The sequence below is a fragment of the Aedes aegypti genome, chromosome 2, assembly GCF_002204515.2.
Source record: "Aedes aegypti strain LVP_AGWG chromosome 2, AaegL5.0 Primary Assembly, whole genome shotgun sequence".
Lineage (NCBI taxonomy): Eukaryota > Metazoa > Arthropoda > Insecta > Diptera > Culicidae > Aedes > Aedes aegypti.
Genome location: NC_035108.1, coordinates 288,278,909 through 288,350,997, shown reverse-complemented (window position 1 = coordinate 288,350,997; position 72,089 = coordinate 288,278,909). Strand labels below are relative to the sequence as shown.

The following is a 72,089-nucleotide window of genomic DNA, read 5'->3' as shown; positions in this document are numbered from 1 at the left end:
AACTCATGATTCAGCCAAATTTAACCTACTTTGGTGAAACTCCTGTGTACATTCCAATGATAACATAGCGGAGATGTATGATAAAAAAACACATTTACATTCTATAAGCATACTTTGGAATAAACTTGAATGACCATTGATCAATCATATAGAATAAGCAGTGTTGATAGACTCACACTCAAAATCTCAATCAATACGCTCTCCCGTGAGAGCAAACTCATTAGAGATCTGCTTTGCAAATCTCACGCTTGAGATTTTGATGCAAAATCAACTCAATCAACTCAAACCGTAAAAAATGATTCAGTCGCAAAACCCGGCAAAAACTCGTAAAACCCGAATGTTGTTGTTCACGTTAGAAAGGATTAACATAATTTAACCAGACTGACAAGAAATTATTGACGTGTGTGAGTAAACTGAGGAAATATGAGACAATGAGTTAAAAAGGTGAGCCAACTCATCCATGATTTTTTGACTGCTGAGTTGCATGATTGACAACTCACGCATGAAAAATATCAAGCGTGAGTTGTGAGAAATTGAGTTTTTCACAACACTGAGAATAAGTCGCCATTAATTTGATTACGGGGCAAACATCTGAGGCACTTGCCTTATCCTCACGTGAAATTATTTCAACTGGTAGCTGGTGACCTGCTGTTGAACCTGTTTCCTATCTTATTTTGCAGCCGAATTCCAATCGAACCAATGCTTATAGGATGATTTTCGCACAAACATTCAAACTGCACACTCAATCATGTTCGAACGAGCATTTATTAGATTAGCAAGTCTGTCACACGTAGCTGGTATGTATATAATTTACGATCGGTAGTGGGTAGCTAAAACTGTGCAAGGGTGGCAATTTCTACGGTTATTGGTTGCTTTATTGGCTGTTTACTTTTATTTTAGGATAAAAGTGGTTTCAGCGAGATTTTATGTACATGGATTAAGGTTGATTCTATGTTTGCAGCAAATATGTTGACGGTCATTTGCGTATGGAACCTGTATAAATACCATGTCCTGTGATTGAGAAACCATCAGTTGTTCAGAATCGTTTCCACTTACAAATCTTAAACCCAAAATACATCTAGCTATAATGGCTTCCAAAGTAATACATTAATAAAACCAAAATTTTTAGCTTTAATCTTACACATTTTTACATCCACAGTTCATCGCCCTTTTCGCTCTGGTCGCTGCTGCCAGCGCTGCTGTTCTACCAGTTGCCGTGAAGCACATCGAATACCACGATGCCCCAGCCGAGTACCAGTTCTCCTACTCTGTCCACGATGAGCACACCGGTGACATCAAGAGCCAACAGGAAGAACGTCACGGAGACAATGTTAAGGGACAGTACACCTTGATTGATGCCGATGGATACCGTCGAGTTGTTGACTACACCGCTGATGAACACAATGGATTCAATGCCGTGGTGCAGCGTGAACCTCTAGGTCACAAGGTCGTCAAGACCGTTGTCCCAGTCGCCAAGGTTGTCGCTCCAGTTGCCCACCACTACGTTGCCCCAGTTGCCAAGATTGGCTATCCAGTGCACAAGGTCGCCGTCCCAGTCGCCAAGGTGGCTGTCCCGGTGCACAAGGTCGCATATACCAACAACCTGGCCACCGTCAGCTTCTCTGCCCCAAGCCTGAGCTATCACTATTAAGAAGTTGGTCAGTTCATATAGTTTAAGATGTTGAATATTAGCGCAATTGAAATGAAAATGTTGAACATTTATTCGAAAGTGGTGTATCACAAATCAATCAACAAGTTTTTAAATGTTTACATTCAAAGGCTGAATTTAATAGTTCTACTTTGGGAATGTTATGCCTAGTTTGACATAATTTCACTAAAATGATAATAACTTCAATGCGTCAGGTCTTAAGTACCTTAAAGTCTTTGAGAAAGTCAAAGAAAATATTCTAGGTACTTTGAAGGAATTTCATTGGCATTAGAAGACAAGAAGAACATATTTAAATCAGTCATTTTAATTCGAGAATAGCTTTTGAAAATGGCCTATCAGTTTTTACAAGCAATTTAAAAAAAATCTAGCTCAGAAACTATTGGTTTAAAAAAAAATGGTCAATTTTGAAGTTGTTGTGAACGCTTTGGACTACAAGTAAAAATATACACTGAAAAAATATTTCCATTTGTATAATGGAAAATTCACAAAAATTGCTTAATTTATTTATTTTTTACGATGTGGATTTTTAAAATTTAAATGTTTTTCAACATATATACGTTTTGATGATACAATAAGAATTTGGATATTATTCTAACCATAATGGTTGTCATGACAACGTCTTCTGGAGTAGCCATTAACTTGAAATATTTATTGCAAAAACTTATAAAAAAACCTACACGTTGATGATAAATAAAACATTTTTTTTCCAAACATTACATTAATTTCTTATATCTAGGTGTTCTGTGTTAGGCAACACTATCATCCTAACCCAGAAAACCTGGAATGGCATGAAAGTCCTACCATTATAAACACTATGAGGTTCAAAAATTTGGCACCAGGCGGCGCTAGAGAGCATAGAATTTTTGTTTTGCGAATAGCTCAGGATCCTGACCGCTTAGAGAGATGGCATCTTCGACAAAGTTGTTCAGTAGCTCAAGGTCATTATTCTAGCCAAGAGATTCAAAATTTTGCCACCAGGTGGCACTTGTGGTCATGGAACATTTGTTTTGCGGATATCTTAGGCTCCTGGCCACTTAGAAAGATGACACCTTCGGCAGAGTTGCTCAGTACCTCAAGCGTTATCATTATAAAAGTTATGAGATTCGAAATTTTGCCACCAGGCGGCGCTTGTGAGCATAGAACTTTTATTTTGCGGATATCTCAGGATCCTGACCACTTAGAAGCGTCTTCGGCAAAGTTATTCAGTAGCTCAAGGACTATCATTATAAACGCTATGATGTTCAAAATTTTGCCACCGGTGCTAGTGAGCATGAAACTTTTGTTTTGCGGATATCTCAGGATCCTGGCCATTTAGAAAGATGGCGTCTTCGACAAAGTTGTTCAGTAGCTCAAGAGATTCAAAGTTTTGCCACCAGGCGGCACTTGTGAGCATTAAACATTTATTTTGCGGATACAGTGATGTCCCGATTTTGTCAGCCCCATGCTGCATTTATGGTTGACAAAATCGGAAAAGAGCGAAAATCGGGAAAAAATTTTTTTCGACAGGTTTCAAGTTTTTATTTTAATTTAAGGGCTTAGTTGTATGATTTTGTTAGTATAAATATTTTGTTTTATTTCCATTTTATATATACCGTTATTCATGGTAACATTGATCAGTTCCTTGAATAATTATTGAAAATTTCAATTTTCAAAATTTCGGTCTTTTGACGATTGTATAGCCGTGGCCAAGGTCATAATTGACTTTATGCATCCAATATTGCCAGTAGAGACGTGTTTACTCTAATTAAAAGAAAAATAAATTTTAAGCTGACAAAATCGTGAAAAAAGGATGCTAAAATCGGGGGTAGACAAAATCGGGTCATTACTGTATCTTGAGATCCTGGCCACTTAGAAAGATGGCGCCTTCGGCAGAGTTGCTCAGTAGCTCAAGCGTTATCATTATAAAAGTTATGAGATTCGAAATTTTGCTACCAGGCGGCCTAGTGAGCATAGAACTTTTATTTTGCGGATATCTCAGGATCCTGGCCACTCAAAGAGATGGCGCCTTCAGCAAAGTTGTTCAGTAGCTCAAGCGCTACACTGAAATTAATCCACACGTTTGATCCTAATTATTTTCAACATGGATCTGTCGTGTCGAATTGCAAGGTGAAATGACGTGTAAAACTTGTGATTCTTTGAAGGATTGACTTTGGTTCGATAGCAAAGTCTTTTACACATGATTTGAACGTTTTTTACGATGGCGATATCCATCACTAGTAGAACTAGTTTTCCTATCATGACAAGGACTCAAATTTGCCGTTCACGCGTGACAGGACATGTTAGTTTTGGAGAAACCGGGTGCCCGTAATGGGTGCCTGGAATCAGAAAATCAAGCAATCGCTTATAAATCCTACTGCAAAGTTTACGATAAATTGTAAATTTACGTGTTTTAAATTTGAATTTGAAGCCGATAGCGACTTGTATTACACCATCGTTTTATGAGTTTTACAATAAGTGAAAATTCACGTGTGAAACACTATGATCCAGCTTGTAGAATGTTTTCAGTGTATCATTATAAAAATTATGAGATTTAAAATTTTGCCACCAGGCGGCGCTAGTGAGCATGATTTTTTTTGCGAATATCTCAGGATTCTGACCACTTCGAAAGATGGCGCCTTCGGCAAAGTTGTCCAGTAGGTCAAGCGCTATCATTATAAAAGCCATTAGATTGAAAATGTTGCTGCCAGGTGGCGCTAGTGAGTATGACACTTTTGTTTTGCGGATATCTCAGGATCCTGACCACTAAGAAAGATGGAGTCTTCGGTAAACTTGTTGAGTAGCTCAGCTTTGCCCAAGACGCCATGTCTATGAAGTCAGGATCCTGAGATATCCGCAAAACAAAAAAAATCATGCTCACTAGCGCCGCCTGGTGGCAAAATTTTGAACCTTAGCGTTTAAAATGATAGTCCTTGAGCTAGTGAACAACTTTGCCGAAGTCGCCATCTTTCTAAATGGCCAAGATCCTGAGATATCCACAAAATAAAAGTTTCATGCTCACTAGCGCCGCCTGGTGGCAAAATTTTGAACCTCATAGCGTTTATAATGATAGTCCTTGAGCTACTGAACAACTTTGCCGAAGACGCCATCTTTCTAAGTGGCCAGGATCCAGAGCTATCCACAAAACAAAAGTTTCATGCTCACTTGCGCCGCCTAGTGGCAGAATTCCGCAATTCAATGACCACCATATGTTAGCCCTTGAACTACTGAACAATTTTGCTGAACATCATGATCCTCTATTTTGAGTACTTTTTTAGATAATGATCATTTATAAAAACGGTCGTTAATCTGAATTTCGGTCGTAAAAAAGTGGTCGGAAAAAGAGGTTGGAGTGAACTACAAAAAAACGCCTAGGACGTCACAATTCTGTCCTCAGCAAATCGTGAATAACTCTAAAACGCGTACACATAATAATATATGTATGACCCAAACAACCAGAAATCGCATGAAAGTTCACGTTGTAACTCGTTTATTCATACTTATTACATCGAACCCGCAAAACACCGTGGATAGACTCGTCAGATTGATGAGTTTCCTCGCATAAAACACTTTTTTCTGAGTTTATTTGAACATTTTGATTCGTCCCGTACACTCGTACAAAGTAAGTCGAATCAATTCGTAGCAGCTGTCAAATCAACATTTGTTATCATAAGTCAAGTCGCATAAGATCACAGGTTAGTTCGGTAGAATATTTATACACTCGCAATGTATGTTCATATTCATCACATAATATATGCACGCATATCGCCTCCACTTTTGTACGTAGAAGGCCCTTTCGCGACATCTTATAAGTGAAATTTTGCACATACAAAGCCTCCAGGTGATTTCGTTATACGTACATTTTGGTAGACTGGGGATGTCCTTAGCAAAATTTTCCTTCTAAAATTTCCCATCTTTCCGTAAATAAAAAATAATACAAGCGTCTAATTTGGTATCTACTTTTGATGATATAAAATTCTGTTCTGTTTCTACAATAGGGCCTAACTGACATGAGCGATTTCTCTTCATCGATCCTCTCTTTCGCTCACAACTTCGCTAAAATAGATTAATCTGTAGAGTAAGGTGAGGCAAAAGTTCGACCTTAGTGGTATAATCAAAGTTTCCAGAAAAACAATAACAGTTAAAACAAAACAAATACCATACAGTGAACCTTCAACATATTGGCTATAATTTTGCTGAACATACTTGTGTCAAAATATTTACTCATTTTTAGTTATAACAGTTTCAAAATTGATTGTCTTTTTCTAACTTTTGCCCCACCGGTGGGGCAAGAGTTTGAATCTAGTGTGGGGCAAAAGTTCGCAGGCTAGAACACAAAATATCGATCCTTTTATGACAGGCATACCTTACACCAGCCGTAAACTTAAGTTTAACGATAAATACACACTAAATTTTCATCAAAAAAATTGCCCAAAACCGAGTTATTTGTGATATACTCAAACATATCAGTTTTTCACAAACATTTTGGTGTTAATTCTCACACGATCAGACAAATTTAACTAAATTTGAAGATAATATGTGGATTTTAGGCAATTTGCAAATTTTTCCGTGATTTTATACATGGGTCGAACTTTTGCCCCGCTGATTCGAACTTTTGCCCCACTATGGGCCAAAACTTGTTTTCAAGCATCTATGCAAAAGCTAATACACTTCAAAGCAACCTTATGATAGGCCTAGAAACGCCCTTACGTAAAATATTGGAAAAGATTTTATCTTCATATGGTTTCATGCAACGAAAGTTTGACCAAAAATTACAATATTCACGTCGAAAAACAACAAATAGCCATAACTTTTCCAAATCTCTATCGATTTTTATGATACTTGGAGTGAAAGTCTCTTACTTGAATAACATTCGAACCACCATGACATTTATAAGATTTGTTTTGAATTGAGCTAGAAATCTTAAAAAGAAACTCTTACCCCACTCGAACTTTTGCCCCACTTTACTCTAAAATTTTTGGTAAATGAAGCAATACATAGTGATTCTTTATGCTACAGAACAAAAAAATGTTACGTAAAGACAACTACTTTTTTACAATAACGCAAAGATAGTAACGATGAAGAGAAATCGATAAATGCAGATTAGCCCTTATGAAAAACAACACAGATTTGTTGGAAAAATCTGGGTTTTCTAACATTCATAAAATTAGTGTGCAAAATGTTCATGCAAAACATATGCTAATAAAGTGGTATTTTGCAGCCGATATGCACTATATTAGCCGTATAATAGCCCTAGAAGGCCTAAAAGACAAACTATCGGGTCAGTGATTACTTGGGGTGCTTTGTTTTCTACCGTTTAAATGATTTAAAGATCTCAATTAGCAAACAGAATGTATATGAGGGCTCGAATGAAGCAAAAACATGTTTCACACTAAGGAAGAAGAATAATATTCACGGCTAGTGTGAAACAGTGAAACATAAGTTCGACGAAAACTATATTTTTGAAACAACCCAGTCTATGTGCGTAGTTTACGCACACTTTCCATATCCTATACTTACTAACAGGGGTCCACATTTGATCTACATGAGTGCACACCACTTCTTGAATTGACCACCGTCGAACCGGGGCATATGTACAAGATAAGCGTAGGCTGACCCGTGAGCAAAAAAAAACAAATATAGTTGTCAAAGAAGAAACTAAAATGCATATCTAAAGTGTCGTACCTGTGGGTCTTAGTTTTGAAGTTCAACCCTCTCCGGTACTCCGGTTTGGTGCGATGGTTTACGCCGATACGATTATTTCGTTTTTATCCTGCGTGTTTTGGTCCAGTATAATTTTTTTATGACCAATTGACAGGGCCATAGCTTCGGAGTAGTCTAACTAGATTTTTCTTCTTTTTGAAAATCGGTGTTAATAAGACGTATTAGCGCCGCTGCTGGCTGGTTAATCTTGTCATAGTGAATATTTATTGGGTCTGCGTATTTGTCGCACATGGTTGGTATGTAATTTACGATTAAGAGTAGGCAGTTTGGACAGCGCAAAGGTCACCATTTCTTTGACTACCAGTTTGATTGGTCCAAAGGATTATATCTCATTCTATATTAACCAAGGTGACATAGTTTAATTGCAAAATTGTCGCGATTGGTATAAATAGTAAGTGTTACTATCGAAAAGCTATCAGTCGCCAAATAGTAATTCAAATCTGCACATTGAGTAAAGCTCAACCTAAACCTAAAGAATGGCTTTCAAAGTAAGTTCCAAAGTAAATTCCAATTTTACCAGTACGGCTCTTAATAACTTTATACATTCTATAGTTCTTCGCCCTTTTTGCACTGGTTGCTGCCGCCAGCGCTGCTGTTCTACCAGTTGCCGTGAAGCACATCGAATACCACGATGCTCCAGCCGAGTACCAGTTCTCCTACTCTGTCCATGATGACCATACCGGTGACATCAAGAGCCAACAGGAAGAACGTCACGGAGACAATGTTAAGGGACAGTACACCTTGATTGATGCCGATGGATACCGTCGAGTTGTTGACTACACCGCTGATGAACACAATGGATTTAACGCCGTGGTGCAGCGTGAACCTCTTGGTCACAAGGTTGTCAAGGCCGTTGTCCCAGTCGCCAAGGTTGTCGCTCCAGTTGCTCACCACTACGTTGCCCCAGTTGCCAAGATTGCCTATCCAGTGCACAAGGTCGCCGTCCCAGTCGCCAAGGTGGCTGTCCCGGTGCACAAGGTCGCATATGCCAACAATTTGGCCACCGTCAGCTTCTCTGCCCCAAGCCTGAGCTATCACTATTAGGAAAATGATTTGTTCATGTAGTTTAAGATGTTGAATATTAGCGCAATTGAGATGAAAATGTTGAATATTGATTTGGAAGCGATGTATCACACACTAATTAGCCCTTCAGTTGTCGCACGATTTGCCACCGTCAGAACCACCACGCTGATGCTGTGTACGATAAGCGAGTTTTTTTACCACTGTTGTACAAAATATAACAGCGCGACGACTGAAGTGTTAAGGGGGCAGGATCTGTCATTGATTGTAGAATTTTCAAAAGCTGCTTTTATCGTCTAAATCAAGAAACTTTGCATGAAAATGTGTTCAATGTAATCTATTCTCCAACATAAACAAGATGAACACGTTTTTATTGAACAGATAAACTGCATTTAAAGTTTAGAAGATGACGCTGATTACAGTGACGGATTCTTGAACGAGAATATCATAAAAAAAATTAAAGAAATAAATAAGGTCACGTTGACAGCTCGAAGGGAGGTTGGAGGGACAAAAACCACGTTTGCCTAGATATAGGGAGGTATGCATAAATGAAGTTCCACATGGACACTGTTTATTTAATAAACGAAATGTTAAAATTAAACCCTGGCTCTGAGTGTTTTTTGAAGTATCTTAAATTTTGAAGAAGCTCGGAAGCCTATTCTAAATTTAAAATTTTTATCAACAGCAAGCTCAAAATTGTGCTGTTCAGTTTAAAATTTTAATTGAGTTCTTATTGATACAATTGAAAAACATTTTTCACTCGAGTTTAAAAGCATTCTCACTTAGGAATCACATCTCTTGCACTCTTGTTTGGGTGCAATACCATTGGTAATCCATTATGTGTGTTTTAAAATAAATCTTCGAGGTGTTTTGTGGAATACCTATAAGTAGAAGAAAAACCAAATTTAGTACTAAACAATTTATTTCCACTAGAGTTTATATCCTTTGAAAGATACGCGTATTTCGACCTCAACTGTAAGGCCGTCTTCAATGTCGTGTACTAGACTCGAGTTGTCTAGTACACGACACTGAAGACGGCCTTACAGTTGAGGTCGAAATACGCGTATCTGTCAAAGGATACAAACTCTAAGTGGAATTAAATGGTATATTTCTAAATTCGGTTTTTCTTCTACTTATGTGTGCTTCAATTATTTTCGGAGAACTGAATTTGAACAACAAACAACAATTTGCTTATGTAAAGGGCAAAAAAATGTAGATCAATTTCAACTAATCTACACGGATAAAAATCAGATTCCCCAATCATGATTTACAAGTCATGGAACTCATATATAAGCTTTGATATGATGCCAGGAAGACAAACCGTGGTTCCTGTAGCCGGATACCAGCGCGTATTTTTTTCGAATAAAAGAAAATTTCCTTCTGGTGAGTAATAACAGAAAATTTCTTCTCTTCGAAGATTTTTTTCGCCGGGATTCACCTACTGGAGTCATAATCATGATTATTTATAAGCCATACATCCGGAGTGACAACACTAAGCGGTGCGCTTTTTGAAGTCATTCGTATCAATCACCCACAATCCAACACGACAAGTTGGTGGTGTGAGTACAGGGCTCCCAATCAGAAGGTTTCTTGGTTCGAACCTCGCTCTGGCAAAATTTGTTTTTATTTTTTTCATTTTATCGGGTTAACTGACAGAACTATATATAGATCATAAATGGATGCGCGAGTCATGATTTTCGAGCATTCGATGCCTGATTTCGAACAATCAGCTACAAAAATATAACGCTTGTGTTGCGTTACGGCAATCTCACTCATGATATCATGAGTCCGAATCATGGTGTATTTTCATAAGATGAAAACACTATGGAATATTGATAATCATAATTTGGGTGCATAATCATGATTTTGTGATCTGCCCGTATAGATCAATATTTTCATCTCCAAAACAATTACACTAATCACATAAATATGGATCACCTAGTCATGATAGTAAGTTCTTCTGTTCTGGAAGCAAAATTAATGGAGAGAAGTATTTGATCCGTTGAATCTGTTACATACTCATTTGTGGGCGAGCGACAGATTCCGGATCAATTGTGTCCTGTTCACGTTGCACGTTGTGTTGAAACATACATATTATCGAACTTGCATGAATCTCCGATCTTTTTTCACTAAATTTCAGCCTTGATAGTCAAAAAAAGCTTGACAAATATTAAAAAATCTTCCACCGGCAAAAATTTAAAAAAAGTCTATTTTTGTGTTTTTACCCTGACCAATTATCAATATCGATACATATTCGAAAACTAGAAGAGTTTTTTGAGAACTTGTGAAAGAATGATGCAAAAATATCGAGAAAGAAAAAAGTAATCGCGTTTTGAATATTTTTTTAGCGGATAAAAGTGAAGCTTGCGGCACATGGGTTAATAATGACTTCACATTTTTACATTACTTTGAATAACTTTAAGGTAAACATACTCAAACATATAAAATCTTATCAATATTTCCAATTCTACTGTATAATTGAAATCATTGGAAATCTTCATTGCACATGAAGCTTTTTAAAATTAGTTGACAAATATACAATTACATACAACCATTCTTCGATTTTGTATAGAATTTTCAGTCTAACTGGCCTTGTTATTCACATTGTTTTTAAAAGATTGAAAGATGGAGGAAGGTTTTACGCAAACCTCTTAACGGTGTCCCAAGAAACAATTTTGGGCGGTTAATAAACATGTCTGCTGAACTAGTGCTTAACAACAGCTGTGGCTGTTGAACAAAATTATATGCTGTATAAAGTGATGATCAAATGTTGCATATATTCTGAACAGCGCTTTTGTTCCTCACTTTCATGTTATTTTAAAAGCTCGTTGAACCAAAGTTGATACAACGTTGGTTGATAACTTAGTTTGGTTGTCTAATAGTATCTCTTTAATAGTAGAAGACGAGCTGTTTCTACGGATTCAGATTCTGTTGTTCCATACGTGACATAAAGTTAACAAGCTTTAACAACACTTGTTTCATCAATTTTCAACAATGGTGCAGAACTACAGTGAATTTAAACATGTTTGCTTGAAAATGCTTCGAACTCAACGTTTTAACCAACCACAAGTCATTGCGCGAAATCTGAAAGCTCTTAAACATACAAATAAAAACCAACTCCCTAACAAACAGTTTTTGCCTTGATAAAGGTTTCTCAAAGCTGTTCTATTAGTTGTTTAATAATTGTCTTAATTAAAAAGAAATTATTATTCAAGCGTTATTCGCCCAGAAATGGAGAATCTATTCAATAACAACCATTTTGTTAACGTTATATAGTGCATGTTTATTCAATGATCTTACCTCGGCCGTTCAACAGTAGTAACATTATAAGTAGACTCTAAAATGTTTATTCAACTTTAAACCACCAGTTATCCATCGAACATTCAGAAATACTTGTTCAGCGTGTTTCTAGCAGGGTTGTATAACGAGTAATAACTAAATTGTTGAAGAAAAGTTGTAGAAGTCTTTATTACCTATTGCCACCGTTATTCACTGGTCCACTGGTCGTTCCATGTGTCCGTTGTCTAATGTTAGTAATGTTCAGTCTGTGCAGCCTTTGGCTGAAGACGGTGTAAATTGTCTTTATAAATACTGCTTTGATCCTGCAGATGTTTGTTACCTTGTTTGGAGCAGTCGAGAAGCATGCGCCTTAGTATACTTAGTTACATTCACCTACCGTAATTTCGGGTGAAATTGATCATTTTTTACCGTTTTTCTTAAATCTTTTCAAAAATGTTGTCAATGCCAAACATCCGAATGCATGAAAACAAATACAACGGAGAGCCTCTTTGACTCATGTAACACAATTTTCTAACAAATGTGATTTTGGCACTAAAAATTGTCTCTAAAACAAAAAATCGGGAGATCTCATTTCGGGGTGAAATTGATCACTTATCAATGCACTTTTTGATAGTTTTGAAAACAACTCTACTTATTTAATTTGGGCTCCCTGATTCCGAATATGCTTGCCAAATTTTTAACATTACAATATATATGGAGATTTCAAGAGAAGCAAGCAAAACACCTAAATGTAGGCAATTTCCAAAGCAGTTTCAAACTATCTTACAGAAATTTTATTGATTTATTCAAATGAGCGAATTGGTACGAATTTTGAAGATAAAATTTGCTTTGGTGATATACATAAAGCATCATCAAAAATTTTCAGGTTGACATAATATTGAAATCGTTGTTTATAACTAGAAGTATATGGAAGTCTGTCAATACCATACCTTACATGATTCTGCATTTTTATATTACTTTCATATTAATAAGTATTATTTGATGATGGAAATGATGGAAGTCATGTCTGGATGATCCCTATACCATTTAATTCCACTAGAGTTTGTATTTTTTGACAGATACGCGAATTTCGACCTCAACTGGTCGGGGTTCTGCTAAACCGCACCAAGTGCCATTTTTTTCCAAATTGAGTTTTTTACACCAAAATAATAATAACCTCTCTACCATAAAAATATCGAGTGATTTGAACAATCCCTTGTAATCTTAGATCATAAATTAGGTTTGGCAGGACACGTAAAACTGAAATTTTGTTCAGCCAGAGTGAACCATAAACCAACGTACGTCATCAGAGGGAATTCATTTTTCAGATATAAAGCTATGTTTTTCCAATTTCCTTCTATATTCTTACAATTTATCCATTCCAAGCAACTCATAGAAACAGAGGCCAGTGAAATTGGGCGTCAATTGATTAATTTAAATTAAATATTGTTTCGGTGGCGTTGATCAATTTTCTTTGAAAATTTATCCAGCCACACCGCACTAAGTACTGTTTATCTGAAAATCACATTTAGACATGAAGTAAAGGCATTTACATACCATAAATAATTGCATTTGCTTGTTATATAACATGTTTATCACTCCACACAGAAGCCGTTATGAAAAAATGAATTAATTTAATCTGTTACCGTGTGAACAACTCAGGTGGACTTGGTGCGCTTTAGTTGTTCAGAAAATAGCATCTCTGCCATCAAACCCCGTCAGACAAAGTGCACATTACTTGATTCAAGTTTATCACCATTCCTTCAAGAAGTGAAGATGACCTAATGGTAGCACACTAGATTACCACTCAGAAGGCACGAGTTCGAATCCCGATGAAACTTTTTTTCTGATGTTCTATCCGATGGTGATGGAAATCAAACAACTTTTAGATTCTGTGGTTATTTTTATATTGCAGTAAAACATAAGCAGGTCAATGAACATCTGAAATGATGGTCATTCCTGGTGAACACTTCACACATTGAACTGTGAACTTGATCAGCAAAGGTGCACCAAATGGGAGCAACTTGGTGCGCTTTGGCAGAGCGAATTCATAGTTTTCTTCGATCATTAGGATCTATGTATGAACACGTGATCATACATAGATCCTAATCATTTGTCTCCAATTTTACTTGTGTTGTTGAAAACTGTAAAACACATCCAACCATACCGAACTAAGAACCATACTTTTCAATTTTTGTTCAGCCAGAGTGAACTGAGTGCTTCATATTGTTTAATGAAATCCATTTACATCGTTAATGTTGGATGATTTACTAGTATATTCAATCTCGGTGTACTTATTAGATACTGTTAATCGCACGTGAGTGATAAAAAAATAATAAAATTATCGTCCGCGATAAACTAGTACAGGAAAAGATTTTAAAGTAAAATATCTCGGAATAAAGATTTTGGCACATGGTGCGGTTTTGCAGAACCCCGACCAACTGTAAGGTCGTCTTCAGTGTCGTGTACTAGACTCGACTTGAAGAAAACCATCGTAAGCACACATTATTTATTTAAACTAGGTATAGTCATAATTCCCTAATACTTTTTTGGAAGAACAGCTTTTGATTAAATGCACGAAAGAAACACTAACAAATGCGTTAGCATTTTCAAATAGTAGTAAATGATAAAATGTTATTTTGGTCTAACGACCCTTCTGGCCTAACGGCTTTTTCGGCCTAACGGTATTCTGCCTAACTGCATTTAGCCTAACAACATTCGGCAAGTTCGATAATATGTGTGTTTCAGCACACCGTTCGTTATGCTTATGAATAAAAATGAAGTTTAGAAGACAGTAGGGTAGATTGCCAATTATTACACACTTGCCAATATTCGGGGAATAATACACTAATGGATATGAATTGAAAACAAATTTTTAATGCTAAACACTAATTGCAACTGCATTCCAACTACCTGTAGTTTGTTTCTCATTAAGAAGTTAAAAATCATGTACTTTAAGTGAAATTAAACTATCGTGTGCATCGCAATTCAAGTAGCACCGAAATTAGTACGTCATGAGTCAAATATTTCCCACAATAAAATAGCTTCTACCGAAGTAAAACTAAATGGATTTCATTTTTTTTTTTTCAACGAAAATAGAGATTTATGTTATGATTTCATAATGCGAGCACGGTGCTCCCCTGACCGTTATTATCAGAAAAAAAATCTCCATCAAATCTGTGCCCACTAGTCGTTGTCTATAGCTAAGCTGCATGTCTGGTTAAAATTTAAAAAAATCGTACGGCCCGTTTGAAATGAACGTCCTTTTGATTGTATAAGTCACCAAATTCAAAGGAAAACTGAGATCTTAAGTGCTCGGAATATGAGTCAAAACGGTATTCAACAACACCCCCAAATTAATGAAAACCCACTAGCTCTGGGTCTCCTATAACGCGGGGGTGCAGGTCGTTAGGTCGAATGCTGTTAGGCCGGAAGGGTCGTTCGGTCGAAAAGTTATTTGATCATTTACTACTTTTTCAAATGGCTAACAAGTTCATCGGTGTTTTTTTCTTCTTTTGATTAAAGGGCTGTTCTTTCTAATTATATATCACAGCGGATATTGTGGGCTTCTAGGTAATGCAAGTTATCCTGATCTAACAACAGACAATCCATTCGACCTGAAAATTCATTCTGCGGCTTCTTGGTAATACAAATCGACCAGGGATAGGTTACCCATTCGGCCTTACAGTTCATCATAACTATCGGAAATTTTCGGCCTGATGACACTTTTGGCTTAACGGGATAACACCGTAATTTGTATAATTGCCACAACATGTTTTCAGTCAACAGTAAAACTATCAATATTCTCTGCTACGCTTGAAATTCATCTGAATTTTAAAAAGTATTAACTTTAAAATCCGCAATAAACATTTTTAAAGTAATGTTAATTTATCGTAGGTCTAAAACCCATGCTGCGATCTGAGTGCATTTGACCGTGATGGCCTAATCCGGTGGGGTCAACCACTAAACTGACCACAAAATCACGCTGCAGCGCAGTTAAGTTTATATTTTTATTTGGTTGCTGGTCAGTCAAACCACAATAATTATTAGGTTCGTTCCACAGAAACGTGCTTCTCACGATCCCACCAAACGGTCCAATCACGAATTTTGTCGTCGCCAAGCAACATCCATTATATTCCCACCTTGCTCCACCATCGTCAGTCACCAACCAGGTTTCCAGCCAATCATAAACCTCACAATCAAGTCTCGCAGGCTCGCCGAGGTGATTGCTCTCGTTCGGTCTCCATTCCTCTTCGTTTGCGTCTTCGACTTGCCCTTCTTGTTTCCTTGCATGCTCCTTCCGTTGGTAAGCGTCGTTTTTCGACATTACTTTCGCTTTCGTTTTCGCGTAAAGTAGAATTGGGCAATAAAAGTAGTGGAACAAGTTTATTAATAGATCGGTCTTGTTTTAGTATTTTTAACTTTTGTTAAGTGTTGAAAATCTTACTTGTTTGGTGTTCGGGTCATATTCCCACCGCTCAGTGATTCCTCTCCATACAAATGGTGGAAAAAAGTATGGTAAAGGATTTCACATGTTCAAATGCAGATTCCTTACTTAGCCCTTAAAGAACCTTTGGACACTTCTTCAAATATCAGAATATTACAATATTACCGCCAAAATCATCCGTTGAAACATTAGTTTGAGTCATGAGTTTGAACATTCTTCTGTGTGGAATGACCATGGCTCGATTTACTCTTCGTGATTTGAGCTTAAAATAAAAAGACATAGAAAAAACGAGGTCTTATTTGATACAGTTGTAGAATCTCTCTAGGTCAATAGAAAAATACTAGAAAACGTTTTCTTTTTCTTCTTCTTCCCCACTAGGACAGAGCCTGTTTCTCAGCTTAGTGTTCTTATGAACATTTCCACAGTTATTAACTGAGAGCATTCTTTGCCAAAGTTGCCATTTTTGCATACGTATATCGTGTGGCAGGTACGATGATACTCTATGCTATTTCCATTGCAAAAAGATCCTGAACCGACCGGGAATCGAACCCAGACACCTTCAGAATGCCTTTGCTTTGTAGTCGCGAACTCTAATCACTCGGCTAAGGAAGGCCCCGGAAAACTTTTTACATTTGTCAAATATTCAGAAGAACTTTAAAAACTCAAAATTCAGAATATCTAAATTTGCTGTCCAGCCATCCAAGTATTATCTCCTAAATTATTAAATTGTACTCCAGTTTCCCCTACATATCTTCCTACCTATGCCAAGAATTCCATTTGACACACATTGAACAGCGCCGGTTCGGGGGTTCGTCTCGCCCCAAGACATGGTGGCGCGGTCTGAATGCGCTCGGAGGTCGATCAAGTTGCTCTTGTTTTCCGAACCTGAACCCGTTCTCCCAACCGAATGAACGACCGGCAGACCCCACCAAACAGGGCATACCGTGTGAACTAGGGTGGATCAAAACATCGTTTTTTGCTCCACATCGTTTGTTTGATAAAGATCAAATTGTGAGTTGCCCTTAATAATTTGAACTCATTTGGATGAAAAATTAGACTGCACTCATCATTCAATAATATAATCGGCCTAGTTGAACCATTCGACCGCTGTACTGTTTAGGGTGATTTTGCAATCCTCAACCAGAACATGTCTGGGGGATTTGGAGTGGGGGAAGAGGATGACCTGGGTCTTCGCCGCCTAAGTACATATCTTCCAGCTGGTGAGGTATTCTGTCAGGACATCTAGGACTCGTTGGAGTTTTGCCGTGAGCGCTCTGATCACTCTTCCACTGTAGACGATGGAGGTGTCATCTGATAACAGTGATCTGGGAGTGCGGGCATATCGGAGGTGAATAGGTTGAATAGCAGGGGCCCGATGATACTGCCCTGCGGGACGCCTGCGATGTTGTTGTGCGGATCGGAAATTGCTCCGTTTAGTGACACCCGGAATGTCCTCGCTGACAGATAGTTATGCACCATTTTCACCAGGTAGCTGGGAAGATTATATTGTTGAAGCTTGAACACCAGGCCATCACGCCAGACGTTGTCGAATACTTTTTCGACGTCGAGCAGAGCCATGGCAGAGGTTTTGGATAGGGACTTTTCCGTCTGAGGATGTTGGTGACTCGGGACAGTTGGTGCACGGTTGAACGACCGCGTCGAAAACCAAACTGTTCCTCGAGCAGGATGTTGTTTTGCTCAACAGAAGCAAGAAGTCGGCGATAAACTGCCCTTTCGAAAAGCATTGAAAACGCTAAGAGAAGGCTGATGGAGCGATAGTTTTTGGGGGAGGAAGGATCTTTGCCAGGTTTCCTGATGGGGACGACTTTAGCTGACTTCTAGGACGATGGGAAGTAGCTAAGCCGAAGACACTGGTTGGAGATCACTGCAAGGTGATCATAGAACTGGATGGTCAAGTGCTTGAGTTCCAAGTTCATGATGTTATCGAAACCTGGGGCCTTCATGTTTTTGGAGGATTTCGAATAGGTCGAGAGTTCATCAGCTGTGATCTCCAACTCTTCCGAGAAGTCGTTGGGAATCTGATGGTGGTTGTTTGCATGCTCAATAACGGCAGCTTCATGCGGACTAATGATGTTGTGTCCGAGATTGTGTGAGCTGACGAAATGTCGACTTATTTCGGCTGCCTTCTCAGCAGGCGTTATCAAGCGATCTACGGGGCTATTGTTATCTAGTGGAACAAGCGGTGGAATGGGTCTAGACTTGGTTTTTAAAATTTTCGTGAGCTTCCAAAATGGCTGAGCACAGTCTGGGAGAGCGCGGATCTTATTTGCAAAACTTTGGTTTTTGAGGTCCAACATTCTGGTCTTGATAATTTGTTGATCCGATTTACATCGGATTTAAGGACAGGCAGCCTAGTTCGCTGGTACTTCCTGCGGATGGTGTTGCGAAGTCTGATCAAATCTTTAGTAAGCCTATCGATTAGTATGTTGTTGCTCACCTGACTGATTGCCGGCACGTGCCGTTCTCTGGCCTGGGAGATCGCCTCTTCGATGGCCTGCAGCTGCCGATCGACGTCATCGGTTGACTCGGGTCGCACCTCGTAGTCGACGTGGGTGTCGACACGCTGCCGGAACTGGTCCCAGTTGACACGATGATAGTTGCGGCGAGTCGCGAGATGCCAGTTGACCGAGGACCCAACTACCGGATAGTGGTCCGAGCTGAGCTCCTGGTAGACGACCGGTTGGGAGATGCTTATCATGTTGGTGATGAACAGGTCGATGATGACATGGGCATCGGATCTGCTCAACCGGGTGGGGGTGTCAGGGCCCAAGAAGTTGTAGTTACCTTCCTCCAAGCCTTGCTGCAGGATGACACCGTTTCGGTTTCTTCGGGGGTTCCCCAGGCTTCGTGCTTCACGTTGTGGACGCCAGCTATGTTGTACCGCCCGCGCCACCAAATTAGCTTGGTAATGTCCTGTCGTAGGACCGTTGCCGATCCGTCTTCAGTCTCTATCTTGAGGCTTAATAAGGGTGGGATTATGAATATGTTGACATTTAATTTAAATTATCACCTATATGGATTCGCATTATGCGTTTTACACAGTGTATTCTGTGCTCTTTCGCCTTTGGCGACTTTAAATAGATACCGATCTGGTTTTTTCGTTGCTGGTCTTTTTCGTGCTGAGATTGCAAAAAGCTTAATCCTGCCTAGTTTGGGTAGTGGCTACGGTTAGGTTAGCTCAGATCAATCTTCAGCATAAAAGAACAGCAACGATCAATCTTTGCAGACTCATGCAAAATGGTGCAGCCCAAGTGGCGCTAGTTCAAGAACCCTACTTTCGTAGAGGGAACTTCTATCTAGGTAACCTTGTGGACCCAGTTTTTGCTACTTTTAGCAAGCTTGAAATGGCAAATTCGCGCTCCATGCCCCGCGCATGCGTGCTCGTTAATAAAGCAATCGTTGCTACACTCATTTCTGAGTTAACTACCAGAGATGTATGTGCTGTCACAATCGATGTTTCTGTTGGTGACCTCAACAGGAAATACGTCTATTGTTCGGTATATTTACCACATGATGAACCATCCCCAACGGATGACTTCAAACGAGTTGTCGTACACTGCGTAACAAAAGGCCTTCCGCTGATTGTGGGCAGTGATGCCAATGCTCATCACATCATCTGGGGCAGCTCGGATATCAATTTGAGAGGCTCCAGTCTGATGGAATACTTAAGTAGTACAGACCTTGGATTACTTAACATAGGCAATCGCCCAACCTTCATGGTTTCTAATAGAGAAGAAGTGTTAGACATAACGCTCTGCTCGAATAGAATCAGTCACGAGTTGACGAATTGGCATGTATCAGATGAGGAATCATTATCTGATCATCGCTACATCTTCTTTGAACATTCAAATGTAACTGCGCAGACTTTGCGTTTTAGGAATCCCCGGTCAACAAACTGGGAACTCTACATTGAATTGGTTGCGACCAAATTTCATGGATATTCTCCGTCCATTGAAAATACAAGTGATCTGGATGATGCCGTTGATACTACAACATCCTACATTATGGAAGCTTTTGAAGAAGCATGTCCTCTGCGGTCTGTAAAGACTACAAGAGGGACCCCATGGTGGAATTCCGATCTGACTAGACTCAGGAAACAATGTAGAAGGAGTTGGAACAGACGCCGTTCAGCTGGATCAGAGTCGTTCAAGTCAGCTCGCAAGGCTTACAAGAAGGCTCTTCGTTCTGCTGAACGATCCGGCTGGAAAAACCTTTGTACAAATGTTTCCAGTTTGAGTGAAGTCAGTCGGTTGAACAAAATTCTTGCAAAATCTAAGGATTTCCAAGTGAACGAAATTCGCTTACCTAATGGTGACTTTACTTCTTCCGATGAAGAAGTTTTAGAATGTTTATTCAATACACACTTCCCCGGATGTGTGGACATAGCATCTACGGATGAACCAAATGTCTTTTCATGTAGTTACGAGTCTCTGGCCTCGGCTCGCAGTATCGTAACTACTGAATCGATTCAATGGGCACTTAATAGTTTTGCTCCTTTCAAATCTCCAGGAGCGGATGGGATTTATCCTGTTCTGCTCCAAAAGGGATTTGAGTCTATCAAACATGTTTTGAAAAAGCTACTTGTAAGCAGTTTTGCTACCGGGTACATTCCCAAATCCTGGCGTGATATTACTGTAAAGTTTATCCCAAAAGGAGGACGTGCGTCGTATGAGGAAGCGAAGAGTTTTAGACCAATCAGTCTGACCTCTTTTCTTCTGAAATGTCTGGAACGCATTATCGATCATCACATCCGTGATGTTTATTTGGCAAACATGCCTCTTCATGTGAATCAACATGCTTACCAATCTGGAAAGTCCACTGTGACTCTTTTACACAAAGTTGTATGCGATATCGAGAAAGCATTCGCTCAGAAGCAATCGTGCTTGGGTGTTTTCTTGGATATTGAGGGTGCCTTTGATAACGTGTCTTTCGATGCCATATTGGAAGCCGCACGAAACCATGGGCTACCTACAATGATTACCAATTGGATTCATCAAATGCTCAAAAACCGACATCTCTTCTCGACATTGCGTCAAGCAGCGATTCGAAAATTGAGTGTTTGCGGATGCCCCCAAGGGGGAGTCTTGTCACCACTTTTGTGGAATCTCGTAGCAGATACGCTATTGAGGCAACTCAATAATAGCGGTTTTCCAACATATGGATTTGCCGACGACTATCTAGCTATGATAGTTGGTATGTGCATAAGCACCCTATTCGACCTGATGCAAAGTGCTCTTCAGGTAGTCGAGAGTTGGTGTCGCCAATATGGCCTTTCGGTTAACCCGAATAAAACATCTATTGTTCTTTTTACGGAAATATGAAACCGCGATGGAATTCGACCTTTACGTCTTTTTGGCACTGAGATTAATGTGACTGATCAAGTAAAGTATGTCGGAGTCATTCTAGATTCCAAACTTTTATGGACAGCTCACATTGATTTCAGAGTCAGAAAAGCTTGTATGGCCTTCGGTCAATGCCGGCGAACCTTTGGTAAAACTTGGGGCCTCAAACCCAAATATATCAAATGGATTTACACAACAGTTGTTCGACCAATATTGGCATATGGATGTCTTGTGTGGTGGCAAAAGGGCGAAGTGAGAACAATCCAATCAAAATTGGGCCATCTCCAAAGGATGTGCTTGATGGCGATGTCTGGTGCGTTCTCTACAACTCCCACAGCAGCGCTCGAGGCCCTTTTCGACGTTGTGCCACTACACATATATCTTAAACAAGAAGCACTTTCTTGCTCTTACCGTTTATGGGTACTGGATCTACTGGAGAAAAATCCAGTGAATCGTAGATCTACACACACTTCGTTGTTTCCACTTTTGGTGAATTGGGATAAAATTGTCCTTGCTCCAAGTGATCTCACAATTGCTTGTAACTTTCCTTACAGGACATTTACCACACAATTCCCTTCACGGGAAGAGTGGACGTCTGGCTATTTGGAAAGAAGTATATCAAACAATATAGTATGTTACACTGATGGCTCCCTTCTTGAAGGTAGAGCTGGTGCAGGAGTATATTCTCGTGAGCTAAGGCTGAATCAGTTTTACTCACTTGGTAGAAACTGCACCGTTTTTCAGGCGGAAATATTTGCTCTTATGTGTGGAGTGCAATCAGCACTTCAACAGCGCGTAATGGGTAAAGTCATATACTTCTGTTCAGATAGTCAGGCTGCTATAAAAGCTCTCGCTTCGGCCAACTCAAGGTCGAAGCTTGTTATCGCATGTCGAACTCAAATTGAGGAACTGAATTCAGTCAACTCTGTAAACCTTGTATGGGTACCTGGCCATTCTTCCATCGCTGGAAATGAATTGGCTGATGGAGCATCGCATGACTTCATTGGCCCTGAGCCGGCTATTCCAATTTCGAAGTGCTGGGTGAAGCTTCAGATAAACTCTTGGGCGGCAACTCAGCACAAGCAATATTGGAATAGTTTGGAGTCGTGTCGTCAAACAAAATTGTATATTACTGAGCCATCTCCAAAGGTGGCGAAGTATTTAACAAATCTGTCAAAGCAGAATTGCAGTCTCTTGGTCAGAGCGTTGACAGGCCACTGTCGACTCAACTATCACATGGCAAATATTCAGCGTGCTGACTCATTTGTGTGTGATAGTTGTGACTCCGATTATGGAACTTCGTATCACCTGATATGTAACTGTCCAGTTTTTGCGCAAATGCGATTCCAATTACTTGGTAAACACTTATTAAGTGAAACTGAATACAGAAGCCTGAATCTTCAGGGCATCCTGTTATTCTTAACCCGCTGTGGTAATGAGCTATAGGCTCTCTTTACGCTCATGCGTTTTGCAGTGCCCTTTTTAGGGCGCTGTTCGAACCCATTGTGGTATGGAGCTACATGCTCTCATTTCGCTTATGCGGTCTTCCCTCTTCAAGGGACACCACTCCTATTTCCTCCCATCTTTCCCTTCCCTTTCCTCTCCCATCGGGTAGATGATGAAATAGGCTCAAATATGGCGATGGCACAAATCTCCCAACTGGTGGGGAACGTGCCTTTGGAGCCGGCCTTCTGATACCTGATACCTGTCGTAGGACCGTTGCCGATCCGTCATTGAGGTTCGCTTGCGTTGGGTAGTATGCAGCGATGATGGTGATCGGGCCGTCTGAAGCTTATACTTTTACTCCTACGGCCTTGATGAGTTTGAGCTGCAGGCTCGGCAGCAGGCAGCTGTTCATGCTGTGACGGCAATTAAGGCTGCTGCCATCGTGATTGGAACCGCAATTGGCAGGCGGTTCGATGCCCTACTCCATTGGTTGGCATGGCGTCGTTGCATGCGCGCCGGCACATTTGCCACAGCGGGGCTTCATGTGGCAGTTGCTCGTCCCGTGACCGAACGCGAGGTAGTTGCTGTACTGCGTCACGTCTCGTTTCTTCGGGCGGTAGCGCTCTCATTCAACGACGATGTTGAAGAGCGCTCTCACCTTCGTCAGGCCCGCCATGGTGATGAAACCTTTCTTCAGGTGGGTCAGGTACAGGTTGTTCCAGTGCCTTCCTCCTTGCACTCACCGGATGAAGTTCATCGGCTTCAGTCCGGCCAACACCATCTCCTCGATTATTGCCTCCGGGGTGTATTCCGGAAGCCCTCGAATGAGCACCTTCATCGGCTTGCTACCGGGGACATCATGGGTATAGAACTCCAACCCCTTTGCCTTCAGCAGCTTGCCGGCCTTCTCGTAGTTTTTGCGGGAGTCGCACATGACCTTCGTGCCAGTGTGGCACAGCTTGAACAGCGGCTTGATGTTGAGGGCCGCTAGCTCCGACCGCAGTGCCGCGATGTCCGTCGTCGCCGCAAACAGGGGGGCAACCTTCGCCTTCTGGGGAACTTGGTCCACTGCCAGGGAGGCAAACTGGTTGTTTGCCAGCAACCTGCTGTTGTAAGCCGCCGTGTTGGCATCTTCATTGCGGGCTCGATTCGGGGCGCTTGCTTGCCCTTTGTCGGCCAGCGGGGCAAGAATCGAGGCGGAACCGCGGTTGCTCTGCTGCTACTTGTTCCAGGGAGGCTCGCTTACTAGCCACACCAAGAAGGTATGATAGCGCCGAGGAGCAGTCACGCGGACGCGAAATCGCGGATAAACGGACAGTGCACTTCGCACAAGAAAAAGAACTTCAAACTTTGAAAAAAACACGTCTTCACTGAACGGCAGTCCAAAACAGAATGATGATAAATGCAGGCGGATAAATGGGATGAAATTGTGGCTCGTGAGTCAATTTTCGTTAAATTTTCCAAAACCTAGGACCGAAACATCGAAGCGAGGATGAGAATTTAGTTCATTTGTTTTTTTTTTTTTTAATAAGACTTATTAAAAATACCAAATTAACTAAATTCTCATCCTCGCTTCGATGTGTTGGTCCTAGGTTGAAACCTTCTTCAAGGATCTGAGCGAGAAGGTTTAGGTCGCTATATCAGATTAAATGAATAATTTGGTGTTCCCAGTATAATTCACATACACACTTCGAAGCGCTTGTGCAGTCTAATTTTCTATCCAAATAAGTTCATATGTTGAGAGGGCATTCAGAATCGAACCTAGAATCGTATAAGCGGTGTGAACACGATGTTTTGAATCACCCTAGTGTGTATCATGTTTTGATTATATAACCATTTTCAAGGTCGCACATAAGATCACTTCTTTTCTTTTTGTTTTGCTCTCCTCTCCTGGTTTGCGAGTTTAAACATCGTCCTCTTCGGGTTTCCTTGCTTCCTCCCAGCTTCTTTATACGCTGACTGCCGAGACGATCATCGGCAGCGACAGGTCAAGTCCAGGTCCAGATCAAGTTGGTTGATTGCTGAGGAATGGAAGTGAGCGTTTTTATACGGCTTCTTGCTCTTGATTTTTTTTTTTTTTGAGCTGCGGCTTAACGAGTGGAACTTGAATTGGCGCTGGCGAAAGAAGAAATGACTAAACTGGTTTGAAATAAACTGTAACATTAGTACGATTCAAAATTAAGGGAAGCTTATTTTTAAGAAATGCGTACACCCATTTTAAACATCGAATCCTATCACGCGTTTGCTGACCTTATCTTTACTTTTCCATCGCCAAGCTTAACTTTGATCGTAGTTCCTGCGTGATTGATATGGTAGCACGCAAAAGGTGGCTAATTTTGGCGCGAAATAGTTGTCCATTAATCTTCGTGCACTGCCGATTGCCACCGGTTGACCGCCACTGTCAGATGGTGAACATAGTTTTCGATAGACAAGGTCGGAATCCCGCACCAAATTTGCAACTTGATTGATGGTTTTGGGCGGCAAATTGAAATCGATGAATTAGTTAATATTTTGCAAATTGACTATACCGATTTTATCTTCAAAATAGATAAGAATGTTCGTTAGCACCAACGATCTTTGTGGCGAAAGGCACAATTGTATGTGTATATCGTAAAGTACGAAACAGATATGCAAAAATCGCTTTTTTATGTATCCAGAGTTATGAGAATCCTTCAAGTAGACATGTTGTCAAGATGAGAGGGGTTCCTATAAATTGGTCAGATGCAGTTAAATATCGAGGGCTCATGTTAGATAAAAAAATAATTTAAAAAAATCACATTATAAAATGTCTCTATTCACTCATTAAAAATAAAATCAAAACTTTGTCTTAAGAATAAACTCTTCATTTTAAAACAAATTTTCAGGCCAGCCATGCGTGCTGTACCAATATGGGCTAGCTGTGGTTATACCAGAAAGAAAGTTCTGCGTGGGATTCAAAATACAATTTTGTGAAGTTACTTCCCTGGTATGGTACTAATGTGTTACATAGAATATTCAATGTTGAAACATTGAAACAAGTGTCAAAAAAAAAAATAAGACAAAAATCGTAGCAAATCTATATTGCCACGATTAATGCAAAGAAATGTAATATGTTGTTAACAAAATATTAATAAAAGCTTAATTGAGTTTTGCCAAATTAGGATGATAGTGTTGCTAAACACATATCACTTAAATATAAGAAATGAATGTAATGTTTGGGATGATAATGATGAGGAATATGCTTGTGACATATAAATGAACGGAACAGTTATGACACATGGTTTGGAACACATTAATCTTCAAGATTATATGGATCATATATTTAGGAGTCATTTCAGTCACATTTGCCATATTTTCGAAGACTTCCGAGCATCTGAAATGAGAAATTTAGAAAAAAAAGCTTTGTCAGATGGCCGGCTTCCATACTATGAAAAAAATCTTGCGGAAGTCCTGGATCATTTACTAGTGAATAACATGAAAAAATATGCAGAAAAAATTCCAAAAGAACATTAAAAAAAATGGCGGAAAAATTCTTGCAAAAATAATGTAGAGTAAGGTGGGGCAAAAGTTCGACCTTAGTGGTATAATCAAAGTTTCCAGGAAACCAATAGCAGTTAAAACAAAACAAATACCATACAGTGAACCTTCAACATATTGGCTATAATTTTGCTGAACAAACTTGTGTCAAAATATTTACTCATTTTTAGTTATAACAGTTTCAAAATTGATTGTCTTATTCGAACTTTTGCCCCACCGGTGGGGCAAGAGTTCGAATCTAGTGTGGGGCAAAAGTTCGGTGGCTAAAACACAAAATATCGATCCTTTTATGACAGGCATACCTTACACCAGCCGTAAACTTAAGTTTAACGAAAAATACACACTTAATTTTCATCAAAAAATTGCCCAAAACCGAGTTAATTGTAATAAGCTCAAAAATAGCAGTTTTTCGCAAAACTAAGTGGAAAAGAAAAATTTGGTGACAATTTTCACATGATCAGACAAATTTAACTAAATTTGAAGATAATATGTGGAGTTTAGGCAATTTGCATATTTTTCCGCGATTTTATACATGGGTCGAACTTTTGCCCCGCTGATTCGAACTTTTGCCCCACTATGGGCCAAAAATTGTTTTCAAGCATTCATGCAAAAACTAATACACCTCAAAGCAACCTTATGATAGGCCTAGAAACGCCTTTACATAAAATATTGAAAAAGATTTTATCTTCAATTGGTTCCATGCAACGAAAGTTTGACCAAAAATTACAATATTCACGTCGAAAAACAACAAATAGCCATAACTTTTCCAAATCTCAATCGATTTTTATGATATTTGGAGTGAAAGTCTCTTACTTGAATAGCATTCGAACTACCATGACATTCATAAGATTTGTTTTTAATTGAGCTAGAAATCTTAAAAAGAAACTCTTACCCCACTCGAACTTTTGCCCCACTTTACTCTACTGTCCGTTTTATTTAGACACTTGATGATTTATGTGTCTTGTTTTATAACTGATCCGTTTATGGAAGATTTCGAACGAACCAGGAAGATTCCCAGAAAATGGCAATGTAACCGAAAGTGCTTGAAAATGTCTCCTAAATATGTTATACACATAATCTTGAATATTGATATGTTCCCAACCTTGTGTCATAACTGTTCTGTTCATGGCCACTTTTTCAGAGAAACCAACGTGGCCAATGTAATCAAAAACAATTGAAATAGTCTCCAATATAATTGATTCGTAAAATCTTGAAGATTGATATATCGCAAGCCTAGCTTCATAACTGCTCCAAATATGGCCACTTCCCTGAGGGGACCAGGTGCCCGGAAGACTTCCGGAACGTGGCCAATGTGACCAAAATCAATTGATATATTGAAGACTATATCAATTGATTTTGGCCACAATATTTGATTCTTGTAATCTTGAAGATTGATATACCGCAAGCCCTGCTTCATAACCAGTCCGTAAATGGCCACTTCCCCAGGGGAACCAAGTGTCTGGAAGACTACCGAAATGCAGCCAAAATGACAAGAAAAGCACGAAGTGGCTTAAAGTGACCTCTTTTTAATAAATCATACTCTTGGGTAAACATATTTAAACATCGTTTGGCAGAGAATACAAATTTAAGCGTTCTAGGCATGATCCAATAAGTCGATCCGTATTACCCCATCAGTGCGTATTGCCAATAACGGTGCTGGCAATGTCCTTGCAGTCAGATGGGAAAGGGGGGAGGAATGTTAGTGCGTTCTTCTTCTTTCTGGCGTTACGTCCCAACTGGGACAAAGCCTGCTTCTCAGATTAGTGTTCTTATGAGCACTTCCGCAGTTATTTACTGAGAGTTTACCTATGAATCTCCACAAAGGCTACTGGGAGGGATGTTTATTAATGGGGAGAATCATTAGGAGATAAGATCCACTTTAATATGCAATTAGATCATAACAAACAACTATTTGTGAGATATAAACATGCTTATGAATATAATTTAATATATGTTTTTTTAATCAATTGATATGAATAATTTTCAAATAGAATAAAATAATGTCGATACTTGAGGTGGCGAACCATTCTAAGTTTGTTGAATAATGTAAACGCTTAGCAAGTCTACACTTATAGTGTCGAACTATTCAAAGTTTGGTTTTATTTACAAAAATAAAGGTAAAAAAATGGGGTGTCATGAGAAAAAATAATAAAATAAAAATATAAATAATGTATGACTAAAACTTTATGCCGTTACTCACAGTGATGAACCATTAAAAGTTTGTTGAAAAATCATATTTACGTCCCACCGTTGTAACGTTTAAATGTGCAGTTAAACATATTTTACAGATTTGAAAAAAAAAACATTGAACGAGCTCACCACAATTGATCCTTCATCCTTGATTAAGTAATCACAATTCACTTTCAGCTTCATTTAAAGCATACAAACTAACTGAGGAACGCGCTTCTTTTTTCGCACTCGGTCAGCGCGGACCGAACACGGTTGGTCTTGATTCCGTCGCTCACCCCACAGGAGCATGCAACGGAATCGAAAGACCACACAATGGAATACCAAATACCGTCTACAAAATGTTATCCCATATAATCTTAACTTGTCTGTGACCTCTTCTTCTTCTTAGCATTTCGTAATGCTGTAACCAGACTATTTTACATTTTAGTGTTTCTATGATCACATCTACAGTTATTATCTGAGAGATTTCTTAGCTAAAGTTTCCATTTTCGCATTCGTATATCGTGTGTCAGATCTTATGTCTAAAAACTTTACCCAGGGAAGTCATGGAAAGTTCTACTACGGCATAGCTTTGCTCTGAAGCTATGGACGCTACCACTTGGCCAAGAAAGGGCCTGTAGCCTGTAGTATACCAATTCGTGGGAAGTTATGGAACTGACTTTGTTGATGACCGATAGACAAAGGCGGATCATATTTTTACTGCATGATAAATTTTTAAAAAATACCGTGAATATCAGGACCAGGACCAGGATTTTCGTGCCTATTGTTCAACATTGCCTTTTTTTAATTTATTTTTTTAATTAGTATCATTCCAAACATTACATTCATTTCTAATATCTAGGTGTTCTGTGTTAGACAACACTATCATCCTTATTTGGTAAAACAAATTTAAGCTTTTATTAACATTTTGTGAACAACATATTACATTTCATTTGCCGTAGCAGTTCAGATTTTTTACAGATGAGTGGATTTCACCTGCTTATAAGAGAAAAAACACGTTTTCAATTTACCTAACCTAACTTAACCTAAATATATAACGCATAATTCGTGGCAATAGAAGATTGTTACGACTTTTGCTTGAAATTATAATTATTCTATTTGACATTAGTTCCAATGATTCAACATTTTATATTCTACGTAACTCATTGGTACTATTCCAGGGTAAATTTTATTTAAGTAACTCATTTTCAAAATTTAATTTTGAATTCTCTGCAGAGCTTTCTTCCTGGTATTACAACAGCTAGTCCATATTGGTACAGCATACAACATGGCTGGCCTGAATATTTGAAATGCAAAAGGATGTTCCCAATACAATGTTCCGATTTTCTATTAATAAGGGGATAGAGATATTTGTCATATTTTTTACATTTGGTTTGAATGCTCTCAATGTGAATTTTGAAAGTTAAATTCTTATCTAGTGTCGCAACCCTACGAGATGCAACGCACCTTGTTTGACACAAACCTTGCATTCGGACTACAACTAGCTCCGACCCTGACTGGAGAACTGTCAACTGCCAACCGACTGACGGGTAACTGAATGATGGATGATGTGAGTAGATAAAAGCATAAAAAAGAAAGTCAAGTGACCGAGCAGATTAGCGTGCAAGTGAAATTATAAAAAAGGTGTTAGATTTGACTAATTTACTATTATTTTCTTAAATTTAGTGTTAAAACTGTTCGGCAAGTGTTACTATACATTGAACTATTGAATTTACTTATAACTATACATACAAAACAGGTAATTATTAGAGGAGTTAAAAGCCATGCACAACTTAACCTAAACCACACACATTTCACAGCAAAAGTACGGTCAGAAACTGCACAGGAAGTTGTCAGTAGCACAGACGAAAAACTAAGCGACTAAGAACACTTAACGTAAGTAGTTCATGCCTATTTATATTTAAAATGATATCATAAAACACTGAAATCGAAACAAATATTTATACGACAAAAAAGACAGCCACACTGATAAAATGTTTTTTCCTAACAAGGGATTTTATAATCTACCCTATCCTACCAGCAATAAACGGTTACAAAACTGGAAAAGTTCTTTAGTTGTCTGTCTGTCTGCTGTCGCAACATTTTATAAAATCCGTTTACGATCGGGGGCTTAAGTCGGTATGTCAAGAAAAGGTGACGGTCAGAAGCGGGGAACTTCTCCAGCGAATGAAAATCCACCGCCGGGTGTGAGTTGCGAGATATGTCGGAAGCCGGACAACAGCCGTATGGTAGCGTGTGATTCGTGCGGGCAGTGGTTTCATTTCGATTGTGTTAGTGTGGATTCGACTGTACAAGATGTGGAGTGGAGCTGCAAGAAGAAGCCGGCACAAATGGTGTTCAGTGGTGGATGGACGGCGAATTCAACTGATAGTCAGAACCTGCCAGTTACGCTTGGAAGTGGAATGCCGATGACAAGTGCTAGATCGACGACGAACATGATGGACAATCAACTGTCGCAATTGACATTTAGAGCGGGACCGACAGCGAGTTCGACAGGTAATCCATTGCCGCAAATTAATGTACACGACGTGAGTCAAGGCGAGGATGTTTTGGTGCACGAGTTGAAGTTGCTTGAAGAGAAACAAGCTTTGGAGAGAAGGCATTTGGAGGAACGAAAACAACTTCTACAACGATATGCAGCCGTCGACGGAGGAGTAGCCGGTGGTGGTGCCGGACTGAATCCTCAGGCGACAGTGTTTCAGTCGAGTATTGGCAACCTCTTTGGTCATTCTTCGCTAAACCAAAGCCAAGTTTCAGCGCGTCAAGCAGTCAGCAAAGAACTTCCCACCTTTTCCGGCGATCCGGAAGAATGGCCACTCTTTCTAGCAAGCTACGAGAGTTCTACTAGAAACTGCGGGTACAGCGACGAGGAAAACATGTTACGTCTTCAACGTTGCCTGAGGGGAAAGGCTTTGGAAGCAGTCCGTTGTCGTCTACGTTTGAGGTTATGGCTTTCAGTCTCAAATAAAAATCAAAAACGGATTTTTGCTTACATCCGACGTTTCGGACACATGTATTGTGCCATTTTCAAGGATCTATGGACAATGATACATTACGTCGTGTTATGTGTTGATTATGTTTTATGTACTCACTAGCTGTGTTCCGTTTTATCGTTTGCCCACAGCATAGGCAACATTTGTCCAACAGCATAAAACGCTACAACAAGAGTATCAGTTACCAGGCGATCAACATATGCAGGCGGACTTTCATATCGTCCGGATACTTACAGTTCCCCGTTCGGGTACTATACGGGAGTAGAAATCCGAAAACGATCCGGGTCGCAGAACTGAAAACGTAGTTGCCTGTTTTGGCGCCACTTTTACTCTTGTTGTGTCGATTCTGTTTCTATTGTTTGTTGCTGAACAGCATTTCTTCACCTATTGTGCTTGAATGTGTGTAGTACGCCAGCGTACGTGTTGCTTAAATTGTCTGTATCTGTGCGCTTGCTGACTGTGTGAGGTGTATTTATAATGTGGCATGTTTCGAGTATTGGTAAATTCTGTTTCTTAAAACTAGAATCAACAATCGTGGTACGATCGAATGCAAAGTTGTGTTGGTTTGCAGTCGAGTGATCTAGCAGCGCTGTTCTTTCTCGTAGTTGCGCTACCTCCAGGTCCTCCGTCGTCTTGCCTTGTTCCCACATGTTTTGCAGTCGATTGGAACAGGAGCGGTGACTTGTGATCCTCGTGTGCAGCTTGTTCGTCGTCATGCCTATATAACACGCAGAGCAGTCTGCGCATGGGATGTTGTCAATCACGTTGGATCTACTGTTTTTATCTGCAACATCTTTCACCGGCGGCTGCATGTTTCCCACGGTTTTTACGTTTTTCGAGCTGATGATGACGTTCGGAAAGTCTTTTTTGAGGAATTTTTGAATGTTTCCTGTCAACTTTCCAATGTTCACCATTGATCAATAGACGTTTTCTTGCGGTGGAGTGACGTCATTGTTGGTGGTGTTAATCGATCGTTCTCTCGATCGATCGATGAGGCGGTTGATCATTGTGGGAGGATAATCATTCAATTTTAGTTGAGTGAAAATGAGGTTGCGTGTTGTGTTGGGATCGATGTTGGTGGAGAATGTTTTGACGCGGTGGATGAAATTGTTTGCCACGTTCACTTTTTGTTTTATGCTGTGGGCGGAATGGTAATTGAGAAACCGTCCTGAGGCGATCGGTTTCATATACCACTCTGTTTTGACTGTTTGGTCGTCTTGACGAACCAACAACAAGTCTAGAAACGGATTTTTTCCGTCTTCTTCCACCTCTACCGTGAATTGGATTTTCTCGTGGTACTGATTGAAAATTTCTCTCACCTCGTCAATTTTCCCTTTGGGTACCGCCAACATCAGGTCGTCCACGTACTTCTTCAACACTGGCATCGGGAATCCGACTCTCTCAACTACGTTGTCCAGCAATGTCTCCATCACTAAGTCTGCGATGATTGGTGACAGTGGATTTCCCATCGCAGTCCCGAACACTTGTTGATAGAATTGTCCCTTGAACCGGAAATAGCTGCAGTCAATACAGAATTCGGTAATTTCTAGGAACAAGTCCAGGTTTATGTCGGTGTGCTGCTTGATGTTGTCCCAGGTATTGATAACGTCACGTAGTACTAGATCCTTGGGGATGCAGGTGAATAACGACACTACGTCCAAGGAAATGAGGACGTAGTCTGGCGGCAGTTGTACGTTGTTGATGTACTGGCAGAACGTGAACGAGTCAGTCGCATCGTACTTCCGTTCGATCGACTTTTGAATGATCTTTCCAACGTATTGCGAAAGTGTGTATGACGGTGACGTCATACACGGTACCACTGGGCGAAGTGGTAATCCCGGTTTGTGTGCTTGTGGGGCACCGTATATTTGGGGGGCTGTCGCTTTGTAGGTTTTGATCTTCATTTCGGTGGCCCGGTCGACGAGCTTCAGGTCGGCCAGACGTTTGGCAAAATTGTTGTTGCGTTTTTAGTACGTCGCTGTTGGATCCCGATTGAGTTTTCGGTACGTGCTGTCATCGTCGATCATGCGTTGCATTTTGCTCTCGTACTCATCGCGCTTCATCACCACCGTTTTATTCCCCTTGTCCGCCTCGATTACGACTAGTTCGGGATGTTGTTTCAAAAACGTTCTAGTCGCCTTGGTGGTGGTCCGATAAAAGTTGGTAACCGGATCGTGTCTTTCCTTTCCTTTCTCCGCGTGGAGAAAATTCTGTATCTGGTTGGCAACCGCGCACCTGTTGCGTTCCTGAATTTCATCAACGTTGTTGGTTTGGATAATGCTCTCTACATCCGCTATCAAATGGTAGATAGGAAGTTCGTTCCAGTCTGTATACGGTAGTGCAAACTTTGACCCCATACTTAGAAGCAGCTCAACGTCTTTGGGAAGTGTGACGTCAGTGCCGTTGTGTAACGATTTTACATTGATGCTGGGCGTCTGGCTGACGGTGGTTTCCAGCGATCGATCGATAATGGTGCGGTACTTCCTGTCTGTCCGACTTGTGTTGGTGTGGATGTGTCGGTTGAAAAACGACTCTTGGTTCTCGAAGAAGTTTTTGCTCACATTCTCCGGAACCACCTGGCTGATGCGCGTCTTGATATTGGAAAGGTTTTGCTTGTGTTGTTTCACTTTGTGGAAAGTGTGTTTGATTTCCACATTCAGGATCGCCTTCTTGAAACCGGACCACCACCAAGGCGACTAGAACGTTTTTGAAACAACATCCCGAACTAGTCGTAATCGAGGCGGACAAGGGGAATAAAACGGTGGTGATGAAGCGCGATGAGTACGAGAGCAAAATGCAACGCATGATCGACGATGACAGCACGTACCGAAAACTCAATCGGGATCCAACAGCGACGTACCAAAAACGCAACAACAATTTTGCCAAACGTCTGGCTGACCTGAAGCTCGTCGACCGGGCCACCGAAATGAAGATCAAAACCTACAAAGCGACAGCCCCCCGAATATACGGTGCCCCACAAGCACACAAACCGGGATTACCACTTCGCCCAGTGGTACCGTGTATGACGTCACCGTCATACACACTTTCGCAATAAGTTGGAAAGATCATTCAAAAGTCGATCGAACGGAAGTACGATGTGACTGACTCGTTCACGTTCTGCCAGTACATCAACAACGTACAACTGCCGCCAGACTACGTCCTCATTTCCTTGGACGTAGTGTCGTTATTCACCTGCATCCCCAAGGATCTAGTACTACGTGACGTCATCAATACCTGGGACAACATCAAGCAACACACCGACATAAACCTGGACTTGTGCCTAGAAATTACCGAATTCTGTATTGACTGCAGCTATTTCCGGTTCAAGGGACAATTCTATCAACAAGTGTTCGGGACTGCGATGGGAAATCCACTGTCACCAATCATCGCAGACTTAGTGATGGAGACATTGCTGGACAACGTAGTTGAGAGAGTCGGATTCCCGATGCCAGTGTTGAAGAAGTACGTGGACGACCTGATGTTGGCGGTACCCAAAGGGAAAATTGACGAGGTGAGAGAAATTTTCAATCAGTACCACGAGAAAATCCAATTCACGGTAGAGGTGGAAGAAGACGGAAAAATTCCGTTTCTAGACTTGTTGTTGGTTCGTCAAGACGACCAAACAGTCAAAACAGAGTGGTATATGAAACCGATCGCCTCAGGACGGTTTCTCAATTACCATTCCGCCCACAGCATAAAACAAAAAGTGAACGTGGCAAACAATTTCATCCACCGCGTCAAAACATTCTCCACCAACATCGATCCCAACACAACACGCAACCTCATTTTCACTCAACTAAAATTGAATGATTATCCCCCCACAATGATCAACCGCCTCATCGATCGATCGAGAGAACGATCGATTAACACCACCAACAATGACGTCACTCCACCGCAAGAAAACGTCTATCGATCAATGGTGAACATCGGAAAGTTGACAGGAAACATTCAAAAATTCCTCAAAAAAGACTTTCCGAACGTCATCATCAGCTCGAAAAACGTAAAAACCGTGGGAACCGCCGGTGAAAGATGTTGCAGATAAAAACAGTAGATCCAACGTGATTGACAACATCCCATGCGCAGACTGCTCTGCGTGTTATATAGGCATGACGACGAACAAGCTGCACACGAGGATCACAAGTCACCGCTCCTGTTCCAATCGACTGCAAAACATGTGGGAACAAGGCAAGACGACGGAGGACCTGGAGGTAGCGCAACTACGAGAAAGAACAGCGCTGCTAGATCACTCGGCTGCAAACCAACACAACTTTGCATTCGATCGTACCACGATTGTTGATTCTAGTTTTAAGAAACAGAATTTACCAATACTCGAAACATGCCACATTATAAATACACCTCACACAGTCAGCAAGCGCACAGATACAGACAATTTAAGCAACACGTACGCTGGCGTACTACACACATTCAAGCACAATAGGTGAAGAAATGCTGTTCAGCAACAAACAATAGAAACAGAATCGACACAACAAGAGTAAAAGTGGCGCCAAAACAGGCAACTACGTTTTCAGTTCTGCGACCCGGATCGTTTTCGGATTTCTACTCCCGTATAGTACCCGAACGGGGAACTGTAAGTATCCGGACGATATGAAAGTCCGCCTGCATATGTTGATCGCCTGGTAACTGATACTCTTGTTGTAGCGTTTTATGCTGTTGGACAAATGTTGCCTATGCTGTGGGCAAACGATAAAACGGAACACAGCTAGTGAGTACATAAAACATAATCAACACATAACACGACGTAATGTATCATTGTCCACAGATCCTTGAAAAAGGCACAATACATGTGTCCGAAACGTCGGATGTAAGCAAAAATCCGTTTTTGAGTTTTATTTGAGACTGAAAGCCATAACCTCAAACATCAACATAGTTGTCGTCTACTTCATCCTGCAAACTTACCGGGAGTATTGGCGACGTTGAAAACCCTCTTTGGGAGGCCAGAAATTATTGTTCACTCACTGGTGAACAAAATTCGCGATATGCCATCGCCGAAAGGAGAGAAGTTGCAAACGCTGATCGATTTCGGAATAGCAGTCCAGAACGTTTGCGCTACCATCACTTCTTCAGGTCTGGACGAATACATGTGCAACGTGGCCTTGCTTCAAGAGCTGACGGAGAGACTGCCACCTTCAATAAAACTGAACTGGGCGTACCACCGACAAGGGCTGAATAGAGTTACGCTATCGGAGTTCGGAGATTGGCTAGGAAAGCTAGTTGAGGCAGCGAGTATTGTCACGATACCTTCCATCAGCGCTCCGAAAGCAGAGCGACGTGGGCAGAAAGGAGACAACTACATCAACGTCCATTCAGAAAGCAGTACAAGCGTAGAAAATACTTCGAAAGAACGTTCGTCTGCTACACCGAAGGGTTGTTTCGCATGCCAGAATGAATGCAGTGGTCTTGAAAAATGTCCGAGATTCTTCGAAATGGACGTCGGGGCTCGCTGGACGGTTGTCAAGGAGCAAAAATTGTGCAGAAAATGTCTGCGGAAGCATTTCGGAGCCTGTCAGGTTAAAACGCCATGTGGGAGGCGTGGTTGTACGTTCATGCACAATAGCCTGTTACACGACGATAAGCGATACAACAAACCAGCAGCAACGGAGGCAGCGAAGCCACCAGTGGAAAATTCAACGATACAAAGCTGCAACACGCATTCAAAGGCGGCGACGAAAGTTCTGTTTCGCTACGTACCAGTGACCATCTACGGAAAAGGGAAGCAAGTTACAACTTACGCCTTTCTCGACGACGGATCGTCGGCAACGTTGATGGAGCACAGTATGCTGAGAGAACTGGACCTCAAAGGAGATTCCTATCCACTTTGCCTTGACTGGACAGGCGGTCAGCGACGGGAGGAAAATGAGTCGGTCGTGCTAGCTTTGAAGATTTCCGGTATGACTGAAGGCAGTGAAGTTTTTGAGCTACCAGAGGTGCATACAGTCCGCGATCTTTCACTTCCGAAACAGTCGTTGTCAGTCTCGCAGATGGCAACCAAATACAGCTACCTGAAGAAATTACCACTGGAGTCTTATGACAGTGTTTCTCCGCGAATACTGATAGGAATGAACAACTGTCGTCTGGGACACGCCTTAAGAAGTGTTGAAGGAGGTGAAAACGAACCAGTGGTATCTAAAACCCGTCTCGGATGGATATTATATGGACCTTGTGCAGTAGAATCAGGTGGGACAAACTCTGGCGGGTATCACAGCTTCCATATTTGCCCATGCGTCAAAGAGGAAGAAAGCGACTTGAATGCAGCTTTGAAGGAATATTTCTCGATTGAGTCACTGGGGATATCAGCTTCATCCAAATCACTACCATCGAAGGACGAGGAGCGGGCGAAGAAAATTCTGTCTACCGAAACACGTTTGATAGGAGACCGCTACGAGACTGGGCTGCTGTGGCGTTATGATCAAATCAGTTTGCCTGATAGTAAAGGGATGGCCTTGAAGCGTCTAGCATGTCTGCAGAAGCGGATGAATCGTGAACCCGAGTTAGCTGTAGCGATGCAAACAAAGATGTCCGACTACGAGGAAAAGGGTTACATCCGACGACTTTCAGCAGCGGAGAAGGCCGAGAAGCATTCGAATGATTGGTATCTGCCGAGTTTCCCGGTCACCAACCCTAATAAGCCCGGGAAGGATCGTGTTCGACGCAGCGGCGAAAGTTCACGGCGTTTCGCTAAACTCTTTTCTCCTGACGGGACCGGATCAGCTGGTATCACTGCTCACAGTTTTGTACAAGTTCAGAGAGTTCCATGTCGCCATTGTAGGTGACATTCGAGAAATGTTCTTTCAGGTCCAGATGAAGAAGCAGGACCAGCGAAGTCAGATGATTCTTTGGGACGACGGCAACCCAGGCAACGATCCCGAAGTGTACGCGGTGGCAGTCATGACGTTCGGTGCGGCCTGTTCCCCGAGCTGTGCACATTATGTGAAGAATCAGAATGCTGAAAGATTCGAAAAGCAGCATCCACGAGCGGTCGAGTGCATCAAGTATGAACACTATGTCGATGACATGTTGGCAAGTGTTGAAACCGAGGAAGAAGCTATAAAGCTAGCCACAGAAGTTCGATCCATTCATTCTCAGGGAGGTTTTGAAATCCGCAACTGGTTGTCGAATTCCAGCAATGTCGTCGAGAGTCTGCATGAGAACACTGCTACGGAGAAAAATATGAGTTTCTGCACAGAGATGTCGACTGAAAAGGTGCTTGGTATGTGGTGGGATACGACAACTGACACATTCACATTTAAACTGTCACCGAAGCATGACATGGATTTGCTGTCTGGAGTCAGGATGCCTACAAAACGTGAAGTCCTAAAGACATTGATGGCGATATATGATCCGATGGGGCTCATCGCTAATTTCCTCATATATTTGAAGATCCTTCTCCAAGAAATTTGGCGTTCAGGATGCGGCTGGGACGACGAAATCGATGGAAAGCTGTCTGAAAGGTGGATAACATGGATTGAAGCACTGCCAAATGTCCGTCAAGTCAGTATTCCTCGTTGTTACCGAAACGGAACGTCCGCCGAACAGACGAATAACGTGGAGTTGCACATTTTCTGCGATGCTAGTGAAAATGGAATGGCAGCTGTAGCCTACTTCAGATTCAAAGAAGGAGAGAAGGTGGAGTGCGCTCTTATCGGATCAAAAACGCGGGTAGCCCCTCTAAAGTTCCTCTCAATCCCTCGACTTGAACTTCAGGCCGCCGTATTAGGAGCTCGTCTCGCCGATTGCATCGTCAAGGCACATCGAATGAAGATTACACGACGCGTTTTCTGGACCGACTCCCGTGACGTAGTATGCTGGCTGCAGTCTGATCATCGGCGCTATAGCCAATTTGTCGCCTTCAGAGTCAGCGAGTTGCTAGATACGACACAAATGAATGAGTGGAGATGGTTGCCGACCAAGAAGAACGTAGCGGATGAAGGAACGAAGTGGACAAGACTACCAGACTTTCAGCCGAAGAGTCGCTGGTTCCGTGGGCCAGACTTTCTGTGGCAGTCCGAGAACGAATGGCCTGACAACAATAAAGATCAAGGAGAAAGGATGGAAGAAATCCGTCCCAGCATTCTTCATCACACAGTTGCAGAATCTTTGGTGAGTTTCGAGCGGTTTGTAAAATGGAGACGTCTGCTGAGATCGGTCGGATACGTTCATCGATTCATCGCTAACCTTCGGAAGCGAGTCCGTGAGGAGACAGTAGTCCAGGGCCCCCTCACTCAAGAGGAGCTTAAGCTGGCGGAGAATACCGTCCGTAGAAATTGTCAGCGCTGCAAAATACGCCAAGCAAATCCACAGCCCCAGCAATGGGAAGTCTTCCGCCAGCCCGATTAGCAGCGTATCAGCGACCGTTCTCCTACACCGGAATCGATTACTTCGGACCGATGTCAGTGCTAGTTGACAGACGTACCGAGAAGAGATGGGGAGTTTTGCTGACCTGCATGACAACCAGAGGTGTTCACATCGAGATAGCGCACTCACTGACGACAGACTCGTGCATTCTTGCACTGCGCAACTTCATTGCAAGAAGAGGCAGCCCGCTGCAGATCATAAGCGACCGAGGAACAAATTGCGCGAAGCCCTGCAGCACGTGGATAAGAAGAAACTTATGGTCGAATTTGTCAGTCCTAATACCAAGTGGACGTTCAATCCACCGGCCGCTCCGCATTATGGAGGCTGTTGGGAGCGTTTGATACAGTCCGTCAAAAAGACTTTGAACGATTTTGACCCTCCTCGTTTGCCGTCCGATGAAATATTGCGTTCCATGCTAATGGAAATCGAAATGATTTTAAATTCAAGACCGCTCACCGACATACCGCTAGATAATGACACCGAAACCCCCCTAACACCGAATCATTTTCTGTTAGGATCTCCCAATGGGAGTAAGCCCCCGATCGCTTTCGATGACAAACCAACTGTACTGAAGAGATCGTGGACGATAGCCCAGCTGTACGCTGACAACTTCTGGAAGAAGTGGGTGTTAGAATATCTGCCTACTCTGACGCGTAAAATGAAATGGTTCCAACCCGTAAAACCTATCCAAGAAGGTGACTTGGTGTTGATAGTGGACAGCAACCTCCCAAGGAACTGTTGGCCACGAGGACGCGTGGTCGAGGCAGTCAGAGCAAAGGATGGACAGGTACGACGCGTTACGGTACAGACAGCTAGCGGACTTCTGGAGAGGTCGGCGACAAAGGTTGCAGTGTTGGACGTCGGTGCAAAGGAGGTAAGTCACTTGAACAACAGTGACGTACCGAGGGGGAGTGTCGCAACCCTACGAGATGCAACGCACCTTGTTTGACACAAACCTTGCATTCGGACTACAACTAGCTCCGACCCTGACTGGAGAACTGTCAACTGCCAACCGACTGACGGGTAACTGAATGATGGATGATGTGAGTAGATAAAAGCATAAAAAAGAAAGTCAAGTGACCGAGCAGATTAGCGTGCAAGTGAAATTATAAAAAAGGTGTTAGGTTTGACTAATTTACTATTATTTTCTTAAATTTAGTGTTAAAACTGTTCGGCAAGTGTTACTATACATTGAACTATTGAATTTACTTATAACTATACATACAAAACAGGTAATTATTAGAGGAGTTAAAAGCCATGCACAACTTAACCTAAACCACACACATTTCACAGCAAAAGTACGGTCAGAAACTGCACAGGAAGTTGTCAGTAGCACAGACGAAAAACTAAGCGACTAAGAACACTAAACGTAAGTAGTTCATGCCTATTTATATTTAAAATGATATCCTAAAACACTGAAATCGAAACAAATATTTATACGACAAAAAAGACAGCCACACTGATAAAATGTTTTTTCTAACAAGGGATTTTATAACCTACCCTATCCTACCAGCAATAAACGGTTACAAAACTGGAAAAGTTCTTTAGTTGTCTGTCTGTCTGCTGTCGTAACATCTAGCATGAGCCATAGATACTTAACTTCATCTGAGCAATTTACTTTAAGGTTTCAAATAAAGAGCTTTTGGTTTATGTGGGAATATTATTCGTTGAGTTTTGGAAGCATTAGGAGAAATCTTCCATTTTTGCAAGTATGAAGAAAAATATCCAAACTTTTTTGCAATCGACTACAGATTAGAGGGTCTTGTCCCGGGAATCCCGGGACAAAAATCCCGGGAAATCCTAAAAAATCCCGAATCCCGGAATATTTTCGAAAATCCCGGGATTTCCCGAAATATCATGTTTAACTAAAAAATGCTGTTGTATTTTTTCAAGTAATGGCACAAAACAAGTGATGTTTTTTTGTGACTGTTGATGCAAGAATGTATTCTAGTTATTGCATTTAGCTTACTCTCTAAGAGTTTTACATACATTTAAGACCACTTATGCTTGAACTTCTGTTTCTCTGGTATGTTAGTTACGTAATATTCAATAAACTATAACAGGATTCTTTACGGTGTGTTCCATTTGTCAACAATTGATTTGGTGGTTGATTTTTTATCTTCCCGTAACCGTTTCAATTTTCCCAATGTACCTGACACTTTTTCTGGTCTAACGTGGCTGTTATGCCAATCATTTAAACAGGGCTGCCCAACCTTTTAAGCTATTTTTCGACATAAATTGTTGGTGCGTTCACCAATATGAACAAAATTAGTCTTAAAAGAAAACTTGTTAGTATATCTGTAAAATCCATGCTGAAAATGTTAAATTTTTTATAAAATTGAAATTTTCAGCATGGATGAGACAAATATACTACCCAGCCTTCATTTGAGACGAATTTCGCTCTATTTAGCTCATATCGGTTTATTCTTGCGAACGCACCAACAATTTATGTCGAAAAAAAGCCAAAAGGGTTGGGCAGGCCTGATTTATAACCATCAAGATTCCATATGACACAACAATCTAAATAAATTGCATAATCATGTGAGTAGATTTTTATAAATTTCTTGGCAAAATTTGAGAGTGATTGGTATTATCACCTTATGCATAACGATTGATTTTTGACTCAAATTAACTTAAACAAGTAATCATTAACCTCGATTGCAGATAGGAAAAATTTTGATGAATGAAATATAAGATCGCATTGTTTTTTTTTTCCTCAAAGAACTCAACTTCACTTTCAAAAATAGGTTCAGTTATTATAAAACTAAACATTTCTTCATAAACCGCTCTGATTGTTCTATAGCCATTTTGGAAGCATTTGATTTTTGTCCCGGGATCCCGGGAAATCCCGGGATTTTTAAAAATTAAATCCCGTATCCCGGAATTTTTTCGAGTCCGGGAAACAAGACCCTCTACTACAGATGACACGCAGGCTTCGTCTTTTGGTGAAGAGGCCTGTGTCATCCGCAAACAAGGATTTTTGACATCCCTGGGGTACTTTTTAATTAATGTTTGAATCCTCTGAGCAGAATCTCAATAGATAAACCTATGTAGATGGAGTACCGTTTACCTATTAATTCCGCTCCTAAATGCTTATCTTTGACAGATACGCGTATTTCGACTACCACTTGCAGTCTTCTTCACAGTTACTCGTATTTACAGTGGATAACTTTTTAATCAATTGATGTGAATAATTTTCAAATAGAGTAAAATAATGTCGATACATGAGGTGGCGAACCATTCTAAGTTTGTTGAATAATGTAAACAAGTAAATCATTTATTCCATTTTTGATCTCTTCAGGTGACTTATAGTCACTTGAGAGACCTTTCAAGACAACTTTGAACAAACGTTCAGTTTTTTTTAACATTGCTTTTAAACAATGCAATGCATTGCAATGTTACGCGGAGAACCGAATAAAAGAACTGAAAAATGATCTCTCATAGCATATTATTTACAGTCTGTTCGCCTTTAAATCGTTGTCACCTATTCTCCCCCTAAGTATTTTCCAAGAAGTTTCCAACCAGTTTGCCAATCTGTTATCAATAAAATGTGAAAAATGCGATGGGAACAATATTGTAACATCCACCTTCTGTATATTTGTCAACTTCGTGTCCGTTTTAATCATCAAATTAAAATGAACAGAGACGAAAACTAAAACTGGATTTTTAATGTGTTAAAAATTTAATAGTATTGCTGTGTGCGTTTGAAATGCAAGTATCAAATGCGGGAACACCAAATGCGGTAAGATTTTCAACAAGGAAGGCGAAGTCAAAAATCGTTTTTCTTTAGTTGGATGGCGGAGATATGGATCATGGTTGCTAAGTATCCTTTGATTAGTTTGTGTTACCGCATGTGGAACGCATTCGAACTAGATTTGCACGTCAAACGCAAACAGCAATAACATATTTTTTTGTTGTTTTACTAATTGACAAGTACCACTATGTGCTTGCGTATTACATTTACTCGCCATTCTTATTATCAGCACTTACAATTAAGAGGTCATCGAATTGAAATAACAAATATGTGAAGTTCATTTTGGTTTCAGATTCAGTTTTTCATTTCATTATTTGATCTATAAATACAATAACGATCAATTAAACTAATTTGTGAGAGTGAGATAAAGCTATAGAAATGAGGATATGGCGATCCATAGCTTGAGTCTAAGAACAGGTGATCGATACTAGACAAGGTCTAGAAATTGCTTAATAGTGAGAATAGTGGGGTTCTGGGTGGCTGTAGTGGTGTGGGGCAACGATCTTGGCGACTGGGGCGGCGTAAACCTTGGCAACCGGGACTGGAGCAACAATTTTGGCAACTGGAGCGATGGTCTTGACGATCTTGTGTCCATCCAGAGGTTCACGGCGGACGACGGCATTGAATCCATTGTGCTCATCGGCGGTGTAGTCAACAATGCGACGGTGGCCATCAGCATCAATCAGGGTGTACTGTCCCTTGACATCATCTCCGTGACGTTCCTCCTGTTGGCTCTTGATGTCACCGGTGTGCTCATCGTGGACGGAGTACTGGAACTGATATTCGGCTGGGGCTTCTGGATATTCAACGTGCTTCACGGTCTTGACTAGAGCAGGCTGGAAAGTCTTGACGATGGCTGGCTGAACGGTCTTGATCAGGGCTGGCTGATGATAGTAGTGAGGGTCATAGTGCTGGGCACTGGCCAGGGCCAAAACGGCGAAAACAGCTAGGAACTGGAATTGATAAAAAGGGACAATTAGAATATTTCAACACTTAAGGACATCAAAAATCATACTTTGAATGCCATCGTCTAACAGTGAATGGGGCTCCAGTCTCAGATCCTGTGTCAAAGGAAATGTTCTGTTTGAATGGTCTCGCTGATCTGTGTCGTTTATGAGGTCAACTTTAGTTTTTATACGCGAAAAAGCACGAAAGACGTTTTGCAAAACGGACAGCAGTCATCCGTGTTCGTTTTTCGTTCGTTCGTGTTCCGCCATAGGTAAGCGTGCAAATTTTAGTAGCGTCATACTCCCCCCCTTAACAGGTCTGTTGGTTTATTGATCATAGAGATAGTTTGGTAATGTGCAAGTGATAGATCACTGTTCGTTCCGTTTTAGAAAAATGCGTAATTTTCGATTGAAACATTTTTGATCAAAACGATGGAATTGGATAACTTTTAGGTAATTTGATAGTTATTACAAGCATCATTGTTTTTTGGCGTAAATTATGAGATTGAGCACAACTTCAAAGTCCAACAAAATATACTTTGTGAATGTTCTAAAACGTTCCTCAGGCATTGATATAGATCAGTTGCTCTATGCCTCATATTTCAGAACATAAATTAAATGAAGCATACTGAGTTTTACAATCTATTCAAATTCAAAGGGAGATACTATTCGTAAGCTAAACATGAATGTTTTCAATACTTAAATAAGGCAAGAAAAAGAGGTTTAAAAATATCAAGGACGATTTGGTTCATTTGTAGATTGACTGACAATATAACGAAGACGTTCCATACCTTGAGTAGATTTTTTTCAACTAAAAAGTATGGGCACGACTTTGATAACGAAAATCACAATTTCAAAGAAATATATTTTTTTATATTTTGTAATTTTCTTGGGTTTTAAATGCTACCTGTGAATATTTTGTTAGATGAAATATCATTTTCTATTGAAATTTTAGATTCTAGAAAATCAATTCATATCTATCCAGCACAGACCCTACTCTTGTTGGAACTTAACTAGTGATGAATATTTTTATCAAAATCCATCGGTGTGGTGCGCTCAAGTACATTGTATCTAAAATGATCCGCAAGAATTTTCGATTAAAATTTTATTTGGCTTTGCTAGGAAACATTTGACAAAATGGTAAAATTCTAAAAAATCGCTGATTTTTCTCCCCACATAAGATATCTTTATATGACATCGTGAAGAGCTATTCAAGTATTCTCAATATAAATAAAAATATAATGTAAAGTATACTTATGTCAAACATCTATACTTTAGAATACGTAACACATATTTAAATTTTAATATGTTTAACGGATATACAAGGATATACTTGGTTTGACCCTTTTGAAAATCGACCACAGCTGAAATAGGATTTTTTGTTTCTATTCAAATTGTATACACCTAAGTTTATAATTTTCAATAAAATAACTAAATAACTGATCATTTATCCTATTGGCATTGATACATATATTTTTTCAGATTTTTATAGTACATTATTTATCACCTAGCACAAATTTCGTACAACAAAGTCGCTCAGACCTAACGTGATTTATGAAAAACTGATAAGAGAAGCTTTCATAAAAGTAAGACCACCAACAAACGGGTTGCGAAAAAAAATCGCTCAAATACGAAATCTGTTCTTATTAAGTGCAAGAATAAAATGTGTGAAAATCAAATTTGTATCTACACTAGTCTCGGAATGGCAGTATGGTGAAATCGTGCCCATACTTTTTGGGACACCCTATACAACACCTTCTACGGGCGGATATGTAATTCAAACATTCTTTACATTTGATCGGGTTTCTCCATACAACCCCCCTTAGAGTTAGCTACTCTTCCGTTATATCTTCGTGTTAACCACTACGTTTAATTGGACCCTACGGTTCTATACAGCGCATACCAAATTTTGCATATCACAGACTTCCACCCGAGGATTTTTAACGGCTCTCCTATAATTTAAATCTTATTGATGATAATGCGATAGGTCTTTAAATGACACAATTTTTATGCAGGATTTCTCTCGATCAACATAGCTCGCACACACTTGTACAAAATTGCAACGAAATATTTTCTGCACACCCGTCACGCCACACAGTGCGGAAGGTGGTATTGAAAAGCAATAAAACCATTTCACTGCGTGAACTTGACCCACCGAACGACTTACGAAAACGGATAGGCACTGATCGTTTTTGCAAATCGTGACTTCGTGTTGTCTCGCGTATAAAAACTCTAGTTTGTCAAATAATGGGCACACATTAGCGAGATCATTCAAACAGAACATTTCCTTTGACACAGGATCTGCGACTAGAGCACCATTCACTGTTAAACGATGGCATTCAAAGTATGATTTTTGATGTCCTTAAGTGTAGAAATATTCTAATTGTTCCTTTTTATCAATTCTAGTTCTTAGCTGTTTTCGCCGTTTTGGCCCTGGCCAGTGCCCAGCACTATGACCCACACTACTATCATCAGCCAGAACACCATCAGCCAGCCCTGATCAAAACCGTTCAGCCAGCCATCGTCAAGACTTTCCAGCCTGCTCTAGTCAAGACCGTGAAGCACGTTGAATATCCAGAAGCCCCAGCCGAATATCAGTTCCAGTACTCCGTCCACGATGAGCACACCGGAGACATCAAGAGCCAACAGGAGGAACGTCACGGAGATGATGTCAAGGGACAGTACACCCTGATTGATGCTGATGGTCACCGTCGCATTGTTGATTACACCGCCGATGAGCACAATGGATTCAACGCTGTTGTCCGTCGTGAACCTTTGGAGGGACACAAGATCGTCAAGACCATTGCTCCAGTTGCCAAAATTGTTGCTCCAGTCCCAGTTGCCAAGGTTTACGCCGCCCCAGTCGCCAAGATCGTTGCCCCACACCACTACAGCCACCCAGAACCCCACTATTCTCACTATTAAACAATCATTAGACCTAGTCTTGTGTTGATCGACTGTTCTCATTAACGAGATATAAGAAGCCATACACTCATTCAAAGCTTTATCTCACTCTCACGAATTAGTACAATTGAACGTTGTAAATATACAAATAAATGAAATGAACTATAATTGAAAATAAGATCAGATTTGAATTGATTTTTTCACAAAATGCTGTTGTTGAGTTCCAAATGTTAAGTCACCTAGTGATAATTTGTTTTGGGCCTTTCTTAGCCGAGTGGCCGCGGCTACAAAGCAAAGCCATGCTGAAGATGTCTGGGTTCGATTCCCGGTCGGTTCAGGATCTTTTCGTAATGGAAATTTCCTTGATTTTCCTGGGCATAGAGTACAATCGTACCTGCCACACGATATATGAATCCTCAGAGAAGAACTAGCTCATATGTTAAAATTCTCGTTAATAAAGAAATAAAAAAAAAACGATATATGAATGCGAAAATGGCAACTTTGGCTAACAAAGCGCTCAGTTAATAACTGTGGAAGTGCTCATAAGAATACTAAGCAATTACGGTACCGTAATCCGAGGGCAAATTGATCACTATTTTTCAACTTTTTTGTTGTGTTATCTTTCGGAATTCAAATATTGTCAAATAAATTTTGAATTGATCTTTATCAGTTTATGTAACCCGACCAGTGAATCACAACAAACTTGTAGCACAATTATATCAAGATTTGTTACATTTTTGTTAGAAGCACATTGAGTTTATGGAGGAAATTTTAACATAATTGAAACAAAATCAGTTATGACAACAAAAGCTGCTTCAAATTTGTTTCAATTTAAAACATAATTACAACACAATTTGTTATAAAATATTTTTAATGATAGATTTTTCAAACCTTATGGTATAAAATATATGAGAGCTATTGCTTATAACAAATTTTGTTATAATTCAGTTATGGAAAGTAACAAAATGAGTTCTATTTGCGTTTAATTTGAAAAAAAAAATGAGTAACATATTTGTTTGAGTTATAACATATTTTGTTTCAATTTAGTTTAGTGTAGAGGAAATTGTGTTATAATGTTTATTATTTTATCTACTAACCAGCCAAACTTATAACATATTTTGTAAGAAAACTTAGTAAGTGACAAAATTTGTTACAACTCTGTTGTAATTCACTGGTTGGGAATCGATTTTTCATGAAATAATATTTAACTTATCATAAAAATAGTTTTTATATAAAAAAAATCAGTGCGGGTTGTGTACAAGACACGACCGCATGACGTTAGCTACGCCATGTGATTTGCTGCATTTTAGTCAACTGTCATAATTGCAACCTTTCTATAGTTATAATTCAGAATGTAATGGTTTGTGAATTTAAGAACAGTGTGGAGATCTCCGTTAGGAGAAGTGCCGCAGTCATCGATATCGTCATCGCCACCGTAAATTTCAATTTGCCGTATTATCAATTCTTCTTCTTCTTCTTGGCATTAACGTCCTCACTGCTTCTCAGTTTAGTGTTCAATGAGCACTTCCACATTTATTAAGTGAGAGCATTCTTTGCCAAAGTTGCCATTTTCGCATTCGTACATCGTGTAGCAGGTATGATGAGACTTTATGCCCAATGAAGTCAAGGAAATTCCAATTAATTTAAATATTGTCTTGTTAAGAATTTAGCAAACATATTCGGATTCAGGAGTCCTAAATTAAGTATGTAGAGTTGATTTCAGAACTAACAATAATCATATTGACAAGTGATCAATTTCACCCCGAAATTGGATCTCCCGATTTTATATTTTAAAGATTATTTTTAGTACTACCAGCACGCTTGTTAGAAAATTAAAGTACATAAGCCTATGAAGTTCACCGTCGTACTTGTTTTCCTCCATTTAGTTGAATAGTTTTGATAACATTTTGGAAAACAGACCAGGAAAACCGTCAAAAATGATCAATTTAACCCGAATTTACGGTAACTTTGTTAATGGAGTATAAATCGAACAAAATTGATTGAATTACGGAACATTTATAGGGCGTTGCATACCTCTAGGCGTTTAACGCTATATGGAAATGTCTGACTTAGATTACAAAAATGGCCCCAGTTTGAAAATATGCTTTTCGCTAGGAGATTTGAGACCGAATTCTTGTTCTACTACAACTAGGCTATCAAGGATTAGTGACGAACTCATTATAACTTCATCAAATAGTGTTCGTAGAATAGATTGTTTGTAAGCCGTTTCGTAAATGTTAAAATCCCGACTATGGATACATAACAATATCATATCACATTATGTTATTATGATATAAAGATTTTATCGAACATACGTTGTTACAATTTTGATGAAGGATGTTGTTAAAATAACTAAAATTGTAACAAAAATGTATATGAATTGTATCATAAATATAACAGAATATGTTTTGAATTTATCAAAAACATATCAAACCTGGTTATAATTTTAAATACAATGTATCAAAATTACAATACTGTGTTATATACGTTTTTTTTATTTATTTTATATTGAAATGCTAATAAGACATGATATTCCGCGCAACAGCCAGAAAAACATACATTTGCATTGAATTGAATTTTGCATTGAAACAAGCAATTTAAAATTGGGATTGTGTAGCAACAAGTCAATTTTAAATCACTTGCAATTAATCCGAAACAAATTCAACATATTATGTTATATTTTTGTTTTAATATTTTCTGTGGATAACAGTGACTGACAAAATGATATCATAATAAGATGTGTATATCATATTCTGATAAAATTTTATTATATTTTTGTTATATGCCTCTAGTCGGGATCTTATTATTTTTTAATGATGGCATATAAATCCTCAAATGTACTTGATTACAACGAAAATACCTTTGCCATGAAGTATCATTCTAACACTTTTTACTTTTGCATTCGTTTTGCTTAACTAATTAACAGAAACTTTGTTATTTCGTTCAGTATATTGTGGGCCTCGCACTATCAAAGTCACCCACATTATCAAAGTTACCCCGTTTTACGGCACTAAAAATAAGTAACGCTATGTGTAATGTGAAAAAAAATATGCATCTGCATAGCCTATTTTTTCCTTAATTTCCGATAAGGTAAAACATCAATGTTTAAATTACACTTTCGTTTCGTTTGCAAAAATACTTTTGACAGACACTTTCGCCGCAAAAAATACCCTAACAATGATAATAATTCTTCTTGGTATTAACATCCCCAGTGGGACAGAGCCGGCTACTCAGCTTAGTGTTCTTATGAGCACTTCCATAGTTATTAACTGAGAGTTTTCTTTGCCAAAGTTGCCATTTTCGCATTCATATATCGTGTGGCAGGTACGATTGTACTCTATGCCCAGGAAAGTCAAGGAAATTTCCATTACGAAAAGATCCTGGACCGACCGGGAATCGAACCCAGACACCTTAAGCATGGCTTTGCTTTGTAGCCGCGGACTCTAACCACTCGGCTAAGGAAGGCCCCAGTGATAATAATATCATCCTAATAAAAAAAAATGAAAATAATAGAACTGTCGTTTAATCAATTGAGTTGGCAAAAATGCTTGTTGATTTAACCAGTATAATTCTTCAAATTCCAAACATGTTAATTGGTGGTTGTTACTATTCCGTTTGTCGAAGCAGCAATAATGTAAGGATAACTGTCAAAAATGCTTGTAATCTCTTTGATGCAAATATGTTTGATGAATTTGACCTAATGTTCTGTTAGAGCCGGAATCTGTTTCTCTGCTTGAATGTATACTCTTTTTGGCATTGCAATATTGCATCCAGTTGATGTTTTTATACCGTACAATATAAGTATGAAATTTGACATTGACATTTTGATATTTTTGATGATTTATTTCTATCAACTTTTTATAGGTTTTGAAACATCTCTGATTTTTGTCAAAGGTGTGTACTGCCCATAAAAGCATAACTGTCCCATATTGATTTTCGAACCAACACCTTTTTTCATCGCAACATTCATGTTTTTATATACACTTCACTTTGCATATGAAAATTTATACACTTTGTTTGAAAATGTTGTGGAAAAATATGGAGTTGGTGCAGTCCCATATTGAAAAATAAAGGCATAACAGTCTCTATATGAACTTTGAACCCAAATAACAACTGCAAAACTGGAATTATGTTCAACTTTATATTTTTTACTGATCAATATTAGCAAAATGAATGTTCTGTGTGGTGGATCTAAATGAATATTGCTTCAAAAATTTACCAGAAAATTATAAACATTTGTATGAAAATGCAAACTTCAAACTTTGAACGCTGTTTTCTCAATGTCTACTAATTCAATATGAGACAGTTATGCTTTTATGGGCAGTGTAGTTCTACTAAAATATTAATCTTTATATCTAATACACCGTGTTGATTGAACCATAATATATTTTTGAACGATGTCCGGTACTGGGGATCTTCGCTTAGAGTTGTTTTAGATCTCTGAAATCTCTCCGCATCAAATAGGAAACACTCTCTCCGCAATGCATAGCAATAAAGTTCATTGCACAAGAATGTAAATATGTAATGTATAAATCAGGCTGCTTTCAAAAAATTATAAGTACTTATCCATTTGATCAATTTATTATTGTTCATATTATTCTGACTAGAGGTCGTGCCTGATAGAGTTCAGTATGTCAAAAACCATGAATGTTGCCTTCTCGCATTCCGTTTTCATTATCAAATCCACTACACCACCCCTGCTCATATGAAAACGATGAATGAATGCTGCAGCGACTCTTGCCTTGCGAGAGCCTGCAGTGGAAGCGGCTCATTGAATGAAACTTTTTTGCAACATTGAGACTGCTGCCCTCAAGGCAGTAAAGGAGTGTTTTCGCTCTATCCCGTGTGTCGCAGAAGGAGGAATAATATTTTGTATGCAGGTATTGCCAAAAAAAATAAAAGCAAATTATTGACGTGACACGACTAATTCACCAACACGGGTGACTGTTGACCGTTTCGCGAATCGTCACTCAGGTTGTTCGTTTAGCGTATAAAAACTACGGTTGAACTCTGAAATGGCACAGTTCAACGAGATCATTCAAACAGAACATTTCCTTTGACACAGGATCTGCGACTAGAGCACCATTCACTGTTAAACGATGGCATTCAAAGTATGATTTTTGATGTCCTTAAGTGTAGAAATATTCTAATTGTTCCTTTTTATCAATTCTAGTTCTTAGCTGTTTTCGCCGTTTTGGCCCTGGCCAGTGCCCAGCACTATGACCCACACTACTATCATCAGCCAGAACACCATCAGCCAGCCCTGATCAAAACCGTTCAGCCAGCCATCGTCAAGACTTTCCAGCCTGCTCTAGTCAAGACCGTGAAGCACGTTGAATATCCAGAAGCCCCAGCCGAATATCAGTTCCAGTACTCCGTCCACGATGAGCACACCGGAGACATCAAGAGCCAACAGGAGGAACGTCACGGAGATGATGTCAAGGGACAGTACACCCTGATTGATGCTGATGGCCACCGTCGCATTGTTGATTACACCGCCGATGAGCACAATGGATTCAATGCTGTTGTCCGCCGTGAACCTTTGGAGGGACACAAGATCGTCAAGACCATTGCTCCAGTTGCCAAAATTGTTGCTCCAGTCCCAGTCGCCAAGGTCTATGCCGCCCCAGTCGCCAAGATCGTTGCCCCACACCACTACAGCCACCCAGAACCCCACTATTCTCACTATTAAGCAATATCTAGATCTTTTCTAGTATCGAACACCTGTTCTTAGACTCGAGCTATGGATCGCTATATCCTCATTTCTATAGCTTTATCTCACTCTCACAAATTAGTATAATTGAACGTTATTGTACATAAATAAATGAATTGAAAAAAAAAAACATATGTTTAATCATTCAACGCAATTCTGAGCTGCACTTATTGTGAAACCCTTTAAGTCTCGGGACAGACCTTCTATTTTCAATCGAGTGGTGATCCGAAAGAAATTAGCTTAATTAGCTTAAAAAACAATTAAACTTGCTGCGAGTGTGGTTTTTACCGGAAGTTCAGGTCTCAACTTATTTTCCATTCGGAATATTATTCGGAAAGAAGTCATATGTTTTATATCTTCAGAAACGAAGTCAATATTTATCGATAGGTTTTATCATTTTTACGAATTTTAACGTATTACTCTCTGCCCAGACAACCAGAATGTACGTATAATGAAATCACCTTTTGCGTTATGCGATGCTTACATGCGCAAAGTTTCACGTATAAGATGATTCTTCTTCTTCTGTCGGGTGTGGGATCACTGCGTCCATTTTTTAGGACTATTGTGATATACCCTATTACTCTATGTACACAATGTTTTCCAGTAGCAAATGTGCCTCCGGAATACTTTGCGCATTTGACTGAACTTTGAACCATCTGCCATTGATGGGCAGAAGTCCTAGGTTGCAGTGTTGTAGTTCCCCCAATCTGGCGTGATCAGCCTAATAAAGCTAACCACCTCCCTGGGGGATGCGTTCCAAATATCAGCTGGCTGTAAGTAGTGCTTGCCAAATATTTTGAACCTACGATGGATGTGTGCACTGCAAGAGCAGAGAAGGTGTTGTGAGGTTTCGTCCGTCTCGTCACAGAAACGGCAATTTGTGTTTTGGACGACACCGATCTTGTATAAGTGGTATCTGCTTGGGCAGTGACCAGTTATTAGACCGATGTATGTTCTGAGATCCCTTTTGTTGAGACCTATAAGTTTTTGTGTTTGTGTCGTGTTTATTGTTACGAACCTTTTGGACTGATTCGCATTGGAAACTGTATTCCAATTTGATTGAATTTGACCGAACAACCAGTTGTTCAATTCCGTGTTTAGTGCAGAGTTTGAAATGCCAAGGAATGGCTCTGGACCAATGAACATATTGGTTGATCCATTCCTTGCTAGCTGATCGGCAATTTCGTTACCCTCTAGACCCGTATGTCCTGGGATCCAATATAGTTTAACTCGATTGCGTTCAGCTAGGGATTTCAGTGCAAGAATGCATTCCCACACAAGTTTTGAGTTACAAGTGAAAGCCTTCAAAGATTGAAGCGCTGCTTGACTATCAGAGAAAATACAGATGGTGGCATGTCTGTAATTTCTTTTCAGACACAGCTGCGCACATTCCTTGATTGCATAGACTTCTGCTTGAAATACTGTAGGCCACTGTCCAAGAGAGACAGAGATTTTGGTTTTCGGTCCGTATACTCCAGACCCTGTCAAATTATTCATTTTTGAACCATCTGTGTAGAATTTAATAGATCCCGGTGAAATGGTGGGTCCACCTCCTTCCCATTCCTCACGAGAAGGAAAGACCACCGTGAATGGCGAGTCATAGTTTACCACTTTTTCCATCCAGTCACTACATTTTTCAACAATAGGATTTATCGAAAATTCGTTTAATATACTGAGGTGACCTGTTAAGTCCCCTGACAGTAAGACTGTTGATCGTTTTAGCCGAAGAGCACTTTTCTCAGCATCCAGCTTTATGAATTGATCCAGCCGGGGCAGATTGAGTATAGCATCTAGGGCAAACGAGGGGGTACTACGAACTGCACCGGTTATGGCAATACAGGCAGTACGTTGAATTTTGTTCAGCTTAGCTCTAGCCGTAGCTTCCTTTGTCTTAGGCCACCAAACAAGGGACGCATAGGATATTCTAGGCCGAACGATTGTTTTATAGATCCACATGATCATACTGGGTTTTAGACCCCATGTTTTACCACAGGTCTTTGAGCAAACCCAGAGTGAATTGAGACCTTTATTTGTGATTGTTTGAAGATGGGTGTTCCAATTTAGTTTTGCGTCAAGTGTGATGCCAAGATACTTGACCTCATTTGAGTAAACTAATTGTATTTGGTTCAAGAAAAGAGGGTGGAGTTGTACCTTTCGTCTTTTTGTGAACGGTACAATTGTTGTTTTTGAAGGGTTTATTCCTAGTTTCTCTTTTTGACACCAGGAGAGTGTGTGATTGAGAGCAATTTGCATCCTTGATGAAATAACGCTGTCAAATTTGCCTCGTACAATAATGACTACGTCATCTGCGTATCCAACAACTTCAAAACCCCTTCTTTCTAAGCTATCTAGCAGTTCGTCCACTACTAATGACCACAATAAGGGAGAGAGTACTCCCCCTTGAGGGCATCCCCTTGTAGCCATTACAGTAATGCGCGAATCACTCAGCTCAGATGAGATCTGTCGATTTGCTAGCATAGCATGTACCCAGGTTGCAATGCATGGGTCGAAGTTTCTCCTCAACATTGCCGAACCTATAGACGAATAAGAAGCGTTATCGAACGCGCCCTCAATATCAAGAAATGCTATAAGAGCGATTTCTTTTGCATTAAAGGTTTTCTCGATCTTGTTCACTAGCGTGTGCAGTGCTGAGACCGTTGATTTTCCGCTTTGATAAGCAAATTGGGATTTAGAAAGAGGCATAGTTTTCATAAATTTAGAATCTATATACTCGCATAATACCTTCTCCATGATTTTAAGCATTACCGAGGATAGGCTTATCGGTCGGAATGCTTTAGGGTTGGTTTTGTCCTTTTTTCCTGATTTTGGAATAAAGACAACTCGAACTTGACGCCAATCATTTGGAATGTGTCCCAGAACTAAACTTGCCTTAAAAATCTCTACCATGTGTGGAATCAGTGTCTCTTCCTCTTTTTGGATAAGCGCTGGGAAGATTCCATCCATGCCAGCAGATTTGAATGGCTCGAAAGATCTCACTGCCCTAACAACCCTATCGCGAGTAAAAGCTTCTTTGGCAACCTTTATTGCGTCCCTTTTTGCTCCTGAGTCCCCTGATAGGAACCCGTGTGGAACTGAGACGTCAAGTCTGGCACCTTCAGCATTTAGACTCGTTTGTGGGATTGAATCAGGAAAGTGAACTCTTAGCATTTCACTCAGTGTTTCACGAGGTTCCACAGTGAGTGAACCGTCAGTCCTTTGAAGACTTCCCAAACCATTGGAGTGATCCTTCGAAAGAGTTTTATGAAGTCGAGCAGCTACGGGAGTTTTCTCAATGCTTTCACACATGAGAACCCATGATTTCCGTTTTGCTCGTCTCATTTCTTTGTTATACTCTGTCAGAGCCTTTCGGTATAGACTCCAATCAGAAGTGCGTTTGGCTCGGTTGAATTCCTTCCGAGCAGTTTTTCTGAGTTTATCAAGGTTGAAATTCCACCATGGAACATCTCTGTTCGAACTTACTGTTTTGATCGGACAGCTCTCTTGATAAGCATTTAGAATTTTGTTTTTAATAGAATCCGAAGCTGCTTCTAACTGTATAATAGTCTGAATATTCGGCTCTATTATATAGTCTTCAGAACGGAGAATAGCTGAGTAGGTTTCCCAATCAGTTTTCTTGGGATCTTTAAACGACTTTTGAATCATTAGACCCCCTTCCCACTCGAAGACTATATGTTTATGGTCTGACATAGATATTTCATTAGAAACATGCCAGTTTTTTATTTTATCCGAGATGGATTGACTGCATAAAGTCAGATCAAGGACTTCTTGTCGTAAAATGTTTTCAAATGTAGGCTTATCACCGACATTGCATATGTCAATATTTTTGGAGGAAAGAAACTGCAAAAGATGCTCACCTCTGATATTTGAGTTTGTACTTCCCCATACAAGGTGATGAGCATTGGCGTCACAACCGATGACGAAGGGGATGTTGTGTTTTTGACTGTAAGAGACAAGAGCAGCCATCTCTGGAGGAGGAATGTCTTCTGCGTCGCCAGGGAAATACGCTGAAACCATAATGATCTCAGTACTGCCCCTAGCAGTAGAAACCTCCATCCTGACCGCCACGATGTCCCTTTTGATGAATTCTGTAATTGGAAAACATTTAGTATCATTGCGTATTAGAATAGCTGCTCTGGGAGAGAGCTGGCTGTCATCATATACCAACCTATACGAGTTTAGTTGAATACCTTGTATTCGAGTTTTGTTGACCCATGGCTCTTGAATCAGTGCCACGGAAAGGTGTTCTTTTGTGAATCTCCTGCAAAGCACATCTGTTGCGCACTGAGCATGATGGAGATTCACTTGGAGGATTTTAATCATTGCTGAGGCATTCCGCATTTTCCGGACGTTTGCCGTCCTTCTTTGGATGTTGCGGATCATCAACTTTTGATTTTGGGGGATGTCTTAGATTTTGGTTTATGTCCTTTCCCTTACCTAGGCCTGCTGGCTTATCCCCTGTGGTCAATTTTACACTTTTGACATTTCCACTGCCCTTATTGGGAGCCATTGATGTGACACCGCTTGGGCCAGGAAGTGAGATCAAACATGCATCTTTTCCATCAGAGGAAGACAAGCTACCCGAGGAGGAACAAATAACTCCCCAATAACTTATGCATACCATATTTTGGTATCATACCATAATTAGGTATTATTCAGTTGTCAATACCTCATTTTGGTATTATAATGGTATTTGAAAAACAATTAAAAATACTTCATTTTGGTATTCGATAGCTATTGAGGACTGCTGGAGGTATTGAAAAATTTCACTTTTATATGAAAATCTATCAAGTATTATTTAGGTATTACAATACCTGATCTAGTTATCAGCTTGGTATTTGTAGAATATGCATAAGGTATTATTTGAGGTATTTTACCTCTTATGCAGGGCTCATTCATACCTCATTTAGGTTGTAAGTATTGGAAATTGTCTGGTATGGAATACCTCAATTTGGTATTCAGTAGTTATTTTCTTCTGCTCGGGTAGCCTGTATGGTGGGAGTTGGTTGTGGGATGCTACTAGAGGCCTCCTCAGATTTCTCTTGGGTCGGCTGTCCAGTTGGATTGTCATTGGAGTTTGGGGTTGTGCTCTTTACTTTCCTCAACTGTATTTCTCCAAAGCGGTAGTTGAGGATGAACTTGGATTGAATGAGTTTTTCCATGGACGGTCCATCTACATTAAAGACCCACACCACATGCTTGTTGTTAGGAGTGAGCCGTTGCATGACACGCCAGTTGTTGGTAATCAGATCGTTCTGACTCTCGATGAGAGCTTTGATACGATCATCGGTGTATTGTGCGCTTTGAGGGAAGAAGGCTCGAATCAGTTCTGGACGTTGAATCTTATCCTCATCCATTGCAACCAACTCAACGCCTTCCAGGGGATTTAATGCAGGTGTTATCTCCTTTACCCATTCCGCAGTCTCATGATCCTTACAAATAAGAACCATATGGCCAGACTTGTAGATAAGGTTAGAGAACTTGGGCTTCATTGTCGCGTTCCGTTGTTGTTCAATCCGAAGCAGCAGTGCCTCCTGGAGAACGTCCAGCTGAGTCGTTGAAATGGGTCGTGGGGAAGTCTTTTGGGATTATTCCGACTCTCCTGCGACTGGTAATTCCACCGTAGCTTAGACTAGTCTGTTTTTTATCTTCTGGTGGGGGTTTGTTCGTCGAGGCTGTTGAGCTGTTGGTTTCCTGTTGCCCAACGCGCTTTCTCGGATTCAGGTGTTGTTTCATCCGTTTCTGCTTATGTTCTTCTTCAGCATTTGTAGACTTGTCAAGGTCCTACCGAGTGCGTTTCGAAGGAGTTGACACCATAGCCTCACCCCCCGTGATTCTGGATAGGGCCTCAGGGCGGCTTAAGCCACTTTGTCGGAGTGCTTTTAGCTGCTTCCTTTGGCTCCGAGTGATCTTTTTGGTGCCAGTATAAGATGATGCGAAAAGGCCTTATACGTACAAAAGTGGAGGCGCTATAGTGCATAATTTGTATGATGAAAAATAACATGCTATGCGAGTGTGTAAATTTTCTTGCGAACTAGTCTGTACTCTTATGCGACTTAATTTATCATAACAAAATTGATTTGACAGCTGCTACGGATTGATCCGACTTACTTTGTACGAGTATACGGGATGAAACGAAATGTTCATATGAACTCAGAAAATAGCGTTTTATGCGAGGAAACTCATCTATCAAACGATATCATCCACCATGTTGTGTGGGTGTGATGAAATTTGTGCAAATAAACGACTTTGTTCGTAAACTGTTATGCGACTTCTGGTTGTCTGGGTGTGCACTTTGAGTTTGTTCCTGAATCACCAGAAGTGACCTCAAAATCTGCTCATTGTTTGGCCATCTGGTCAACGTATCAACAACAAGAATCATGGTCTTACAGCAACGATAATATTATTTCGTGAAGTTTGAGCACTCACATGCCTAGTTTGAGCTTCATTCATGCTTGTCTCCTGGTTCACCGGAAATGACTCTATAACCTAGCTTAGCAATGTGGTAAAATTGAAAATATTGATGTCTATAGATGTCTTGCATGCCGCGAGCTGAGCTGTGCCGGGATAAGGATGGGAGCATCTTGACGGACGGACGCAAGGTGATCGAAAGGTGGAAGCAGCACTACAATGAACACCTGAATGGCGCAGAGAACACAGGCACAGAAGGTCAAGCTAGTAAACTTTCATGCAAGAATGCTGAAATAGTCAAACTTTGAATTTTCATCAGTCAATATCTTAGACGTGCTAAGATATTTTTGAAAACGGCGATAGATTCAGCAACCCTTAATTAGGTAAATAGCGGAATTTTAGTGCTTGAGACGAAATCGTGTTCTGCAGTGTAATGTGTGTCTCGTATCATCCTAGAGACTTTGAATGAGCTTCATATCTTGTTTCAAATATGCTCTCTGAAGTTTTTCAATAGTATCATTTTTCGGCCAAACGGCATTCGGTTAAATAGCATCCGGCCAAGTGACCAATGCACATAAGACTGCAAGCCAGAATCGAATTCTTTAAAAGCAAAAACCCAGTCGAATATCATAAGATACAAACCACATAGCTTTCGGTCAAACGGTGTTCGGCAAAATGACCTACACACTCAAACAAAGTGTGAGAGTTTGGTAAATAAATTTACCGAAACAGATCTGTAATTCTCCGAAATACCGAAGTTTCGGTAATAGGTGAGTTTTTGACAGTATTTCAGAAGTGGAATTAACGATCTCCGGTACCGTAAATTTGGGGTCAAATTGATCAGTAGGGTGAAATTGATCACTGTGTCACACGATTTTATTTCTTCCTAATGGAGCACAAATATCAATGTAACCTTCAGTGAATGAACGTTGTTTATCGGAACTATTGTCGAATTGTGTGTTGTGATGATTTTTGCGTTATTGAATGTTTATTTATATGAAAATAAAGTAAAATTTCAAAATCATGTATGGTACAGTATTGACAAACATCCATAAACTTCCTGTTCTAAACACGGTTTTGAACATGGTATAAACCTGAAAATTTGTAAGGATGCTTAAAATATATTCCCAAACCAGATTTCATCATCATAACTCGTACCAATTTGCTCATTCGTTTTAAATAATTGAATATCTGTTCGAAATCATCAAATAACTTGGAAAATTGCCTACATTTAGGTGTTTCCCGCGTAATTCTTTAAATTTATTCATTCATTATTTCTATGAATATTGTATTGTTTAGAATTTGGCAAGCATATTCGAATTCAGAAAACTCAAGTTCAGTATGTAGAGTTGTTTTAAAAACTAACAACAATCGTATTGACAAGTGATCAAATTCACCCCGAAGTGGAATCCCTCGATTTTTAATTTTGGAAATGATTTTTAGCACTAAAATCACATTTGTTAGAAAATTTCGGTACACGAGCCAATGAACCTCACCGTCGTACTTGTTTTCATATACTTAGTTGTCTGGGATTGTCAACATTATTGAAAACAGACAAGGAAAACCGTGAAAAATGATTAATTTCACCCGAAATTACGGTAGTCTACTGTTGAGCTTTCAAAAAAAAAACACCGAACTTTCTTTGAATCACCAGTATTATCGAAAACGGTAAAATATTTCACTGAAGTTTCGGTAGACTAAGGCAGCCATTCCATGAAAAACCGATCTAGTGGGTCTCCGAATTCCGTGCAAATTTGCTATTTTTTTCCTTATCCGAAATAAGGATACACGTATTTTTGGATTTTTTGATTAGGGTGACCATTTCCGAAATAGGGTGACCAGAAAAATCGCGATTTTGCAAAAAAAAAAAATTTAAATTATAACTTTTGAACCGTTTGACCGATTTTCAATCTTTTTGGACGAAATGAAGGCTAAAGATTTTGACTTTTCGGGAAAAAGATAAAATTTCACAAAAATTGTGTTTTTTACATGAAAAAACTCAATAGTGTCCGTTTTTTCGTGTTTTGAAGGACTCGGGACCAAAGGGGCTATTGCTGCTCTCATCATTTCTTAAAAGTTTAGAAATATAATTTTACGTAAACTGTCAAATTTTCAGCGATGTATGTTTTTTAGTTTTCGAGATATATTTTTTTGAAAATAAAAAATCAGTCATTTTTCATCGGCACACACTGTAGATCTCAGCGCATTAGATTTGTAATGTTAAAAAAAATCATAAATTTTGAATAGCTCAACCGATTTCCAATCTTTTTTTATGGAATGAAAGCTTAAGGTCTCGACTTTTCAGAAAAAATAGAAAAAAAAGAAAACATTGAAAAACAAATTTTTCACATTAAAATATATGAAAATTTCTGAAAAAACTAGAAATTTTTATATTTTATCACGTTTAAACATATTTTTATCAGATTTTTCAATTTTGTTATAAATTTATAATTTTTTAAAAATAAAAATTTTGCAAAATCGCGATTTTTCTGGTCACCCTATTTCGGAAATAGTCATCCTAATCAAAAAATCCAAAAATACGTGTATCCTTATTTCGGATAAGGAACAAAATAGCAAATTTTCACGGAATTCGACCCACTAGATCGGTTTTTTATGGAATGGCTGAAGGATTAGATCACCGAAATCGGTAATTCGGCAAATTGACAGCGTTTAACTGTTTACGTGGACGCGTCGTGGTGAAAATTTTGGCTTGCCGATGTTCTATTAATATAAGTTTATTCTAAGGATTTACTCAATACAGAAATACGATAGAGGTGAGTAAAAAGCAGCTTCCAAATGGTTTTTATATGAACTAATGTTATTATTAATATCAGGATTGCAACGACCGCTGCATTTCCGCAATGGATCATTAAAATAACCAAAACGGCCGCTATGGAAAGCATAGATAGCGCCACCGTAGTCATGTGTGTTTGACAGAACAGCAATGCTGTCACAATAATAAATTCCATATACAGTGGCGCCTTTGTTTTGATGCGGTGAGCACTTGCAAAAACTACCTTCAATGATCCATTCTCCGGCAGCCCAGCACAAGTCCCTGGTACCCGCAAAATTAGTTCATGGATTGATTTATGTTTATAGATATTTGGTTATCCAATCATGTGTGGTGAAAAAAGTAAAGTATACGTTAACGTTTTACTATTTATTAATAAGAATTTGGTTATCTGGAGGAACAAACCCGTACCATGTATTCACAGGTCTTCGGTAAACGTTTACCGAAAACTCGGTAGTTTTGACAGCTGAGGTGCGAAACGCAGATTACCGAAAGGTCAGTAATTTATTCATTTACCGACTGATTACCGACCTGTTGAGATTTCGGTAATGAGATTACCGAAGTCGGTGATTTGGTTTAACTGTGTAGGACCTGGTCTAATAGATCAACAGCGATTTTGGTTATATTTTATCTTATCTTATTCAACTGTGCATTATCGATCGTTTGGTTTTAACCGTCTCTGTTTGGTACCGTTCATGATACACTAAAACCTCAATTTACGAAGTCTTTTTTTACGCTACCTCAATTTAAGTCACTTTTTTACGAAGTTATCCAATTTACGTCACTTTTACGCAGTAAATTGAAGTAAATTGAGTTTAGACAATTATGTGGGAAATTATTGACCTCCGGTTGGGGAAAACCGTTGAAAACCCATGTATTTTTGGAACGGGCACGATGAGGGGATGACGAAAATCGATGTCCGACGCCATTTTGGAATCCAAGATGGTGAGCTCCGGTTGGAGAAAATCGTTAGAAAATCGATGTCAGACGCCATTATTAAATTCAATTGACCAAAACATCAAATAACGAAGTCTGTTTTTACGCAAATTTAATTGACGTCAATTGTTTAACGAAGTACAGTCGAAGCTTTAAATAACGACATCGCAAGGGACCGTCGTAATAGAGAAAAGTCGTTATCTATATAAATAAAAATGGAATGGTGTTTGTATGTCACGAAATGGCTTACGAACGGATCAACGGATTTCAATGATTATTTCTCCGTTTTTTCGTCACGGGTTCCGACGTGTTTGTGGGTATAAAAATCCCAGGATATTCAACGGGAAAGCCGGAAAAATGAGATTGGACGGAACTGTCATTTTATATGGGACGATCCATAGGGCATACAATAGCCTACTTGATGGCAAGACGAAGTTTGCCGGGACCACTAGTAGAGAATATTTATAACACTGAAATATACTTTAAGGGTCCAAAAAATGTCGTTATAGAGAGCTTTTGTCGCAATAAAAGTTGTCGTTATAACGAGCTTCCACTGTAAATTTATGAACACCAGTACTGTACTGAGCTTTGATGATTTTGGCCAATCCGTCTCACGATTGCGAATTAAAGAAAATCACTTGGTTTTGCACTGACGTTGCTGAAAATGTATCAGCATACTTTCTATATGTAAGCACAAGTAGTGATACTTTTATGAATCAATATTACTTAAGAAGACCGAGTTTTATCACTTTGAAATTGAAATCTACAAAATCAACATGGCTACCAAAACAAATGACGGGCTACTTAGCCTTAAGAGTTTAGATTTTATGCTATGAATAAGTAGCATCAATGTACAACTACTTACGTTTGTAGATACTCAGACCTATCATGGAGTCCTTGGAAATACAAAAACATCGACACAACTCAATACAACACTTCGTTTGCTAATATGAATAGTAAGAAGCCTTTGCAATATTGAAGAACTGCTATTGATGATTGGTTACGCTTGTATAACCTAATGCCCATATTCGATAGAGATCTTAGAGGACCAAGAACATCCGCACATATTAAGGTGAAGATGAATCGAAGCCAAACCTCAAATTTTCAAGAGCACGGATCTGGAGAACCAAACATCCGTTTGAGCTGAAAACCTAATCGATTGGTCACCTCCAGCGAGTGACCAATCGATTAAGTTTTTCGCTTGAACGAATGTTTAGTTCTCCAGATCCGTGCTCTTGAAAATTTGAAGCTTGGCTTCGATTCATCTTCACCTTAATACAATACACCGTTTACCCACAAGAATAGTTAGAAGCCTTTGGAGTATTTGAAAACTATCTTCTAATCACTTATTATGGCCGTAGATCCCAAGGCCTATATTCAATGGAGTCCTTGGAGGACCAAAACATCCGTATAAATCAATAAAATATTCCGATGACTTGAATGAATGGTTAAGAGACTGTGTCTTATAAAAAAAGCTACCTATAGACCATTCATCACGTTTGTAGATTCAAAGGACCTAGGATATCGGTACAAATTATAACAATACTCACATTCTGCTACACATAGATAAGGGCCTGTGCCATATCAAAAAAGCATCTATTGATAATTGGTTACGCTTGTAGATCCTACGACCTATATTCGATATTGATCTTGGAGGACCTAGGACATCCACACAAATTTATACAATACACTGTTTACTGACAGGAATGGTTAGGGGCCTGTGGAGTATTTGAAAACTAAACTCTAATCTCTTATTACGGTCGTAGGTCCCAAGGCCTATATTACATGGAGTCCTTGGAGGACCTAGGACATCCGCACATATTATTACAATCAACCTTTTATTCACATGATTGGTTATGGGCCTGTGGAGTATTTGAAAACTAACCTTTAATCTCTTATTAGGGTCGTTGATCCCAAGGCCTATATTCAATGGAGTCCTTGGAGGACCTAGGATATCGGCACAAATTAAAAAAATACTTATTTTACTACTATGAATAGATAAGGGCCTGTGCCATATAAAAAAACATCAAAGGATCGCTAATTATGCAAGTACATTGCAGGTATATATTCCAGGAAGTTTTTGAATGAACTAGGACACCTGCTGTACTCACTTATTTACCAAAACTTGGATCTGACAATACAAACGCTTCTTAAAAATATTTCAATCTTCTAGGGTCTAGTATTGTGAGACATTCTTCTACATAGAAATGCTAAATTGATCTTCGTTAACTCATGTAGAATCATATGCCCAAACTCCAAAGAGTTCTTGGAAGACCTTAACTTGCACACATTCTACCCTGATTAAGAACCCATTGTATTAATAATATGTTAATGATACTAAAAGAGCATATTTTTTCAAAATAATATAAATTAATTTCATACAAGTAGACTCCAAGGGGCCCAGATAGCCGTAGCGGTAAACGCGCAGCTATTCAGCAAGACCAAGCTGAGGGTCGTGGGTTCGAATCCCACCGGTCGAGGATCTTTTCGGGTTGGAAATCTTCTCGACTTCCCAGGGCATAGAGTATCTTCGTACCTGCCACACGATATACACATGCAAAAATGGTCAATTGGCATAGAAAGCTCTCAGTTAATAACTGTGGAAGTGCTCATAAGAACACTAAGCTGAGAAGCAGGCTTTGTCCCAGTTGGGACGTAACGACAGAAAGAAGAAGACTCCGAGCGGCGAAACCTCGTTTTACGAACTGAGCTCCCTCGTTTTACGCACTGATTCAATTTACGCACCAACTTAATTTACGCACCCCCGATCTAGTTCGTAAATTGAGGTTACAGTGTAGGTTTGATTGGAGTATTGATTATTTGGGAATTATTTAATTCCATTACGTTCTGTCGTGATCAAGCGAAAAAAAAACAGTAAACATAAAGTATTGCTGGGTGATAGCAAGTTCCCATGAACTTAGGATGTTCTACGTAGGCTAACTAAATCATCCAATACTCCTTCATTTTATCACGACATATTCCGCAGTCAGTTGCATCGCGCTGATGCTGTGAACGAGAAGCGATGTTTCTCTCCTGGGTTAGTGAAAATATAACAGCGTGGCCATTGAATTGTTGACTATCTTTTTAAGGTTTTAATGAGTTCTGTAAGGTATAATAATTGAAATATTTCTGTAAGGAACTTTGAAGAAATTTTAAGAGAAATATTTGGACGAATTAAAGAAGGAAAAACCGTATGAAGGAATTTTTGAAGGAATTCAGAATAGCACATATGAAAAGATGCAGCAACTAGTGTAACTCTTTCAGACTTGTGAAGAACTTCTGAATAATTACTGAAAGATTTTTAGTTGAAATTCCTGGTAGAGATCATCAAAAAATTGAGAAGTATTCTTTAGAGACATATCTGTAGGGATTTTTGGAGCAACCCGATGTAACATTTCTGTAGGAATTTGTGGAGATGTGCCTTGATGATTTTATGAAATAATCTCTAGCAAATATCTTGAAGAAAATCTCGTAGGGTTTTCTTCCACATTTTTTGAGTAATTTGTACAGGAATTTCAAAGGAAATACCTGAGCAATGTTTGTAAAATGTTGATGATGATTTGTTTTAAACGTCCAGTAATAATTTCAGAGAATTCACAAAGGGAGTACATTGAAAAATATTGGATAGAACAATGGTTGAGTAAGAGCATGGGTACAGATGACCGTACAGTTCGTAGTTGCTGCTCCGTGATTGCCAGAATAATTAAAACTGCAAAGAGGTTTAATTAATAGGGCCTACCATTTTCAATGTGTACAAATCAAGAGCTAAAAATTTAAAAGACAATAATATTTGTTACTAGAGAATGAGGAATCTTCTGCATCTCTACAGTTGTGGATATTGTGTTACAGTAGACGAGTTCCATCCAGAATGAGTCGAAAAAAAATAAAAATCGTGCTCGATAGTCTTCGATTTGGATTGAATTTTTCACATGTTTTTGGTATGGTAGAATAAGTGTTTTCCATAAAAAAATTGATCATTTTGACTCAAGTGTAACTTATGAAAATGGCCTATAATTTTTTGCCTACAACTTATTTGAAAAAATCTAACTGCGAAACTGTTGATTTTAGAGAAAAATGTTCTATGAAGAAGTTGTAGTGAACCGTTTGGACTATAAGAAAAAAATATACACTGAAAAAATATTTTATTTATTTTCATAGAAAAATAAAAAATAAAATTTAAATTTTAAATTACACAAAAACCCCATTTTTAATATTTTTTAAATTTTCACCATAGAATCTTAATAGTAAAAAGATGTTTGGGACAAAGTTTCATGATGGAGAAATTTTTAATAAAAAAGTTTTTCTAGGAACAACTTCGATTTTCAAAATTTTGATTTTTTGTCAAAATAAATACGTTCTGATGATACAGTTAGCATCTTGAAATGATTCTAAGCCATAATGATCATATAAATAATTTCTCTAGAAGTAGCCATTTTCGAATTATATCGAGTTTAATGCAAAAAATATTGTTTAAATAATCAAATAGGCCATTTTTATTAGTTATTCGTGATTCTCCATCAAGGAAATTAAACAAGTATAAAGATATATGTTCTTTACTCTCGAAAACGTATTATTATTAATGGAGAAACGCGAATAACTTATGAAAATGGCCTATTTTAATATTTAAACAATATTTTTTGCATTAAACTCGATATAATTCGAAAATGGCTACTTCTAGAGAAATTATTCATATGTTCATTATGGCTTAGAATCATTTCAAGATGGTAACTGTATCATCAGAACGTATTTATTTTGACAAAAAATCAAAATTTTGAAAATCGACCAAAAGTTGTTCCTAGAAAAACTTTTTTATTAAAAATTTCTCCATCATGAAACTTTGTCCCAAACATCTGTTTGCAATCAAGATTCTATGGTTAAAATTTTAAAAATATTTAAAATGGGTTTTTGTGTAATTTAAAATTTAAATTTTATTTTTGATTTTTCTATGAAAATAAATAAAATATTTTTTCAGTGTATATTTTTTTCTTATAGTCCAAACGGTTCACTACAACTTCTTCATAGAACATTTTTCTCTAAAATCAACAGTTTTGGAATAAGAATTTTTCAAATAAGTTGCATGCAATAATTTATAGGCCATTTTCAAAAGTTACACTTGAGTCAAAATGATCAATTTTTCTATGGAAATACTTATTCTGCCATACCAAAAACATGTGCAAAATTTAATCCAAATCGAAGATGGTCGAGTTCTGTGACTGACCGATTTGACATGGAATCCGTCAGTAGTTTCTCGATTATATCACGGATTAACAAAATTTTGACGTGATATACTGAAACGTGATATCACAAAGGAACGTTTTCGTACCATATCCATTTCAATCTCTCTAAAACAATGCAGAAATCGATTCAGTCAAATGCACAACTTATAAGCAATTGATCAAGCAGCAAATTATAGATTATTTGAGAGTGGTCGGTCAATATAAAATGTATGGAAATCATACAATATCCTTGGCGTGGTAAAAACTAAATGGAAATCGTGATTAAATAAGGCGAGAAAAATTGGGTAGTGATAAAATCGAGAAACTACTGTAGTGAGATAAGGTTAGGATCTGTGAGTCACCTATGGTTGATGATATCATTCACGCCTAAATGGATTCGCGATATTTTCAATAATAACTCTATAACCGCCATGTACGCCGAACAAGTGCTAAACGCAATTGATCCTAATTGCATCGTCCACTTTCACCGGAACAAGCAACAGAATCAACGAAACAAACACTAGTGATTGAACTTTGGCTTTTTTTCACGCGAACAACGCGATTCAAACACAACTGACCTGGATTCCGTCTCTTGCTCCACCTGTTGGATAAAATTTTAGAAGGATTCACTGTAAATTCATGGATGCGGGAAATCCTGAATACATCCTAATAAAAAATATTAAAAATCAACTGTAGGATTTCAAGAAAAAAAATTTTAGGAGGTGTATATGGAATAAATTCCAAAGGAGCTCCTGGGAGGATTTTTTAGGAATTTCCGAAACTGCATTAGATCTGAGAAGATTTGAATTTCTTCTTTAATGTTCATACGCTTCACCAAGTTCAATTGAACATTACACTTGTACCCATTGAACGTGCAAACATATAGAAATGTTCCAGATCCAGAAATATATATCGTTGAATATGTTTCCAAGTCAAACAGACTTTTTACAACATCAAAGGATTACACTGATACAACACTACACTAGATTCAAACTACTTTTTTCATAGCTTTCATCGTCTATATTCACTTCATTCTTCTGTAACTATAATGACTATATACATGTATATACAACTAGTTAACACTCCCGTCTTTGAGCCCTCAAAGAGCAGAAGCTATGGCGCTAATATCATCCGTCAATCGTTGATCCTGGCAGCAAGCGATTTAGTAGTGGTAGTTGGAAGACAATCCGCTGAACTGCACGTGGTTGGTGGTTTCATGATGGGGAGCATAAGCTACCTTGGCAACTGGGACAGCGACTTTAGTAACGGCTGGAACTGCAACCTTAGCAATTGGAGCAGTGTAGACCTTGGCCGGGGCTGGTTGGTAATGGTGGATTGGAGCTGGCTGATAGTGCTGAACAGGAGCAGGCTGGTAATGCAGGCGTTGAACTGGAGCTGGCTGGTAATGGTGGACTGGGGCAGCAGCGTATGCAACTGGGGCCACAACCTTGGCAACTGGGGCAACATATTTAGCAACTGGAGCAATGGTCTTGACAGCGTGGTGGCCCTCAAGAGGTTCACGGCGGACAACAGCATTGAATCCGGAGTGCTCATCGGCAGTGTATTCAACAATACGACGGAAACCGTCAGCGTCGATCAGAGTGTAGACTCCCTTTACGTTATCTCCATGACGTTCTTCCTGTTGGCTCTTGATGTCACCAGTTTGTTCATCATGGACAGAGTACTGGAATTGGTATTCAGCGGGAGTATCGGGATATTCGACGTGCTTGACAGTCTTGACCAGAGCCGGCTGCAGGGTCTTGACCAAAGCTGGTTGCACAGTTTTCACCAAAGCTGGCTGAGCATGGTATTGCGGTTGTTGGTAGTAATGAGGATCGTAGTGCTGTGCAGTGGCAACAGCCACCAGAGCGAACAGAGCAACGAACTGTAGGAAACAAACCACAAAACATTATTAGAACACATTATCACTATGATCACTAGTAAAAGAACAAACACAGATTTTCGTCTAATCACTTTAAAAACTTATGAATATCACATACTTTGAATGCCATTTCCACTAATCGAAGAATCGCTTGTGAGTTGGGATCTAGTTAGATCTACAGAAGAGACGCCGAAGAACTGTGCTGTCTCGGAGAAAAATTTCCGTATATATACCGATCAAAGGACACCTTACTAATCGGCTGTCTCTCTGCATTGACAAATCCGCACCCTGTTAAAACTATATCGAACTAATTTTTCGGAGAAAAACACTTCAACACAGCCCACTCTATAAAGGCATTCTGTGGGGGACGCATACTACCACCAAAAACACACATCGCACCACTTTGCTCTGCTTTACGCTAAACGCTTCGATTATAGTTATTGTTACCTTTAAGGCGCTCACATGCCACACCTCTAGCACCGGAGGGCAGTATCGACCTCAAGCAAGAGCACCTGCTAACCATCGGCACCAGGTAAGCTGTTGGCTGCCGGCCGAGCCAATCCGCACGCACTTAAGTGGCTCTCTCTGTAAATAGATTCATGAATGGGTTGTCTCTGCACCACTCAGCTTCCCTTTCATAGCTACCCTCCCTTAGGCTCTGGCTGTCAAGTGGTGGGCACCTACAACGCGGATATTCCGATTGGAACTTTGTGTCACATGTAAAATGAAGAAAAATGTCGTCAATATGTTGGAAATCAATATTAGTAGGGTTCTAACGTAAATTCAGTTCCATTTTGAGACATAACCTGCTGTATTTGATCACTTGACTTGATTTATAATTATTCATAATTACTAGAACGATGGCATATTGCACCGCAGCACGTCAAACGTAATCAAAAAAAAAAAAAAAAGGAGCGAAGTAGTTCTAGCTATTGAGTCAAAATCTTTATATGATTATCAATTCAGTGCAATTAAATTGTTCTTTAACTTGTCAGGTGTTAAGTGAATTAAGTGAATAAGTAAGAGTCTAAAATCATTTGCATATATCATCGTGCCCGTGTTGGCATGCAGCTGATACTTGCATCGATTTCATGAAAGATGTTCCTCTTGTACCCAGCGAAACGGCAATCAATTATTAGGAATGCAATTATTTGTAAAATATAATGTCGAAGAACAAAACACGATGGGTAATGTTAACATAATTGTAAACTTGTGTTTTTTATTACTCACAATCAGTGTCCGAAAGAAATGAGTGCGGGGAATCCCTTAGGATGGTTGAGGTTATGTTGATTGGCAATTATCAACTACGTCTTGTTTGAAATTACGGCACAAAACATTGCAGGGGGACAGCTTACAACAAAAACACATTGAAGATGGTTTCTTCTTTTATTTATTTACAGATTTCCAAAAATGTCAAAATCATGTTGGCCACGGTTCATATATATGTGGTTGACAATCTTGGAGGGCCCGTGCGTCATTGACATTAGTAAAAATCAGGCATAACAATCTCATCTGATCACT

At 39.5% G+C, this 72,089-nt stretch overlaps 6 protein-coding genes across 6 annotated transcripts; 4 read left to right on the top strand and 2 right to left on the bottom strand.

Annotated features, from left to right (window-relative positions):
- Positions 1-942: 942 nt before the first annotated feature.
- Positions 943-1,709, top strand: LOC5565382 (larval cuticle protein A2B). Its single transcript, XM_001649652.2, has 2 exons — positions 943-1,099; positions 1,160-1,709. The coding sequence occupies exons 1-2, from the start codon at positions 1,088-1,090 to the stop codon at positions 1,649-1,651; spliced, it is 504 nt and encodes a 167-aa protein (XP_001649702.1). The 5' UTR covers positions 943-1,087; the 3' UTR covers positions 1,652-1,709.
- A 6,009-nt stretch (positions 1,710-7,718) lies between these two features.
- LOC5565357 (larval cuticle protein A2B) lies at positions 7,719-8,471 on the top strand. Its single transcript, XM_001649651.2, has 2 exons — positions 7,719-7,857; positions 7,922-8,471. Exons 1-2 carry the CDS (start codon positions 7,846-7,848, stop codon positions 8,411-8,413), a joined length of 504 nt encoding a protein of 167 aa, XP_001649701.1. The 5' UTR covers positions 7,719-7,845; the 3' UTR covers positions 8,414-8,471.
- A 35,555-nt stretch (positions 8,472-44,026) lies between these two features.
- On the bottom strand, positions 44,027-44,920 carry LOC5565356 (larval cuticle protein A2B). Its single transcript, XM_001649650.2, has 2 exons — positions 44,766-44,920; positions 44,027-44,703 (listed from the first exon to the last, which is right to left on the bottom strand). Exons 1-2 carry the CDS (start codon positions 44,775-44,777, stop codon positions 44,200-44,202), a joined length of 516 nt encoding a protein of 171 aa, XP_001649700.1. The 5' UTR covers positions 44,778-44,920; the 3' UTR covers positions 44,027-44,199.
- A 1,999-nt stretch (positions 44,921-46,919) lies between these two features.
- On the top strand, positions 46,920-47,776 carry LOC5565381 (larval cuticle protein A2B). The gene is made up of 2 exons (XM_001649649.2): positions 46,920-47,041; positions 47,104-47,776. The coding sequence occupies exons 1-2, from the start codon at positions 47,030-47,032 to the stop codon at positions 47,620-47,622; spliced, it is 531 nt and encodes a 176-aa protein (XP_001649699.1). The 5' UTR covers positions 46,920-47,029; the 3' UTR covers positions 47,623-47,776.
- A 4,778-nt stretch (positions 47,777-52,554) lies between these two features.
- LOC5565397 (larval cuticle protein A2B) lies at positions 52,555-53,444 on the top strand. The gene is made up of 2 exons (XM_001649648.2): positions 52,555-52,712; positions 52,775-53,444. The coding sequence occupies exons 1-2, from the start codon at positions 52,701-52,703 to the stop codon at positions 53,291-53,293; spliced, it is 531 nt and encodes a 176-aa protein (XP_001649698.1). The 5' UTR covers positions 52,555-52,700; the 3' UTR covers positions 53,294-53,444.
- Positions 53,445-69,683: 16,239 nt separating this feature from the next.
- LOC5565363 (cuticle protein 8) lies at positions 69,684-70,848 on the bottom strand. Its single transcript, XM_001649647.2, has 2 exons — positions 70,687-70,848; positions 69,684-70,571 (listed from the first exon to the last, which is right to left on the bottom strand). The coding sequence occupies exons 1-2, from the start codon at positions 70,696-70,698 to the stop codon at positions 69,849-69,851; spliced, it is 735 nt and encodes a 244-aa protein (XP_001649697.1). The 5' UTR covers positions 70,699-70,848; the 3' UTR covers positions 69,684-69,848.
- Positions 70,849-72,089: the final 1,241 nt, after the last annotated feature.